Source organism: Bombina bombina, unplaced genomic scaffold, assembly GCF_027579735.1.
Source record: "Bombina bombina isolate aBomBom1 unplaced genomic scaffold, aBomBom1.pri scaffold_1674, whole genome shotgun sequence".
NCBI classification, from domain to species: Eukaryota; Metazoa; Chordata; class Amphibia; order Anura; family Bombinatoridae; genus Bombina; species Bombina bombina.
The window spans coordinates 1-52,710 of record NW_026512724.1 but is presented as its reverse complement, the minus strand read 5'-3'; the positions used below and the strand labels follow the sequence as shown (position 1 = coordinate 52,710).

At 42.3% G+C, this 52,710-nt stretch overlaps 1 protein-coding gene across 1 annotated transcript; it reads left to right on the top strand.

Annotated features, from left to right (window-relative positions):
* Positions 1-46,694: 46,694 nt before the first annotated feature.
* Positions 46,695-52,237, top strand: LOC128644510 (WD repeat-containing protein 48-like). Its single transcript, XM_053697094.1, has 4 exons — positions 46,695-46,883; positions 46,967-47,043; positions 47,768-47,960; positions 51,300-52,237. Exons 1-4 carry the CDS (start codon positions 46,833-46,835, stop codon positions 51,393-51,395), a joined length of 417 nt encoding a protein of 138 aa, XP_053553069.1. The 5' UTR covers positions 46,695-46,832; the 3' UTR covers positions 51,396-52,237.
* Positions 52,238-52,710: the final 473 nt, after the last annotated feature.

The window sequence follows — 52,710 nt, the reverse complement described above, 5'->3', positions numbered from 1 at the left end:
ATAGCTGGTACAGTAAAAGCAAAGTAACAAAGAGCTCTGTATTATAGTTGAGAGGTAATAAATGCTCAGTCCAGGCACAGACATATTTTCAAAAGTCCCTTACATACATCATAAGCTCAAATTCTTACATGTAAACAAGCATCAGTTTGTTTTATTAGTGGCATAATGTTACTTAAGGTGAGCTTAGATGGACATACTATGAGAATGAATAGATGCAGTGAACATGCGTAGTAGTAATTATAATTGACTGGGGATTCTATGCAGGGAGTCAGTCATGGATGATTTGTGCTAAGCTCTTGGGATTATTCATGGGATTCGCTTTATATACTAGGTCCTGAGATGGGTTGTGAAAAAAAAGTGTTATAATAAACTATACAGAACTTGATATGCGCGAGTAGTGTATTCTAAAAAGGAGCTCATCGCTATGACATGGACCAGAACTTTATCTAAATAAGTGCAATCAATGAAACAAACACCTTCTTTATAAACATACCACAAGATCAGAGGCCAAATACCAAAGTAACTGTAATCTTTGTCTTATACTTTAAGTAGATTAGTTGCTTATTCTAAACACATGTACATTCTCAAAGGTGAACAGGCATCCATTCTTGTTCAATTAGCAAATGTCACAACTCAATAACTGCTCAGTTCCAACTCATAAACAACTCTAAGATTCTCTAATAGATGTTATGGGCTTGGATCCTTGTTTGTGGACCATCTTCAAATCGTATACAGATGGTATTATGTCCCAGCTTAAGGTACTATCTAGGCTTAAAATTATCACTGTCCCAAAGCAAAAAGGAATAGCAGACCATACCTGCAGCAAATAGATAAGTTCTGTATCACAGCTGCAGGGTTTGCTTAGAGAGCCGTAGCTGCAAGTGTGAGCGTCTTAGAAGGCTAAGGAACCAAACATGCGTGAAGCAATGACAAAAAGGAGGTGTGTTCTCAGGATCCAATCGGAAGAGCAAATTTGCTGACAGGCTGTACACACAAGAGCTGGAACCGCGACCAGCGAGTGTAGAAAGCAAAAGTCAGTGTAAGTTTATATCCTCGTAAAAAGGCAACCGTAAATGAGGAGAGACTCTGTTAGAGCCTGCTGTAATCAGTGAGTGGGTTGTTGATCGTGAGTGCGGTTTGATCAGTCAAATGAGAACCGTTATCACGCAGACAATTACTGCTCAAAGTCCCTTTTCTTGTAAGTTATCTTCCAAAATAAGCAGCAGACAAGTCTTTGGAATAAAGTTGAAGATAGTAGTTAAGAGGGATTAGACTTTTTTTAGGGTTTTGTAGACTCCTAGCCAAAAGATATAAACAACCATGTCACAGGCTGCACCAATACACAGCATTTGTGATCTCTTACACCAATCGATAGGTCATATTGATGTGAAAGCCAGGAGCCGTATAACCTCCCGTTCACCCAGAAGGCCATCCTCCTGGGTCCCAGGCAGCAAAAAAAGGAACCTGTAGCTGTGTCCAAATCAGCACGGGACAAACTGAGCAACACATAAGCCTGTATGATTTAATTACAGCCGTGGAGGGGAAAGTTACAGGTATAGCCAGATTTAAGTAGCCTATATACTGCGCTGAGGACCTATGATATGTGCGCCTTTTTCCTGCTCGGCTCAGCGGTCCATCCGCTCGAAGTCCTGTCGCTGCCGTAGTGTGATCAGAGGGTAATGCAGTAGAGCGGTTCATTGCAATCTCTGGGTCATGTTGATCCTGTAGTCTTTCCTCGCTAGACTCCCCAGTTCTTTTTGACATGCTAAGGGCAGTATGCTGACGCCGGGGCCCCAAAGCGCCACCACCTCCACCCCTCACAACTAGAGGTTCAGCTTGGGTAAGTTCACAAGGAGGACAGTTGTCGTTGCTCCCAAACGTTATGCGGAGCTTGTCCTCTAAGGCGGCATGGTGGGCAACAAGCAGTTTGCGCAGGTCCTCCCAAAAACATAGAGGGATCTCCATATTGAAAGTTATTAGCTCCTGCTGGGTAGAAATAAAGAAAACTATTCGTTCCAGTGTAGTCTGTGTCTAATTATCATGAATTTTTGCAGTATCGTGCGGGGTAAACTGCATCCTAACGACAGAGGCAAACAAGTGCCCTGCCGGGGGGTGAGTGAGATGTTAGGCCGCAACCTCTGAATCGTTCCGGTGAGCAGGGTATTAATTCTAGCCCCAAGATGAGATAATAATATGATGGAGCTGGCTTAGCTGCACATTCTCAATACAAAAAATATATGTGCTGAGATGATGAAAAGAGGGATTACATGCAGGTTTGGGCTAGAAGTTGCAGGAGCTAAAAAGTTTGCGACCTGTCATGGCCGCTGCCCGGAAGTTCCCCCAAATTATGTTTTTTTAATCCCTGCAACTTTAGTAATACTTTCTCTTGCAAGGTGTATCCAGTCCACGGATTCATCCTTACTTGTGGGATATTCTCATTCCCTACAGGATGTGGCAAAGAGAGCACACAGCAGAGCTGTCCATATAGCTCCCCCCTAGCTCCACCCCCCAGTCATTCTCTTTGCCGCTCTAGCAGTAGGGCATCTCCACGGGAGGGTAAAGTGAATGTGGTGTTAGATTTGTAGTTTTATATCTTCAATCAAAAGTTTGTTATTTTTAAATGGTACCGGTTTGTACTATTTACTCTCTGGCAGAAAAGTGATGAAGATTTCTGCTGAGAGGAAAACGATTTTAGCATGTTGTAACTAAAATCCACTGCTGTTCCCACACAGGACTGATGAGTACCAGAAAACTTCAGTTGGGGGGAACAGTTTGCAGGCTTAACTGCATTAAGGTATGTTTCAGTCATATTTTTTCTAGTCAAGACACGATAATGCTAGAAGACTGACAGGAATCCCCATGAGGGAAGGGTAAGCCATATTCTGAGACTTAGTATAGAATAAGAGCTTATTTAACAGGGCTCAATAGGCTGGTGGACACTGTGATAGGGCAATCGATTATTTTATTCAGCAAATACTCATTGGTAGACACTTTTAAACACCTTTTGTGTGACTTTGAGGGCCTCACAACTCCGGAGTGGAGTGGGAGGGGCCCTAATTTCGCTCCCCTGTTGCGCAGTTCATTTCTCCAGACAGTTCATGCTGCTTCACATGGAGGGTCCAGAGACTGCTTGAGGGACTCACAGAAGCTGTTTCTCCCCTAAACTAATCCATAAGGGAAGGTAGGGCCACAGCAGACTGCTGTGGCAAGGTAGTACAGTTTGTGACTACCCCTTGCTGGATAAGCAGGTTAGTCACCCAAAAGGAAAGATGCTTATATACACTGGGATAATATCATTATAAATTATGAATTATAGATTACTATGACGTCAAGAACAAGAATATTATTGTGTATAAAATATAACCTTTATTAGTATCTTTTAAAAAGACAGCTTTTGTGGATGGTGATGCTGCCCTCAAAAATTAAAAACACACTCACTGTGTTAGTTGAATTAACAGCTTATGCTTTTCATCTAAGAGAATTGTAACAGATCTTAGTATGGCTAATAGCGATAGATTCCAAAGGAGCAGTGTACTAAAGAGTCTTACTGTGTCATTAGATCATCTTTGGTATTTATTGGCTCTTTAGTAGTTCCCAAATTATTGTGCCCAACTATATGGAAATCTATATTTAATTAATAGATATATGCTTACGCTCAGTAAACACCTGCTTGTAAGATAACAATCTAAAAGTTCTGATAAATTTAGGTGTCACAAATCTACTGTGCACCTATGGAGGTAACAGCCTAGAACAATACTATAAAGTTTATAAGTTACTAAACCAAGTAGTTTATTTGACCACACACTGTGGTGGATACAACATGGAATAGTGTGATTACTAAATAAATTGTATTGTCATGTGGCTTATTTTGTCCTTTGATTATCTCAGGTTATGGTGATAATGCTTGTAATACTTGATAAATAATTACTAGGTAGGTATTTTGAATACTGCTAGGTATACAAAGAATAGCCTAAGGTATATTCGAGTTAGTCGTTTTGTTACAAATCTCTATCTATTATGTTACAAGCTTACTAGATTATTTGGTGGAATAATACAATCTAGGGGGCAACAACAAAGGGCTAGTAGATTGTAGCTTGTAATATATGATTAATGAGAAAATGTAAAAATATGCCAAGCGCTATATAGCTTAGTTCAGTCTAAGCTCTAGTTAGAGGCAAATCCTTTGTTTCGTATGTATTAGCTAGTGCTAATTGTTATTAATGTTATAATACCACCTAGGGCTGTAACACCCATCAACTTCGAGATAAAGAAAACCTCTCTCTGTATTACACAATACCAACCACCGGACCGAAGCTAGATTGTAATGCTATGTCTGGCTAGACTCGGTTTTAGTATTCAGCGTAAGTACATATATCTAGGCATAAGAGCCTATAGCGACTAAGTCTTATATTTATATTAATAATTAAGCATGCTGTTATTCTAATAGTTTTACAACAAGTGAGGCTAATTAAAAAGACCCCTGACACGGCGTTTCACTAACGCTTCCTCTGAGCGTTAGTGAAACGCCGCGTCAGGGGTCTTTTTAATTAGCCTCACTTGTTGTAAAACTATTAGAATAACAGCATGCTTAATTATTAATATAAATATAAGACTTAGTCGCTATAGGCTCTTATGCCTAGATATATGTACTTACGCTGAATACTAAAACCGAGTCTAGCCAGACATAGCATTACAATCTAGCTTCGGTCCGGTGGTTGGTATTGTGTAATACAGAGAGAGGTTTTCTTTATCTCGAAGTTGATGGGTGTTACAGCCCTAGGTGGTATTATAACATTAATAACAATTAGCACTAGCTAATACATACGAAACAAAGGATTTGCCTCTAACTAGAGCTTAGACTGAACTAAGCTATATAGCGCTTGGCATATTTTTACATTTTCTCATTAATCATATATTACAAGCTACAATCTACTAGCCCTTTATTTGGTGGAATAATACAATCTAGGGGGCAACAACAATCTAGTAAGCTTGTAACATAATAGATTGAGATTTGTAACAAAACGACTAACTCGAATATACCTTAGGCTATTCTTTGTATACCTAGCAGTATTCAAAATACCTACCTAGTAATTATTTATCAAGTATTACAAGCATTATCACCATAACCTGAGATAATCAAAGGACAAAATAAGCCACATGACAATACAATTTATTTAGTAATCACACTATTCCATGTTGTATCCACCACAGTGTGTGGTCAAATAAACTACTTGGTTTAGTAACTTATAAACTTTATAGTATTGTTCTAGGCTGTTACCTCCATAGGTGCACAGTAGATTTGTGACACCTAAATTTATCAGAAGTTTTAGATTGTTTTCTTACAAGCAGGTGTTTACTGAGCGTAAGCATATATCTATTAATTAAATATAGATTTCCATATAGTTGGGCACAATAATTTGGGAACTACTAAAGAGCCAATAAATACCAAAGATGATCTAATGACACAGTAAGACTCTTTAGTACACTGCTCCTTTGGAATCTATCGCTATTAGCCATACTAAGATCTGTTACAATTCTCTTAGATGAAAAGCATAAGCTGTTAATTCAACTAACACAGTGAGTGTGTTTTTAATTTTTGAGGGCAGCATCACCATCCACAAAAGCTGTCTTTTTAAAAGATACTAATAAAGGTTATATTTTATACACAATAATATTCTTGTTCTTGACGTCATAGTAATCTATAATTCATAATTTATAATGATATTTTCTCCAACATAGGTGTGTCCGGTCCACGGCGTCATCCTTACTTGTGGGATATTCTCTTCCCCAACAGGAAATGGCAAAGAGCCCAGCAAAGCTGGTCACATGATCCCTCCTAGGCTCCGCCTTCCCCAGTCATTCTCTTTGCCGTTGTACAGGCAACATCTCCACGGAGATGGCTTAGAGTTTTTTTTGGTGTTTAAATGTAGTTTTTATTCTTCAATCAAGAGTTTGTTATTTTAAAATAGTGCTGGTATGTACTATTTACTCTGAAACAGGAAAGAGATGAAGATTTCTGTTTGTAAGAGGAAAATGATTTTAGCAACCGTTACTAAAATCGATGGCTGTTTCCACACAGGACTGTTGAGAGGAATTAACTTCAGTTGGGGGAAACAGTGAGCAGACTTTTGCTGCTTGAGGTATGACACATTTCTAACAAGACTCGGTAATGCTGGAAGCTGTCATTTTCCCTATGGGAACCGGTAAGCCATTTTCTTAGTTTAAGTAAAAGAATAAAGGGCTTCATTAGGGCTTAAAAAACTGGTAGACATTTTTCTGGGCTAAAACGATTACTTTACTAAGTATATTTGGCAGATTATTACTTTTAATAGTTGTTAAATCTTGGGGATTGTTTTAATAAAAACGGCAGGCACTGTATTGGACACCTTTTTCACTGGGGGCCTTTTCTAGTCATAGACAGAGCCTCATTTTCGCGCCTCTAATGCGCAGTTGTTTTTGGAAAGCATGGCATGCAGATGCATGTGTGAGGAGCTAAGAACCACTGAAAAAGCTTATAGAAGGCATCATTTGGTATCGTATTCCCCTCTGGGCTTGGTTGGGTCTCAGCAAAGCAGATACCTGGGACTGTATAGGGGTTAAATGTAAAAACGGCTCCGGTTCCGTTATTTTAAGGGTTAAAGCTTTCAAATTTGGTGTGCAATACTTTTAAGGCTTTAAGTTACTGTGGTGAAATTTTGGTGAAATTTGAACAATTCCTTCATACTTTTTCACATATTCAGTAATAAAGTGTGTTCAGTTTGAAATTTAAAGGGACAGTAACGGTTTTATTGTAAAACGTTTTTTGTGCTTTGTTGACAAGTTTAAGCCTGTTTAACATGTCTGAACCATCAGATAACGATGTTCTATATGTATGAAAGCCAATGTGTCTCCCCATTTAAATATATGTGATATATTTGTGTCATAATGTCCAAACAAAGTAGGGATAATAATGCCATAGATATGATATTGCCCAAGATGATTCCTCTAATGAGGGGAGTAAGCATGGTACTGCATCATCCCCTTCTGTGTCTACACCAGTTTTGCCCACACAAGAGGCCCCTAGTACATCTAGTGCGCCAATACTTATTACCATACAACAATTAATGGCTGTAATGGATAATTCTATTGCATGCATTTTTTTTTCAAAATGCCTACTTATCAGAGAAAGCGTGATGGCTCTGTTTTAAACACTGAAGAGCAAGAGGACGCTGATGATATCTGTTCTGACATACCCTCACACCTATCTGAAGGGGCCAGGAGGGAGGTTTTGTCTGAGGGAGAAATTTCAGATTCAGGGAAAATTTCTCAACAAGCAGAACCTGATATTGTAACTTTTAAATTTAAATTTCAACATCTCCACGCACTTAAGGAGGTATTATCTACTCTGGATGATTGTGACAATTTGGTCATTCCAGAGAAATTAGGTAAGATGGACAAGTTCCTAGAGGTTCCGGTGCCCCCCGATGTTTTTCCTATACCCAAGCGGGTGGCGGACATAGTAAATAAGGAGTGGGAAAGGCCCGGCATACCTTTTGTCCTCCCCCTATATTTAAGAAATTAGTTCCTATTGTCGACCCCAGAAAGGACTTATAGCATACAGTCCCCAAGGTCGAGGGGGCGGTTTCTACTCTAAACAAACGCACTTCTATTCCTATAGAAGATAGTTGTGCTTTCAACATCCTATGGATTAAAGGTTAGAGGGTTTGCTTAAAAAGATGTTTGTTCAGCAAGGTTACCTTCTACAACCAATTTCATGCATTGTTCCTGTCACTACAGCTGCGTGTTTCTGGTTCGAAGAACTAGAAAAGTCGCTCAATAAAGAATCTTCGTACGAGGAGGTTTTGGACAGAGTTCAAGCTCTTAAATTGGCTAACTCTTTTATTTTAGATGCCGCTTTGCAATTAGCTAGATTAGCGGCAAATAATTCAGGGTTTGCTATCGTGGCGCGCAGAGCGCTTTTGCTTAACATCCCTTTCAAGGGTAAAACACTGTTTGGCCCTGACTTGAAAGAGATTATTTCAGACATCACTGGGGGAAAGGGCCACGCCCTTCCTCTGGATAGGTCTTTTAAGGCTAAAAAGAAGCCAAATTTTCGTCCCTTTCGCAGAAACGGACCAGCCTCAAATTCTACACCCTCTAAGCAAGAGGGTAATACTTCTCAAACCAAGCCAGCCTGGAGGCCGATGCAAGGCTGGAACAAGGGTAAGCAGGCCAAGTCACCTGCCACTGCTACCAAAACAGCATGAAGTGTTGGCCCCCGATCTGGGAAGGATCTGGTGGGGGGCAGACTTTCTCTCTTTGCTCAGGCTGGGGCAAGAGATGTTCAGGATCCTTGGGCGCTAGAAATAGTTTCTCAAGGTTATCTCCTGGAGTTCAGGGAACTACCCCCAAGGGGAAGGTTCCACGGGTCTCAATTATCTTCGAACAGGCATTCTTACACTGTGTAGAAGACCTGTTAAGCATGGGAGTGATTCATCCTGTTCCATTAGGAGAACAAGGGATGGGTTTTTACTCCAACCTGTTCATAATTCCCAAAAAAGAGGGAACATTCAGACCTATTTTAGATCTCAAGATTCTAAACAAGTTTCTAAGGGTTTCATCATTCAAAATGGAAACCATTCGAACGATCCTTCCTACCATCCAGGAAGGTCAATTCATGACCACGGTGGACTTAAAGGATGCGTACCTACGTATTCCTATCCACAAGGAACATTTTCGGTTCCTAAGGTTCGCCTTTCTGGACAAGCATTACCTGTGGCACTTCCATTCGGATTAGCCACTGCTCCAAGGATTTTCACAAGGGTACTAGGGTCCCTTCTAGCGGTGCTAAGACCAAGGGGCATTGCAGTAGTACCTTACTTGGACGACATCCTGATTCAAGTGTCGTCTCTGTCAAAAGCAAGGGCTCATACGGACATTGTCCTAGCCTTTCTCAGATCTCACAGGTGGAAAGTGAACATAGAAAAAAGTTCTCTGTCCCCGTCAACAAGAGTTCCCTTCTTGGGAACAATAATAGTTTCCTTAGAAATGAAGGTTTTTCTGACAGAGGCCAGAAAATCAAAACTTCTAAGCTCTTGTCAGGTACTTCATTCTGTTCTTCTTCCTTCCATAGCGCAGTCCATGGAAGTAATAGGTTTGATGGTTGCGGCAATGGACATAGTTCCTTTTGCACGAATTCATCTAAGACCATTGCACCTGTGCATGCTCAGACAGTGGAATGGGGATTATACAGACTTGTCTCCGACGATACAAGTAGATCAAATAACCAGAGATTCACTCCGTTGGTGGCTGACCCTGGACAACCTGTCACAGGGAATGAGCTTCCGCAGACCAGAATAGGTCATTGTCACGACCGACGCCAGTCTGGTGGGCTGGGGCGCGGTCTGGGAACCCCTGAAAACTCAGGGTCTATGGTTTCGGGAAGACTCTCTTCTCCCGATAAACATAATGGAACTGAGAGCGATATTCAATGCTCTCAAGGCTTGGCCTCGACTAGCAAAGGCCAAATTCATAAGGTTTCAATCAGACATCATGACGACTGTTACATATATCAACCATCAGGGGGTAACAAGGAGTTCCCTGGCGATGGAGGAGCATCCGGGGGAGTGGGAACTCCATCTGGAAATCTTTGCCCAAATAACTCAATTATGGGGCATTCCAGACATGGTTCTGATGGCCTCTCGTCAGAACTTCATGGTCCCTTGTTACGGGTCCAAATCCAGGGATCCCAAGGCGACTCTATTGGATACAATAGTAGCACCTTGGATCTTCAACCTAGCTTATGTATTCCCACCGTTTCCTCTCATTCCCAGGCTGGTAGCCAGGATCAATCTGGAGAGGGCTTCGGTGACCTTGATAGTTCCTGTGTGGCCACGCAGGACTTGGTATGCAGACCTGGTGAATGTGTCATCGGCTCCACCATGGAAGCTACCTTTGAGACAGGACCTTCTTATTCAGGGTCCATTCGAACATCCGAATCTGGTTTTCCTCCAACTGACTGCTTGGAGTTTGAACGCTTGATTTTATCAAAGCGTGGGTTTTCAGATTCTGTAATGGATACTCTTATTCAGGCTAGAAAGCCTGTAACTAGAAAAATTTACCATAATATATGGAAAAAATATATCTGTTGGTGTGAATCTAAAGGATTCCCATGGAACAAGATAAAAATTCCTAAGATTCTTTCCTTTCTACAAGAAGGTTTGTAGAAAGGATTTTCTGCGAGTTCTCTGAAGGGACAGATCTCTGCTTTATCTGTTTTACTTCACAAAAGGCTGGCAGCTGTGCCAGACGTTTAAGCGTTTGTTCAGGCTCTGGTTAGAATCTAGCCTGTTTACAGACCTTTGACTCTTCCCTGGAGTCTTAATCTAGTTCTTTCAGTTCTTCAAGGGGTTCCGTTTGAACCCTTACATTCCGTAGATATTAAGTTATTATCTTGGAAAGTTTTGTTTTAGGTTGCAATTTCTTCCGCTAGAAGAGTTTCTGAGTTATCTGCTCTGCAGTGTTCTCCGCCCTATCTGGTCCATGCAGATAAGGTGGTTTTACGTACTGAGCCTGGTTTTCTTCCGAAGGTTGTTTCCAACAAAAATATTAACCAGGAGATAGTTGTACCTTCTTTGTGTCCGAATCCAGTTTCATAGAAGGAACGTTTGTTACACAATTTGGACGTTGTCCGTGCTCTAAAATTCTATTTAGATGCTACAAAGGATTTCAGACAAACATCTTCCTTGTTTGTTGTTTATTCTGGTAAAAGGAGAGGTCAAAAAGCAACTTCTACCTCTCTATCTTTTTGGCTTAAAAGCATCATCAGATTGGCTTATGAGACTGCCGGACGGCAGCCTCCTGAAAGAATCACAGCTCATTCCACTAGGGCCGTGGCTTCCACATGGGCCTTTAAGAACGAGGCTTCTGTTGATCAGATATGTAAGGCAGCGACTTGGTCTTCACTGCACACTTTTACGAAATTTTACAAATTTGATACTTTTGCTTCTTTTGAGGCTGTTTTTGGGAGAAAGGTTTTGCAAACCGTGGTGCCTTCCATCTAGGTGACCTGATTTGCTCCCTCCCATCATCCGTGTCCTAAAGCTTTGGTATTGGTTCCCACAAGTAAGGATGACGCCGTGGACCGGACACACCTATGTTGGAGAAAACAGAATTTATGTTTACCTGATAAATTACTTTCTCCAACGGTGTGTCCGGTCCACGGCCCGCCCTGGTTTTTTAATCGGGTCTGATGATTTATTTTCTTTAACTACAGTCACCACGGTATCATATGATTTCTCCTATGCAAATATTCCTCCTTTACGTCGGTCGAATGACTGGGGAAGGCGGAGCCTAGGAGGGATCATGTGACCAGCTTTGCTGGGCTCTTTGCCATTTCCTGTTGGGGAAGAGAATATCCCACAAGTAAGGATGACGCCGTGGACCGGACACACCGTTGGAGAAAGTAATTTATCAGGTAAACATAAATTCTGTTATCCCAGTGTATATAAGCATCTTTCCTTTTGGGTGACTAACCTGCTTATCCAGCAAGGGGTAGTCACAAACTGTACTATATTGTATTCTATATGCTTACGCACTGCTTCTTGAGTGTTGAATAATAATAAATTGACATATTACATTTACAATATTGCATAACACTCAAGTAGTAATATTATACATCCTATTATCATAACAAGGTTCCAACTCTCTTCTCTCAGTATATGCTGTGGCAAGGTGCTGTAGTTTTGAATCCGGTTGTGGGCTTTAGACTGCTCCGGTTTGGGCATTAAGGGGTTAATCAGGCTGAAACTTGGTGTGCAATCATATCGAAGCATTAGGCACATACTGTGAAAATTTCAAAAGATTTGGTGCATTTTTCACTGTTTTGTAAAATTGTGTGTGCTTTTTATTTCTTAAAGGCACAGTACCGTTTTTCTCAAATTGTGTTTTTATTTGATTAAAGTGTTTTCCAAGCCTGTTTGCATATAATACTAATCTGTTTAACATGTCTGACACTAAGGAAAAGCCTTGCTCTATGTGTTCAGTAGCCATGGTGGAACCCCCACTCAAAATGTGTCACAAGTGCACTAATGTGTGTATACAATTTAAAGATCATATTGAGTCACTTAAAAATGTTGCCCAAGATGATTCTATGACGGAAGGTAATGAAGATAGTCCTCCTTCCTCTCCCCAAGTGTCACCACCAGTTACGCCCGCGCAAGCAATACCTAGTACCTCTAGTGCATTGGCACCTATTACATTGCAACAACTAGCGACAGTCATGGATAATTCCCTTGCGGCCTTTCTATCCAAACTGCCAGTTTTCCCTAAAAAGCGTGACAGCTCTGTTTTAAGAACAGATGAGGAGCAGTTGGAAGCTTTGGGAGTTTATCTGATGTACCCTCACAGCACTCTGAAGTAGGGGCGAGGGATGTGATGTCTGAGGGAGAAATTTCTGACTCAGGAAAGGTTTCTCAACGGGCAGATTCAGATTCATTAGCTTTTAAATTTAAGTTGGAACACCTCCGCATATTGCTTAGGGAGGTTCTATCCACTCTGGATGATTGTGAACCTATGGTGGTTCCAGAGAAATTGTGTAAAATGGACAAATACCTAGAGGTCCCTGTATACACTGATGCGTTTCCGATCCCTAAGAGGGTTGCGGATATTGTTACCAGGGAGTGGGAAAGACCAGGTGTCCCTTTTGTTCCCCCTCCTATTTTTAAGAAAATGTTCCCCATTACTGACCCTAGGCGGGACTCGTGGCAGACGGTCCCTAAGGTAGAGGGAGCAGTTTCTACGTTGGCTAAGCGCACAACTATTCCAATTGAAGACAGTTGTGCTTTTAAAGATCCTATGGATAAAAAATTAGAAGGTTTACTAAAGAAATTTTTTGTTCAACAAGGGTTCCTTCTACAACCGATCGCCTGCATTATTCCTGTAACTACTGCAGCGGCTTTCTGGTTTGAGGCGCTGGAGGAGTCGCTCCAGAGGGAGACCTCATATGACGAAATTATGGACAGAATTAAAGCTTTAAAACTGGCTAAATCTTTTATCACAGATGCCGCTTTGCAATTAGCTAAGTTAGCGGCAAAAAATTCAGGTTTCGCCATTATGGTGCACAGAGCGCTTTGTCTCAAGTCATGGTCGGCCGATGTGTCGTCCAAATCAAAATTACTAAATATCCCTTTCAAGGGAAAGACCCTCTTCGGGCCCGAGTTGAAAGAGATTATTTCGGACATCACTGGGGGAAAGGGCTATGCTCTCCCACAAGATAGGCCTTTTAAGGCTAAAAACAAGGATAATTTCTCCTACATTGGTGTGTCCGGTCCACGGCTTCATCCTTACTTGTGGGATATTCTCATTCCCTACAGGAAGTGGCAAAGAGAGCACAACAGCAGAGCTGTCCATATAGCTCCGCCCCCCAGTCATTCTCTTTGCCGCTCTGAACAAGTAGCATCTCCACGGGGGTGGTAAAGAGTATGTGGTGTTAGTTGTAGTTTTTTATTTCTTCTATCAAGAGTTTGTTATTTTAAAATAGTGCCGGTTTGTACTATTTACTCTGCAGCAGAAAGTGAAGAAGATTTCTGTTGAGAGGAGTATGATTTTAGCACCAGTAACTAAAATCCATTGCTGTTCCCACGCAGGACTGTTGAAACCAGAGAACATCAGTTGGGGGGAACAGTTTGCAGGCTTAACTGCTTCAGGTATGATCAGTCATTTTTCTAACAAGACCATGTAATGCTAGAAGACTGTCAGAAATTCCCTCTGGGATAGGTAAGCCATTTTTTCTTAGACTTTGTATAAAATGATGGCTTATATTTAGGGCTCTATGCTGGTTGACACTATTGTGGGCTTTAAAATGGATTGCTTTTTAGCATGTTTTTCACTATAAATAAGGTGTTTTTGCAGACTTTAAAACACTTTTGGGGTTTAATTTCGGCCTGGCACTTATTTGGACACCTAAATCTAGTCAGAAAGGCCCCTCCACTCTGGAATGAAGAGGGAGGAGGCCTCATTTTCAGGCCTCAATTGCGCAGTTTATTTTGCCTAGGCAGTCCATGCAGCTTCATGTGGGGCATCAGAAAGGCTTATTTCCTACTAAAATAATCCCTAAGAAAGGTAAAGGCTTCAGGAGAAGCTGGGGCTAGTACTGTAGTGTGTTAACCGGTTAATAACTGTTATTAGCTCCGGTTTGGGCATTAAGGGGTTAATTGGTCTGAAAATTTGTGTGCAATCTTTTCAAAGCATTAAGGCTCTGTGGTGAAAATTTCATTAAAATCGGATGTTTATTTCATGGTTTTTTTATGTTTCAGTAATAATGTGTGCTCTTTTATTATTTAAATAGACAGTAACGTTTTTGTCAAAAATTATTTTTATTGCATTGTAGTTCTGTTTAAGCCTGTCAAACATGTCTGAATCTTCAGATAGACTATGTTCTGTATGTCCAAAGGCCAAGGTGGTTCCCCCATTAAATTTATGTGTGCAGTGTGCCATAGCGTCCAACCAACTTAAGGACAGTACAATCACACTTAAAAATATAGCCCAAGATGATTCTTTAGCTGAAGGTAGTGAAGATAGCTTGCTTTCCTCTCCTTCTGTGTCAACACCAGCTATGCCCGCGCAGGCGATGCCCAGTACATCTAGCGCACCAATTGTGATTACTATGCAACAATTAGCATTTTTTATCCAAACTGCCAGCCTTTCCTAGGAAGCGTGATTGCTCAGTTTTAAACACAGACAATGAGCAAGCAGACGCAGAGGATAATTTATCTGTAGTGCCCTCACATCAAGCTGAATTGGCGGTGAGGGAGGGCCTGTCTGAATTTGCTTAATAAAATTTTTGTTCAGCAAGGTTTCCTTCTTCAACCAATTTCGTGCATTATTCCTGTCACCACGGCGGCGTCTTTTTGGTTCGATGAACTAGAAAATTCGCTCCAGAAGGAGACTCCATATGATGAAGTCGTGGACAGAATTCACGCACTGAAGTTGGCTAATTCCTTTATTTTAGATGCCGCTTTTCAATTAGCTAAATTAGCGGCGAAAAATTCAGGTTTTGCAATAGTGGCGCGCAGGGCGCTTTGGCTAAAATCTTGGTCGGCGGATGTGTCGTCCAAAACAAAATTGCTTACTATTCCTTTCAAGGGTAAGATCCTATTCGGGCTAGAATTGAAAGAGATTATTTCAGACATCACTGGGGGAAAGGGCCATGCCCTTCCACAGGATAGACCTTTCAAAGCAAAAAATAAGTCTAATTTTCGTTCCTTTCGCAATTTCAGGAACGGACCGGCTCCTAGCTCTACAGCCTCTAGACAAGAGGGTAACACTTCCCAGCCCAAACCAGCATGGAAACCATTGCAAGGCTGGAACAAGGGGAAACAGGCCAAGAAGCCTGCTGCTGCTACCAAATCAGCATGAAAGGATAGCCCCCGATCCGGGACCGGATCTGGTAGGGGGCAGACTCTCTCTCTTTGCTCAGGCTTGGGCAAGAGATGTCCTTGACCCCTGGGCTTTAGAGATTGTCTCTCAGGGGTATCTCCTAGAATTCAAGGACCTTCCTCCAAAGGGAAGGTTTCACATGTCTCGCTTGTCTTTAGACCAGACAAAGAGACGGGCATTCTTACATTGCGTAGAAGACTTTTTAAAAATGGGAGTGATACACCCAGTTCCATAAGCAGAACAAGGACTGGGTTTTTACTCAAACCTGTTTGTAGTTCCCAAAAAGGAGGGAATGTTCAGGCCAATTCTGGACTTAAAGATCCTAAACAAATTCCTCAGAGTTCCATCATTCAAAATGGAAACAATTCGAACAATTTTACCAATGATCCAGGAGGGTCAATACATGACTACCGTGGACCTAAAGGATGCATACCTGCATATTCCGATCCACAAAGTTCACCATCAGTTCCTAAGGTTCGCCTTCCTGGACAAGCATTATCAGTTTTTGGCTCTTCCCTTCGGATTGGCCACTGCTCCAAGAATTTTTACAAAGGTGTTAGGATCCCTTCTAGCAGTGCTAAGGCCAAGGGGCATTGCGGTAGCACCTTACCTAGACGACATCTTAATTCAGGCGTCGTCCTTCCACAAAGCGAAGGCTCATACGGATATTGTTCTAGCCTTTCTAAGGTCTAACGGGTGGAAGGTGAACGTAGAAAAAAGTTCTTTGTCCCCGGTCACAAGGGTTCCCTTCCTGGGAACAATAATAGTCTGGGTAGAAATGAAAATCTTTCTGACGGAAGTCAGGAAGTCAAAACTTTCAAATGCTTGTCGAGTTCTTCATGCAATTCCTCAGCCTTCTGTGGCTCAGTGCATGGAGGTTATCGGTCTAATGGTTGCGGCAATGGACATAGTCCCTTTTGCCAGAATTCATCTAAGACCACTGCAACTGTGCATGCTCAAGCAGTGGAATGGGGATTATGCAGATTTGTCTCCCCAGATACAAATGGAAAAGGGAGACTCAGTATCACCTGTCCCAGGGAATGAGTTTCCGTAGACCAGAGTGGATCATTGTCACGACCGACGCCAGTCTCTTAGGATGGGGCGCGGTCTGGGACTCGCTGAAAGCTCAGGGTTTATGGTCTCGGGAAGAATCTCTTCTCCCGATAAACATTTTGGAACTGAGAGCGATATTCAATGCGCTCCTGGCTTGGCCTCAACTAGCGGAGGCCAAATTCATAAGATTTCAGTCAGACATCATGACGACTCTAGCGTACGTCAATCATCAGGGAGGAACAAAGAGTTCCCTGGCGATGAGAGAAGTATCCAAGATCATCAAATGGGCGGAGGATCACTCCTGCCATCTATCTGCAATTCACATCCCAGGAGTAGACAACTGGGAGGCGGATTATTTGAGTCGTCAGCCTTTCCATCCGGGGGAGTGGGAACTTCACCCGGAGGTCTTTGCCCAGTTAACTCAACTATGGGGCATTCCAGATCTGGATCTGATGGCGTCTCAAAGGTTCCACGCTACAGGTCCAGGGATCCCAAGGCGACATTGGTAGATGCATTAGTGGCGCCTTGCTCATTCAATCTAGCATATGTCTTTCCACCGTTTCCTCTACTCCCCAGGCTAGTAGCCAGGATCAAACAGGAGAAGGCTTCGGTGATTCTAATAGCTCCTGCGTGGCCACGCAGGACTTGGTATGCAGACCTGGTGAATATGTTATCGGCTCCACCATGGAAGCTACCATTGAGACAGGACCTTCTAGTGCAAGGTCCATTCGAACATCCAAACCTAGTTTCTCTGCAGCTGACTGCTTGGAGATTGAACGCTTGATTCTATCTAAGCGTGGGTTTTCGGAATCAGTTATAGATACTCTGGTTCAGGCTAGAAAGCCTGTAACCAGGAGAATTTACCATAAGATATGGCAGAAACATCTCTATTGGTGCGAATCCTAGGGTTACTCATGGAGTAAAATTAGAATTCCAAGGATTCTTTCCTTTCTCCAAGAAGGTTTGGAGAAAGGTCTGTCAGCTAGTTCCTTAAAGGGACAGATATCTGCTCTGTCTGTCTTGTTACACAAACGTCTGGCAGCCGTGCCAGATGTTCAGGCGTTCGTACAGGCGTTGGTCAGAATTAAGCCTGTCTACAGACCTGTGACTCCTCCTTGGAGTCTAAATTTAGTTCTTTCAGTTCTTCAAGGGGTTCCGTTTGAACCTTTACATTCCATAGATATTAAGTTACTATCTTGGAAAGTTTTGTTTTTGGTTGCTATTTCTTCTGCTAGAAGAGTTTCTGAATTGTCTGCTTTGCAGTGTAATTCACCCTATCTGGTGTTCCATACAGATAAGATCGTTTTACGTACCAAACCGGTTTTTCTTCCAAAGGTGGTTTCTAATAGGAATATTAACCAGGAAATAGTTGTTCCTTCTCTGTGTCCTAATCCAGTTTCTAAAAAGGAACGTTTGTTACACAATCTAGATGTGGTTCGTGCTTTAAAATTCTTTCTAGACGCAACAAAGGATTTCAGACAGACATCTTCATTGTTTGTCGTCTATTCTGGTAAGAGGAGAGGTCAGAAAGCTACTGCTACCTCTTTCCTTCTGGTTAAAAAGCATCATCCGATTGGCTTATGAGACTGCCGGACGGCAGCCTCCTGAACGAATTACTGCTCATTCTACTAGAGCTATGGCTTCCACGTGGGCCTTCAAGAATGAGGCTTCTGTTGAACAGATCTGTAAGGCAGCGACGTGGTCTTCTCTGCATACTTTTGCCAAATTACAAATTCGATACTTATGCTTCTTCGGAGGCTATTTTTGGGAAAAAGGTTTTACAAGCAGTGGTGCCTTCCGTTTAGGTTACCTGACTTGCTCCCTCCCTTCATCCGTGTCCTAAAGCTTTGGTATTGGTTCCCACAAGTAAGGATGAAGCCGTGGACCGGACACACCAATGTAGGAGAAAACAATTTATGTTTACCTGATAAATTTCTTTCTCCTACGGTGTGTCCGGTCCACGGCCCGCCCTGGCTTTTAGTCAGGTTTAAAATTTTTGTTTTTGTGCACTACAGTCACCACTGCACCCTATGGTTCTCCTTTTTCTCCTGACCGTCGGTCGAATGACTGGGGGGGCGGAGCTAGAGAGGGAGCTATATGGACAGCTCTGCTGTTGTGCTCTCTTTGCCACTTCCTGTAGGGAATGAGAATATCCCACAAGTAAGGATGAAGCCGTGGATCGGACACACCGTAGGAGAAAGAAATTTATCAGGTAAACATAAATTCTGTTTTTCGTTCCTTTCGCAACTTCAGGAGCGGTCCTGCTTCAACCTCTGCAACCGCAAAGCAAGAGGGTAGCGCTTCACAGCCCAAGGCAACCTGGAAGCCTTTGCAGGGCTGGAACAAGGGTAAACAGGCCAAGAAGCCTACAGCTGCTACTAAGACAGCATGAAGGGGTAGCCCCCGATCCGGGACCGGATCTGGTAGGGGGCAGACTCTCTCTTCCCTGAGGCTTGGGCAAGGGATGTTCACGATCCCTGGGCATTAGAGATCGTTACTCAGGGATATCTTCTAGAATTCAAGGACTCCCTTCCAAGGGGAAGGTTCCACATTTCTCGTCTATCTACAGACCAGACAAAGAAAGAGGCGTTCTTACGCTGTGTAGAAGATCTACTCAAGATGGGAGTGATATGTCCAGTTCCAATTACAGAACAAGGACTGGGTTTTTACTCAAATCTGTTTGTGGTTCCAAAGAAGGAAGGAACTTTCAGGCTAATCCTGGATCTAAAAATTCTAAACAAGTTCCTCAGAGTTCCATCATTCAAGATGGAAACCATTCGGACAATCTTACCTATGATCCAGGAAGGTCAATATATGACTACCGTGGATCTAAAGGATGCGTACCTACATATTCCTATCCACAAAGATCATCATCAGTTCCTAAGGTTCGCCTTTCAGGACAAGCATTACCAGTTCGTGGCCCTTCCCTTCGGGTTGGCAACCGCTCCCAGAATTTTCACCAAAGTGCTAGGGTCCCTTCTGGCGGTACTAAGACCGCGGGGCATTGCAGTAGCACCTTATTTGGACGACATCTTAATACAGGCGTCGTCTTTTCCCAGAGCCAAGGCCACGGAGATTGTTCTGGCCTTTCTAAGGTCTCACGGGTGGAAAGTGAACAGCGAAAAAAGTTCTCTGTCCCCGCTCACAAGGGTTCTCTTCCTGGGAACATTAATAGACTCGGTAGAAATGAAAATATTTCTGACGGAGGTCAGAAAATTAAAGCTTTTAACCACTTGCCGAGTTCTTCATTCCATTCTTCATTCCATTCCTCGGCCATCTGTAGCTCAGTGCATGGAGGTAATCGGATTAATGGTAGTCCCTTTTGCTCGAATACATCTAAGACCACTGCAACTGTGCATGCTCAAACAGTGGAATGGAGATTATGCAGATTTGTCTCCTCAAATACAACTGGACCAGAAAACCAGAGACTTTTCTCTGGTGGTTGTCTCAGGATCACCTGTCTCAGGGAATATGCTTCCGCAGACCGGAGTGGATCATTGTAACGACCGATGCCAGTCTGTTAGGCTGGGGGGCGGTCTGGGACACACTGAAAGCTCAGGGCTTATGGTCTCGGGAAGAGTCTCTTCTCCCGATTAACATTTTGGAACTGAGAGCGATATTCAACTCGCTTCAGGCATGGCCTCAACTAGCGGCGGCCAAATTCATCAGATTTCAGTTGGACAACATTACGACTGTCGCGTATATCAATCATCAGGGGGGAACAAAGAGTTCCCTAGCGATGAAGGAAGTCACCAAAATAATCAGGTGGGCGGAGGATCACTCCTGCCATCTATCTGCAATTCACATCCCAGGAGTAGACAACTGGGAGGCGGATTTTCTAAGTCCTCAGACTTTTCACCCGGGGGGTGGGAACTTCACCCGGAGGTCTTTGCCCAGTTAACTCAACTATGGGGCACTCCAGATATGGATCTGATGGCGTCCCGTCAGAACTCCAAACTTCCTCTCTACGGATCCATGTCCAGGGACCCCAAGGCGGCATTGATAGATGCTCTAGTAGCGCCTTGGTCCTTCAATCTGGCTTATGTCTTTCCACCGTACCAGGACTTGGTATGCAGACCTAGTGGACATGTCATCTGTCCCGCCATGGACACTGCCAATGAGGCAGGATCTTCTAATACAGGGTCCATTCAAGCATCCAAATCTAGTTTCTCTGCGGCTCACTGCTTGGAGATTGAACGCTTAATTCTATCTAAGCGTGGTTTCTCGGAATCAGTTATAGATACTCTGATTCAGGCTAGAAAGGCTGTCACCAGGAAAATTTACCATAAGATATGGCGGAAATATCTTTGTTGGTGTGAATCCAAGGGTTACTCGTGGAGTAAGATTAGGATTCCAAGGATATTGTCTTTTCTCCAAGAAGGATTGGAGAAAGGTTTGTCAGCTAGTTCCTTAAAGAGACAGATATCTGCTCTGCCTATTCTTTTACACAAGCGTCTGACGGAGGTACCAGACGTTCAAGCGTTTGCTCAGGCTTTAGTCAGAATCAAGCCCGTCTATAAACCAGTTGCTCCGCCATGGAGTCTAAATTTAGTTCTTTCAGTTGTTCAAGGGGTTCCGTTTAAACCTTTACATTCCATAGATATTAAGTTATTATCTTGGAAAGTTTTGTTTTTGGTAGCTATATCTTCTGCGCGAAGAGTTTCTGAATTGTCTGCTTTGCAGTGTAATTCACCCTATCTGGTGTTCCATGCAGATAAGGTAGGTTTACGTACCAAACCTGGTTTTCTTCCTAAGGTTGTTTCTAATAAGAATATTAACCAGGAAATCATTGTTCCTTCCCTGTGTCCTAATCCAGCTTCTAAGAAGGAACGGCTATTACACAATCTTGATGTGGTTCGTGCTTTGAAATTCTATTTGCAAGCAACTAAAGATTTCAGACAAACATCATCCTTGTTTGTCGTTTATTTGGGTAAGAGGAGAGGTCAGAAAGCGACTGCTACCTCTCTTTCCTTCTGGCTGAAAAGCATCATCCGTTTGGCCTATGAGACTGCTGGGCAGCAGCCTCCTGAACGAATTACAGCTCATTCCACCAGAGCTGTGGCTTCCACATGGGCTTTCAAGAATGAGGCTTCTGTTGAACAGATTTGTAAGGCAGCGACTTGGTCTTCACTGCATACTTTTGCCAAATTTTACAAATTCAATACTTTTGCTTCTTCGGAGGCTATTTTTGGGAGAAAGGTTTAGCAAGCAGTGGTGCCTTCCGTTTAGGTTACCTGTCTTGTTCCCTCCCTTCATCCGTGTCCTAAAGCTTTGGTATTGGTATCCCACAAGTAATGGATGAATCCGTGGACTGGATACACCTTGCAAGAGAAAACAGAATTTATGCTTACCTGATAAATTGCTTTCTCTTGCGGTGTATCCAGTCCACTGCCCGCCCTGGCAATTAAGTCAGGTTAAAAAATGTTTTGTTTAAACTACAGTTACCACTGCACCCTATGGTTTCTCCTTTTCTCCTAGCCTTCGGTCGAATGACTGGGGGGTGGAGCTAGGGGGGAGCTATATGGACAGCTCTGCTGTGTGCTCTCTTTGCCACTTCCTGTAGGGAATGAGAATATCCCACAAGTAAGGATGAATCCGTGGACTGGATACACCACAAAGTAATTTATCAGGTAAGCATAAATTCTGTTTTTAGCCGATCGGGAGGTTAACAACGTAACGCCCACGGATCATCTTAATTACTAATGGGATATTCACCTCCTGGTCAGCAGGAGGATGCAAAGAGCACCACAGCAGAGCTGTTAAATAGCTCCTCCCTTCCCTCCCACTCCAGTCATTCTCTTTGCCTACGTTAGTGATAGGAAGAGGTAAAGTAAGGTGTTTCTGATAGGAACATTAATCAGGAGATTGTTGTTCCTTCCTTGTGTCCTAATCCTTCTTCTCAGAAGGAAAGACTACTGCACAATTTGGATGTGGTCTGTGCTTTAAAGTTTTACCTGCAGGCGACTAAGGACTTTCGTCGGTCTTCTTCTTTGTTTGTGGTTTTCTCATCTCAGGAAGACGTAAGGGACAGAAAGCTACGGCTACTTCTCTTTCTTTTTGGCTGAAGAGTATAATTTGTTTTGCATATGAGACTGTTGGACAGCACCCTCCCAAGAGGGTTACGGCTCATTCCACGAGGGCTGTTGCTTCCTCATGGGCGTTCAAAAACGAAGCTTCTGTGGAACAGATTTGCAAGGCTGCAACTTGGTCCTCTCTTCACACTTTTTCAAAGTTCTACAAATTTGACACTTTTGCCTCGGCTGAGGCAGCTTTTGGGAGAAAGGTTCTTCAAGCGGTGGTGACTTCCGTTTAGGTTCCCTGTCTTGTCCCTCCCGTATCATCTGTGTACTCTAGCTTGGGTATTGAATCCCATTAGTAATTAAGATGATCTATGGACTCATCGTGTCTTAAGAAAAGAAAATTTATGCTTACCTGATGAATTTCTTTTTTGACACAATGAGTCCATGGCCCGCCCCAGGGTTTTTAGACAGGTTGTGGGTTATTGTAAACTTCAGACACCTCTGCACCTGGGCTTTTCCTTTCTCTTTCTAACTTTGGTCGAATGACTGGAGTGGGAGGAAAGGGAGGATCTATTTAACAGCTCTGCTGTGGTGCTCTTTGCCTTCTCCTGCTGACCAGGAGGTGAATATCCCATTAGTAATTAAGATGATCCGTGGACTCATCGTTTTCTTTTTCCCCCTTCACTTCCTGTGTTCCGGAGCGGAGAAATTAGCAGAATAGCAGTTACTGGTCTCCATTTTTCAGAAAAATTGAAGTTGAGTCTGGGTTTTCTAGCAGAATATTCACTCCGTTTTCAGTCAGGCAGGTAAGCACCTCAGCAAAGCTAAGCTGAGGTGTAGAGGTTGTCCGGAGTTTTTTTTCTTATACTTTATATTTTTATTGCAGAAAAATAAAGCAGTTTCGTTTTAAAATTTAATGGAACAGTAAGGTTTTTTTTTGTGGGGTATTTCTAAATAAACTATCAGTTTGTTTATTTATTTTGTTTATTGGTGAATAAAGATGGACCAAGAGGCCCTGCAAGATATTACATGTTCTTTATATTTTGATGCTAATGTGGAACCACCAATCCCTTTCTGTTCCTCATGTCTTGAGAGAACTTTACATTACAGGGATATACTTTTTCCTGAGCCAACATTGTCTAAGGCGAATGCTATTCAGGAGTCTTCTGACAATGTCCAAGATATGCCTCAGCTTTCTCCTCAAGCGTCCCAAAATTTATCGTCCACACAGCCAGTGCCCTGTGCTTCCTCTATTACTCCACCTTGAGTTACTTTGCAAGACATTGATCCCTAATGTCCTCAGCGGTATCTGATGCGTTGTCTGCTTTTCCCATGCTGCAGGCAAAGCGCAAGAGGAAATGTAAACAATCAGTGAGTAAGGTTGCTGATAGTGTTGTGGCTATTCCGAATGTCCCCTCCCAGAAATCTGAGGAGGAAGATACTTCGGTAGCATCTGAGGGTGAAATCTCACTCAGACAGTGTAATTCCTTTGGCTGATACTGAAGTTGTTTCTTTCAAGTTTAAGCTAGAAGACCTCCGTTTGTTACTTAAGGAGGTTTTAGCTAATCTGGACGACTCCGACACTACTGTCGTCAATCCTAAGAAGTCTAGTAAACTAAATACATATTTTGATATACCTTCCATGGTGGAGGTTTTCCCTGTACCAGATCGAGCTACAGAGATTATTGCTAGGGAATGGTAGAGACCGGGTATCCCTTTTTCTCCGTCCCCTATATTTAAGAAGATGTTTCCTATAGCAGACTCTATCAAGGAGTCTTGGCAGACGGTACCCAAGGTGGAAGGGGATATTTCCATGCTAGCTAAGAGGACCACTATTCCCATAGAAGATAGTTGTTCCTTTAAGGATCCTATGGACAAGAAATTAGAGGGGTTTCTCAAGAAAATGTATGTACACCAGGGTTTACAATGGCAACCTGCGGTGTGTATTGCTACCGTCACTAGTGCGGCAGCATACTAGTTTGATGCATTGTCTGATTCTATTGGGACAGACACTCCCCTCAAAGAGATCCAGGATAGAATCAAGGTCCTTAAGTTGGACAATTCCTTTATTACGGATGCCTCCCTACAGGTTATTAAGCTAGGAACTTTCTGGTATCGCCGTATTGGCTCGCAGGGATACAAGCTTGAGTTCAAAACTGTTCCTCCCAGGGGCAGGTTTCTTCTCTCAAGATTATCTGTAGACCAGATAAAAAGAGAGGCGTTCTTACACTGTGTTCAAGATCTTTCTGACCTGGGAGTTATAGTTCCTGTTCCAATGCAGGATCAGGGACTGGGATTTTACTCCAATCTGTTTGTGGTCCCCAAAAAAGAGGAAACCTTCAGACCAACTTGGATCTCAAAAGTCTAAACAAATTCCTCAGAGTATTGTCTTTCAAGATGGAAACTATTCGTTTCATTCTTCCCTTGGTTCAAGAGGGTCAATTTATGACAACAGTAGATTTAAAGGACGCGTACCTGCATGTTCCCATCCACAGGGACCATCACAAGTTTCTGATGTTTGCATTTCTAGACAAACACTTCCAGTTTGTGGCTCTTCCATTCGGCCTTGCCACAGCTCCCAGAATTTTCTCAAAGGTTTTGGGATCCCTCTTGGCAGTGCTCTGATTGCGGGGCATTGTAGTGGCACCTTATCTGGATGACATTCTGGTTCAGGCGCCATCCTTTCAACAAGCAAAATACCACACGGAAATGTTGTTATCCTTCCTGCGATCTCACGGATGGAAGGTGAATTTTGAAAAGAGTGCCTTAGTTCCAACTACAAGGGTAGTTTTCTTGGGAACCATCATAGATTCCTTATCAATGAAAATTTTTCTGACGGAAGTCAGGAAATGAAAGATTTTCGATTCCTGTCTAGCGCTTCAGTCCTCTCCTCGGCCATCAGTGGCTCAATGCATGGAGGTAATCGGTCTGATGGTAGCAGCCATGGACATCATCCCGTTTGCCCGTTTCCACCTCAGACCTCTGCAGTTATGCATGCCCAGGCAGTAGAACGGAGATTATGCGGATCTGTGTCCACAAGTACATCTGGAGCAGGAGACGAGGGATTCTCTTCTTTGGTGGTTGTCTCAGGAACATCTCTCCCAGGGAACCTGCTACCGCAGACCCACCTGGGTGATTGTGACAACGGACGCCAGCCTACTGGGATGGGGAGCAGTTGTGCTCTCTAAAGACTCAGGGGACATGGACTCGGTCTGAGTCTGTTTTACCCATAAACATTCTGGAGCTGAGAGCAATATTTAATGCTCTTCTGGCCTGGCCTCAGTTAGCTTCGGCCCGGTTTATCAGGTTCCAGTCGGACAACATAACTTCAGTGGCTTACATCAACCATCATGGGGGAACGCTGAGTTCCTTGGCCATGGCATAGATAGCCAAGATAATTCAGTGGGCGGAGTCCCACAACTGCTGGCTGTCGGCGATCCACATCCCAGGAGTGGTCAACTGGGAGGCGGATTTTCAGAGCAGACAGACCTTTCACTCGGGGGAGTGGGAACTCCATCCGGAAGTGTTTTCCAGCTTGATTCTCAAATGGGGACAGCCAGAGCTGGATCTCATGGCGTCTCGGCAGAATGCCAAGCTTCCGAGGTACGGGTCGAGGTCAAGGGATCCTCAGGCAGTACTGATAGACGCTCTGTCAGTACCTTGGAATTTCAGTCTTGCATACCTATTTCCTACGTTCGCTCTCCATCGAGTCATTGCTCGAATCAAACAGGAGAGGGTGTCGGTAATCCTCATAGCAACGGTGTGGCCTCGCAGGATCTGGTATGCAGAACTGGTGGAGATGTCATCTCTTCCACCTTGAAGACTTCCATTGAGAAAGGACCTTCTACTTCAAGGGCCCTTCCTTCATCCAAATCTAGTTTCTCTGAAACTGACTGCTTGGAGATTGAACGCTTAATTTTATCTAAACTTGGATTTTCAGAATCGGTCATTGAGACCATGATTCAGGCTTGTAAGCCTGTGACTAGAAATATTTACCATAAGATATGGTGTAAATATCTACATTGGTGTGAATCCAAATGCTACTCCTTGGGGTAGAGTTCGGATTCCTAGAACTTTTGTCTTTTCTCCAAGAGGGTTTGGAGAAAGGTTTATCGGCAATTTCCCTAAAGTGTCAAATATCTGCCTTGTCTATTTTGTTACATAAACGTCTGGCGGATGTACCAGACGTGCAATCGTTCTGTCAATGCTTGGTCAGAATCAGGCCTGTGTTTAAGCCGGTTACTCCTCCCTGGAGTCTTAATCTAGTTCTTCAACAGGCTCCATTTGAACCTATGCATTCCTTAGATATTAAGTTGTTATCTTGGAAGGATTTGTTTCTTGTTGCTATTTCATCTGCTCGTAGAGTTTCAGAGCTCTCGGCATTACAGTATGAGTCTCCTTACCTTATTTTTAATTCGGATAAGGTAGTTTTGCGTACGAAGTTAGGGTTTCTCCCTAAAGTGGTTTCAGATCGGAACATTAATCAGGAGATTGTTGTTCCTTCCTTGTGTCCTAACCCTTCTTTTCAGAAGGAACATCTGCTGCACAATCTGGACGTGGTGCGTGCATTGAAATTCTATTTACAGGCGACTAAGGATTTTCGTCAGTCTTCTGCTCAGTTTGTGGCTTTCTCTGGAAAACGTAAAGGGTAGAAAGCTACGGCTACTTCTCTTTCTTTGTGGCTGAAGAGTATAATTCGCTTGGCCTATGAAACTGCTGGACAGCAGCCTCCTGAGAGAGTTACGGCTCATTCTACGAGGGCTATTTCCTCTTCCTGTACATTCAAAAATGAAGCTTCTGTGGAACAGATTTGCAAGGCTGCAACTTGGTCCTCTCTTCACACTTTTTCTAAATTCTATAAATTTGATACTTTTGCCTCGGCTGAGGCTTCTTTTGGGAGAAAGGTTCTTCAAGCAGTGGTGCCTTCCGTTTAGGTTCCATGTCTTGTCCCTCCCTTACCATCTGTGTCCTCTAGCTTGAGTATTAATTCCCAATAGTAATTAGATGATCCGTGGACTCACTGTGTCATTAGAAAGAAAACAAAATGTATGCTTGCCTAATAAATGTATTTATTTCTTGACATGGTGAGTCCACGGCCCGCCCTGTTTTTTTAAGGACAGGGTTTTGTGTTATAAACTTCAGACACCTCTGCACCTTGTTGCTTCCTTTCTCTTCTTTGCTTTGGTCGACATGTGTACAAGTGGTATATAGTCTCTGCGCTAATGGGTATAGGCTCTAATGGAAGCTTCCACTATGCTTTCTTAGGGGGTATTTTTGGGCAAAATGATTTATAGAAAAAGATAGCTAAATAAGCTAATACCTCTAGGAGATTGAGAAGAAATTATTTTCCTGTGACACGATATGTTTTAAAATAGAAAATAATTTTTATTATTACTGGCGTCTGTTGACTGTTTTTTACATTCAATAATATATCCTAATTGTGTGTAAAGAAGATAAATGTTATACAACTACTTTTCTCATAAATATACTGATTGCTATCAAAAACAAATATATAACTAGCAAATACACTGATTGTTAATAAATACAATGATTTTAATAGGTTGGCCAACCTTTTATGTTCTTATACAAACTTCATAAGCAATGCTTTTCCTTTTAATGTTTAGAAATTAAAAATTAAAATTTCATTATATTTCAAACATCGACTTCAAGATAAAAAAAAAGTGAAACAGGGAACAAATCTAAAATAATGGTAAAATGCAATATTTGTCTTAAATGAGACATTCATAGAGGATTCATATAAAAAGGTTAATCTTAAAAGTCCATCTTAAGAGTTCAAGTGGAGAAAAACATGTATATGTGTAGTAATGATCTGGCTGCAGCCTTTGGTATAGCAATAGCAGTTTTGCTGCTAAAAGCCTGTATATATGGAGATACAATAAGCAGGTATATTGATCTGACCTTATTTTCTACTGGGTCCTAGAATAGGAACGTTCTGAGATAGGGAGCTATCTCTACTCTGGCTAAGCGTACGACTATCCCTATCGAGGACAGTTGTGCTTTCAAAGACCCCATGGATAAGACGTTGGAGGGTCCTCTCAAAAAACTCTGTTCAGGAAGGGTTCTTATTGCAACCGGCGGCCTGCATTGTAACCGTCACGACTGCGGCTGCTTTTTGGTTTGACGCTCTAGAAGAGTCTCTTAGGACTGAGACTTCTTTGGAGGAAATACAGGATAGAATTAAGGCCCTTAAGCTGGCTAATTATTTTATTATGGATGCTTCCTTTCAGATCACCAAATTGGCAGCTAAGTGTTCAGGATTCTCCATCTTAGCACAATGAGCCTTATGGTTGAAATCTTGGTCTGCGGATGTGTCCTCTAAATCCAAGCTTTTGGCTATTCCTTTCAAGGGAAAGACCCTATTCGGGCCTGACTTGAAAGAAATCATTTCTGACATCACGGGAGGTAAGGGTCACCTCCTTCCTCAAGATAAGACATCTAAGCAAAGGGGACGACAGAGTAATTTTCGTTCCTTTTGAAATTTCAAGTGAGTCCCCTCTTCCACTAAATAGGAAGGGAATTATTCACAAACCAAGCCCACCTGGAGACCCAACCAGGCTTGGAACAAGGGTAAACAACCCAAGAAGCCTGTTGCTGCTACCAAGACAGCATGAAGGGGCGGCCCCCGATCCGGGACTGGATCTAGTAGGGGGCAGACTTTCTCTCTTTGTCCAGGCTTGGATAAGAGACATTCAGGATCCCTGGACACTGGAAATTGTATCTCAAGGGAGATCAGTTGGAGTTCAAAAATTCCTTCCCCAGAGGAAGGTTTCTTCTTTTACGATTGTCTGTAGACCAGATAAAGAGAGGCGTTTTTACGTTGTGTAAAAGACCTCTCCTCCATCGGAGTAATTTGTCCCGTTCCAATAGAGGGGGTTTTACTCAAATCTTTTTGTAGTTCCCAAAAAAGAGGGAACGTTCCGACCCATCTTAGATCTCAAGAGTCTAACAAGTTTCTCAGAGTCCCATCCTTCAAGATGGAGACTATTCGGACAATTCTTCCATTGATCCAGGAGGGTCAATATATGACTACCGTGGATTTAAAGGATGCATACCTTCATATTCCTATCCACAGAGATCATCACAAGTTCCTGAGGTTTGCATTTCTGGACAAACATTTTCAGTTCGTGGCCCTTCCTTTCGGTCTGGCCACGGCACCCAGAATCTTCACAAAGGTTCTGGGGTCTCTGCTAGCGGTTCTCAGGCCGCGGGGCATTGCAGTGGCGTTTTATCTGGACGATATTCTGATCCAGGCATCGTCTTATCAGCTGACAAAGTCTCATACCGACATTGTTCTGTCCTTTCTAAGGACTCACGGGTGGAAGGTGAATCTAGAAAAGAGTTAGCTAATTCCACAGACAAGGGTTCCTTTCCTGGGAACTCTAATCGACTCCATGAAAATGTTTCTGACGGAAGTCAGAAAGTTAAAGATTTTGAATACGTGTAGAACCCTTCAGTTCAATCGTCGGCCGTCAGTGGCTCAGTGAATGGAAGCAATTGGATTGATGGTGGCAGCAATGGACATTTCATTTGCTCGATTTCTTCTCAGACTTCTACAACTGAGCATGCTCAGAAAATGGAATGGAGATTATGCAAATTTGTCTCCTCAAATAGATCTCGATCAGGAGACAAGGGACTCTCTTCTTTGGTGGTTGTCGTCGGATCATCTGTCCCAGGGAACGTGCTTCCGCAGACCCTCATGGGTGATAGTGACAACTGACGTCAGCCTGCTAGGATGGGGTGCAGTTTGGAACTCTCTGAAGGCTCAGGGTGTGTGGTCTCGGTCGGAGTCTCTACTTCCCATCAATATTCTGGAGTTGAGAGCAATATTCAATGCGCTTCAGGCTTGGCATCAGTTCGCTTCGGCCAGATTCATCAGATTCCAGTCGGACAACATCACGACTGTGGCTTACATCAATCATCAGGGAGGAACAAGGAGTTCCTTGGCGATGATAGAAGTATCCAAGATAATTCAGTGGGCGGAAACTCACTCTTATCTGTCGGCAATCTACATCCCAGGAGTTGACAACTGGGAGGCGGATTTTTTGAGCAGACAGACGTTGTATCTGGGGGAATGGGAACTTCATCCGGAGGTTTTTGCCAGCCTGATTCTCAGATGGGGCAGGCCGGAGTTGGATCTTATGGCGTCTCGTCAGAATGCCAAGCTCCCGAAATACGGATCCAGGTCCAGGGATCCTCAGGCCGAACTGATAGATGCTTTGGCAGTGCCTTGGTCGTTCAACCTAGCTTATGTGTTCCCCCCATTTGCTCTCCTTCCACGTGATTGCTTGAGTCAAACAGGAGAGGGCTTCGGTGATTCTCATCTCTCCTGCGTGGCCTCGCAGGACTTGGTATGCCGATCTGGTGGACATGTCATCTCTGCCACCGTGGAAGCTTCCATTGAGGCAGGACCTTCTCATTCAGGGACCCTTCCATCATCCGAATCTAATTTCTCTGCAGCTGACTGCTTGGAGATTGAACGCTTGATTTTATCTAAGCGAGGGTTCTCTGATTCGGTCATTGATACCTTGATCTAGGCTCGTAAGCCTGTTACTAGAAAGATTTACCATAAGATATGGCGTAAATATCTTTATTGGTGCGAATCCAAGGGCTACTCATTGAGTAACGTTAGGATTCCTAGGATTTTCTTTTCTCCAGGAAGGATTGGAGAAAGGGTTGTCATTAAGTTCCTTAAAGGGACAGATTTCTGCTTTGTCTATTTTGCTACACAAGCATCTGGCAGATGTTCCTGATGTTCAATCCTTTTGTCAGGCTCTGACTAGAATCAGGCCTGTGTTTAGACCAATTGCTCCTCCTTGGAGTTTGAATTTCAGAGACGCATATCAGGTTTGAGCACGTTTATGCGCACGTCAGGTTTTTGGCACGCATAATCTCCTTTTTAGTTGTTTTTGGTGTGCGCTCAGATGTAATCTTTATTTCTCCTGTTTTTGTTTTACAGTTCGGCTTAGAGCCACATTGTACCCATGTCTCTTATTTTTGTAAAAGTTGGTGGTTTCCATTCCTCAAGGGCTTTTTAAGGGGGCTTTATAGTGTTTATTGCATTGCTTTGCCATATGCTATAATGGAACAGCAGAATTCTGTCCCTAAATCTACCCAAGAAACTGAGTTCTCTGAACACCTTTCTACCATTATTAGGTGTGCTTATTGTAAGAAAGCTGAAGTGCCTTCTCCAGCTCATTTATGTGGCCCATGTTTAGATTTGTTAATGCAATCAGTCCAATCTAATGCTGTTTTCCAAGGAATCCTGTAAAAGCTACACCTCCCTGACGAGGTCCAATGTAGGTTTAAACGATTGTCTGGGGTTGCTGTGTTCTCTTGTTCAGAGAGGGATTGCCTGGTATTTCGGCGCTGGACTGATTATTATAGGCAGTATCAGACTGATATTCTATGTAAATTACTGGGCTAAAAAGAAGTTGCACATAGATGAGGGATCGCCATAGAACAGGCTAACAATGTTTATTGAGCTGGTTGTTCGTTCCTGTGAGTGCGCTTCTCTCTGTGTGTATTAAGTCATCCTGTAAAAGCTCAAGCTTTTCTTCAGTCTGTCTCAGATCTAAAAGATATTGTATTGATTGTTCCAGTTTGTTTGCAGGTACAAGGGATGGGATTTTATTAAAATCTCTTAATTGATCCAAAGAAGGAAGGTTCTTTCAGACCAGTTCTGGATCTAAAGGCTCTGAATAGGTTTGTAAGGATTACATCTTTCTGAATGGAAACTATCAGGACTATTCTGCCTTTTGTTCAGCATGGTCAGTTTATGTCCACAATAGATTTAAAGGATGCTTACCTTCATGTTTCTATTCAGAGATCATTTCCAGTTCCTGAGGTTAGCCTTTCTGGACAGGCATTTTCAGTTTGTTGCTCTTCCATTTAGTCTGGCTACAGCTCCAAGAATATTCACAAAGGTTCTGGTGTCCTTTTGTGTGTTATCAGGTCTCAGGGTATTGCAGTGTTTCCATACTTTGACAACATCTTGGTTCAAGCTCCATATTTTCCTTTAGCAGTATCTCACACCAACGGACTCTTGTTGTTTCTTCAACAGCATGGTTGGTGGATTAATTTTCCAAAGAGTTCTTTGGTTCCTCAGACAATGGTAAGTTTCTTGGGTTTTCAAATAGACTCAGTATCCATGAGTTTTTCCCTAACAGAGCAGAGATGGTTACAATTGGTGTGAGCTTGTGTAAACCTTCTCTCTCATTTCCTTCAGTGGTTCTGTTTATGAAAGTACTAAGTCTCATGATTGCAGCCTCAGATGAAATTCCATTTGCTCAATTTCACATGAAACCTCTTCAGTTTTGTATGCTGCATCAATGGTGCAGGCATTATACTCAACTGCCTCCAAAATTATATTTTTGGATCCCACTACAAGTCAGTCTCTAACTTGGTGGCAGGATCAGCAGTTTATTATACAAGGGGCTTCTTTTGCTCATCCTACCTGGACTGTGATCACTACAGATGCAATCATTTCGGATTGGGGAGCTGTTTGGAGGTCTCTGAAGGCACAGGGAGTTTGGGATCCTCAGGAGGCAAGGTTAACAATCAATGTTCTAGAACTCTGTGCAATTTTCAGGGCTCTTCAAGTTTAGCCTCTGTTAAAAAGGGAGTCTCATATCCATTTCCAGAATTGTCAATGTCACAGCAGAAGCTTATATCAACCATCAGGGGGGAACACGCAGTTACCTGCCAAAGATGGAGGTGTTGCGGATTCTCTCCTGGGCAGAAGCCAATTTTTGTCTAGTCTCTGTAATTCATATCCCAGGAGTGAACAGTTGGGAGGCAGACTTTCTCAGTGCTCAATCTCTACATCCAGGAGAGTGGTCTATTCACCAGGATGTGTTCAATCAGATTGTGGATCTTTGGGGTCTATCAGAAATAGATCTGATGGCCTCTTGTTTAAACAGCAAACTTCCCAGCTACTTTGCAAGGTCCAGGGATCCGCAGGCAGAGTTAGTGGATGCTCTAGTAGTTCCTTGGTCATTTCAGCCTACTTATCTGTTTCCACCTCTGTTTCTTCTTCCTGTAGCGATTTCCAAGATAAGGCTAGAAAGGATTGTGGACTCTCACCACCATGAAAGAAATGAATTTATCAGAAGCATAAATTGTTTTTCATTGGTTCACCAGATGTGTTCAGCAATCTCCCAGTAGTGCATAGCTGCTTCTATAACAACGGATACCAAGCAAATTTGATAATATAAGAAAAACTGGAAAGTTGTTTAAAATCACATGCTCCTGAATCATGATATAAATGTTTTTGTTTTTTGTCCCTTTAACTGAAGGTTACTGCTAATGCATATTATAAGTGAAATTTAACCTGATTTCTCCAACATAGGTGTGTCCGGTCCACGGCGTCATCCTTACTTGTGGGATATTCTCTTCCCCAACAGGAAATGGCAAAGAGCCCAGCAAAGCTGGTCACATGATCCCTCCTAGGCTCCGCCTACCCCAGTCATTCTCTTTGCCGTTGTACAGGCAACATCTCCACGGAGATGGCTTAGAGTTTTTTAGTGTTTAACTGTAGTTTTTATTATTCAATCAAGAGTTTGTTATTTTGAAATAGTGCTGGCATGTACTATTTACTCAGAAACAGAAAAGAGATGAAGATTTCTGTTTGTATGAGGAAAATGATTTTAGCAACCGTCACTAAAATCCATGGCTGTTCCACACAGGACTGTTGAGAGCAATTAACTTCAGTTGGGGGAACAGTGAGCAGTCTCTTGCTGCTTGAGGTATGACACATTCTAACAAGACGATGTAATGCTGGAAGCTGTCATTTTCCCTATGGGATCCGGTAAGCCATGTTTATTACGATCGTAAATAAGGGCTTCACAAGGGCTTATTAAGACTGTAGACTTTTTCTGGGCTAAATCGATTCATTATTAACACATATTTAGCCTTGAGGAATCATTTTATCTGGGTATTTTGATATAATAATATCGGCAGGCACTGTTTTAGACACCTTATTCTTAGGGGCTTTCCCAAAGCATAGGCAGAGCCTCATTTTCGCGCCGGTGTGGCGCACTTGTTTTTGAGAGGCATGGCATGCAGTCGCATGTGAGAGGAGCTCTGATACTTAGAAAAGGCTTTCTGAAGGCGTCATTTGGTATCGTATTCCCCTTTGGGCTTGGTTGGGTCTCAGCAAAGCAGATACCAGGGACTGTAAAGGGGTTAAAGTCCAAAACGGCTCCGGTTCCGTTATTTTAAGGGTTAAAGCTTCCAAATTTGGTGTGCAATACTTTTAAGGCTTTAAGACACTGTGGTGAAAATTTGGTGAATTTTGAACAATTCCTTCATGTTTTTTCGCAATTGCAGTAATAAAGTGTGTTCAGTTTAAAATTTAAAGGGACAGTAACGGTTTTATTTTAAAACGTTTTTTGTACTTTGTTATCAAGTTTATGCCTGTTTAACATGTCTGAACTACCAGATAGACTGTGTTCTGAATGTGGGGAAGCCAGAATTCCTATTCATTTAAATAAATGTGATTTATGTGACAATGACAATGATGCCCAAGATGATTCCTCAAGTGAGGGGAGTAAGCATGGTACTGCATCATTCCCTCCTTCGTCTACACGAGTCTTGCCCACTCAGGAGGCCCCTAGTACATCTAGCGCGCCAATACTCCTTACTATGCAACAATTAACGGCTGTAATGGATAATTCTGTCAAAAACATTTTAGCCAAAATGAACACTTATCAGCGTAAGCGCGATTGCTCTGTTTTAGATACTGAAGAGCATGACGACGCTGATAATGATATTTCTGAAGGGCCCCTAACCCAGTCTGATGGGGCCAGGGAGGTTTTGTCTGAGGGAGAAATTACTGATTCAGGGAACATTTCTCAACAAGCTGAACCTGATGTGATTGCATTTAAATTTAAGTTGGAACATCTTCGCATTCTGCTTAAGGAGGTATTATCCACTCTGGATGATTGTGACAAGTTGGTCATCCCAGAGAAACTATGTAAAATGGACAAGTTCCTAGAGGTGCCGGGGCTCCCAGAAGCTTTTCCTATACCCAAGCGGGTGGCGGACATTGTTAATAAAGAATGGGAAAGGCCCGGTATTCCTTTCGTCCCTCCCCCCATATTTAAAAAATTGTTTCCTATGGTCGACCCCAGAAAGGACTTATGGCAGACAGTCCCCAAGGTCGAGGGAGCGGTTTCCACTTTAAACAAACGCACCACTATACCCATAGAGGATAGTTGTGCTTTCAAAGATCCTATGGATAAAAAATTAGAAGGTTTGCTTAAGAAAATGTTTGTTCAGCAGGGTTACCTTCTACAACCAATTTCATGCATTGTCCCTGTCACTACAGCCGCATGTTTCTGGTTCGATGAGCTGATAAAGGCGGTCGATAGTGATTCTCCTCCTTATGAGGAGATTATGGACAGAATCAATGCTCTCAAATTGGCTAATTCTTTCACCCTAGACGCCACTTTGCAATTGGCTAGGTTAGCGGCTAAGAATTCAGGGTTTGCTATTGTGGCGCGCAGAGCGCTTTGGTTGAAATCTTGGTCGGCTGATGCGTCTTCCAAGAACAAGCTACTTAACATTCCTTTCAAGGGGAAAACGCTGTTTGGCCCTGACTTGAAAGAGATTATCTCTGATATCACTGGGGGTAAGGGCCACGCCCTTCCGCAGGATCGGCCTTTCAAGGCAAAAAATAAACCTAATTTTCGTCCCTTTCGTAGAAACGGACCAACCCAAAGTGCTACGTCCTCTAAGCAAGAGGGTAATACTTCTCAAGCCAAGCCAGCTTGGAGACCAATGCAAGGCTGGAACAAGGGAAAGCAGGCCAAGAAACCTGCCACTGCTACCAAGACAGCATGAAATGTTGGCCCCCGATCCGGGACCGGATCTGGTGGGGGGCAGACTCTCTCTCTTCGCTCAGGCTTGGGCAAGAGATGTTCTGGATCCTTGGGCGCTAGAAATAGTCTCCCAAGGTTATCTTCTGGAATTCAAGGGACTTCCCCCAAGGGGGAGGTTCCACAGGTCTCAGTTGTCTTCAGACCACATAAAAAGACAGGCATTCTTACATTGTGTAGAAGACCTGTTAAAAATGGGAGTGATTCATCCTGTTCCATTAAGAGAACAAGGGATGGGGTTCTACTCCAATCTGTTCATAGTTCCCAAAAAAGAGGGAACGTTCAGACCAATCTTGGATCTCAAGATCTTAAACAAGTTTCTCAAGGTTCCATCGTTCAAGATGGAAACCATTCGAACTATTCTTCCTTCCATCCAGGAAGGTCAATTCATGACCACGGTGGATTTAAAGGATGCGTATCTACATATTCCTATCCACAAGGAACATCATCGGTTCCTAAGGTTCGCATTCCTGGACAAACATTACCAGTTCGTGGCGCTTCCTTTCGGATTAGCCACTGCTCCAAGGGTTTTCACAAAGGTACTAGGGTCCCTTCTAGCTGTGCTAAGACCAAGGGGCATTGCTGTAGTACCTTACTTGGACGACATTCTGATTCAAGCGTCGTCCCTTCCTCAAGCAAAGGCTCACACGGACATTGTCCTGGCCTTTCTCAGATCTCACGGATGGAAAGTGAACGTGGAAAAGAGTTCTCTATCTCCGTCAACAAGGGTTCCCTTCTTGGGAACAATAATAGACTCCTTAGAAATGAGGATTTTCCTGACAGAGGCCAGAAAAACAAAACTTCTAGACTCTTGTCGGATACTTCATTCCGTTCCTCTTCCTTCCATAGCTCAGTGCATGGAAGTGATCGGGTTGATGGTAGCGGCAATGGACATAGTTCCTTTTGCGCGCATTCATCTAAGACCATTACAACTGTGCATGCTCAGTCAGTGGAATGGGGACTATACAGACTTGTCTCCGAAGATACAAGTAAATCAGAGGACCAGAGACTCACTCCGTTGGTGGCTGTCCCTGGACAACCTGTCACAAGGGATGACATTCCGCAGACCAGAGTGGGTCATTGTCACGACCGACGCCAGTCTGATGGGCTGGGGCGCGGTCTGGGGATCCCTGAAAGCTCAGGGTCTTTGGTCTCGGGAAGAATCTCTTCTACCGATAAATATTCTGGAACTGAGAGCGATATTCAATGCTCTCAAGGCTTGGCCTCAGCTAGCGAGGGCCAAGTTCATACGGTTTCAATCAGACAACATGACAACTGTTGCGTACATCAACCATCAGGGGGGAACAAGGAGTTCCCTAGCGATGGAAGAAGTGACCAAAATCATTCTATGGGCGGAGTCTCACTCCTGCCACCTGTCTGCTATTCACATCCCAGGAGTGGAAAATTGGGAAGCGGATTTTCTGAGTCGTCAGACATTGCATCCGGGGGAGTGGGAACTCCATCCGGAAATCTTTGCCCAAGTCACTCAGCTGTGGGGCATTCCAGACATGGATCTGATGGCCTCTCGTCAGAACTTCAAAGTTCCTTGCTACGGGTCCAGATCCAGGGATCCCAAGGCGGCTCTAGTGGATGCACTAGTAGCACCTTGGACCTTCAAACTAGCTTATGTGTTCCCGCCGTTTCCTCTCATCCCCAGGCTGGTAGCCAGGATCAATCAGGAGAGGGCGTCGGTGATCTTGATAGCTCCTGCGTGGCCACACAGGACTTGGTATGCAGATCTGGTGAATATGTCATCGGCTCCACCTTGGAAGCTACCTTTGAGACGAGACCTTCTTGTTCAGGGTCCGTTCGAACATCCGAATCTGGTTTCACTCCAGCTGACTGCTTGGAGATTGAACGCTTGATCTTATCGAAGCGAGGGTTCTCAGATTCTGTTATCGATACTCTTGTTCAGGCCAGAAAGCCTGTAACTAGAAAGATTTACCACAAAATTTGGAAAAAATATATCTGTTGGTGTGAATCTAAAGGATTCCCTTGGGACAAGGTTAAGATTCCTAGGATTCTATCCTTCCTTCAAGAAGGATTGGAAAAAGGATTATCTGCAAGTTCCCTGAAGGGACAGATTTCTGCCTTGTCTGTGTTACTTCACAAAAAGCTGGCAGCTGTGCCAGATGTTCAAGCCTTTGTTCAGGCTCTGGTTAGAATTAAGCCTGTTTACAAACCTTTGACTCCTCCTTGGAGTCTCAATTTGGTTCTTTCAGTTCTTCAGGGGGTTCCGTTTGAACCCTTACATTCCGTTGATATTAAGTTATTATCTTGGAAAGTTTTGTTTTTAGTTGCAATTTCTTCTGCTAGAAGAGTTTCAGAATTATCTGCTCTGCAGTGTTCTCCTCCTTATCTGGTGTTCCATGCAGATAAGGTGGTTTTACGTACTAAACCTGGTTTTCTTCCAAAAGTTGTTTCTAACAAAAACATTAACCAGGAGATTATCGTACCTTCTCTGTGTCCGAAACCAGTTTCAAAGAAGGAACGATTGTTGCACAATTTGGATGTTGTTCGCGCTCTAAAATTCTATTTAGATGCTACAAAGGATTTTAGACAAACATCTTCCTTGTTTGTTGTTTATTCCGGTAAAAGGAGAGGTCAAAGAGCAACTTCTACCTCTCTTTCTTTTTGGATTAAAAGCATCATCAGATTGGCTTACGAGACTGCCGGACGGCAGCCTCCCGAAAGAATCACAGCTCATTCCACTAGGGCTGTGGCTTCCACATGGGCCTTCAAGAACGAGGCTTCTGTTGATCAGATATGTAGGGCAGCGACTTGGTCTTCACTGCACACTTTTACCAAATTTTACAAGTTTGATACTTTTGCTTCTTCTGAGGCTATTTTTGGGAGAAAGGTTTTGCAAGCCGTGGTGCCTTCCATTTAGGTGACCTGATTTGCTCCCTCCCTTCATCCGTGTCCTAAAGCTTTGGTATTGGTTCCCACAAGTAAGGATGACGCCGTGGACCGGACACACCTATGTTGGAGAAAACAGAATTTATGTTTACCTGATAAATTACTTTCTCCAACGGTGTGTCCGGTCCACGGCCCGCCCTGGTTTTTTTAATCAGGTCTGATAATTTATTTTCTTAACTACAGTCACCACGGTACCATATGGTTTCTCCTATGCAAATATTCCTCCTTAACGTCGGTCGAATGACTGGGGTAGGCGGAGCCTAGGAGGGATCATGTGACCAGCTTTGCTGGGCTCTTTGCCATTTCCTGTTGGGGAAGAGAATATCCCACAAGTAAGGATGACGCCGTGGACCGGACACACCGTTGGAGAAAGTAATTTATCAGGTAAACATAAATTCTGTTATTTGGATAAATAAAAACTTTAAAATGGTAGAAATATTTAAACTGTGTGTGTTATATATGTACATGCTTTATCCCTTTGAGTTATCTAGATTGGTTTTCCCAATTGGAACTATTATGATTCCTGGCATACTGTAATGCATTTATAATGAAACATCAGGCTTTGCTTGCCCCTTTTAACCAATTATTTATTATCGGCTACAGATGTTGATAAGGTTTAGATTTGGATAAGCAATTCAGACCCTTATATCTATAATAAAAAAAGGTACTGTGACCAGTGTTTCCTCGAAGGCCAGTTTTTTTTGTGCGGCCCAGCAATGAAACAGTTAATAAGGGATTCAGACCTTGCAGTCTGCATTGTGTAGTGTTTGATAATTGCTCTAATTAACTGTTTCACTGCTGGGCCACTCCCAAAACTGGCCTTAGAGAGAAAACGGACTGTGACCGATTATCACTAAGAGCCCAATTCTCTAAAGCTCTCTGGTCTGGTAAGATTCTATAAGATACCTCATCAGTATTTATGAGGCCCCTCAGGGATTGATTTAAATGCATTTTGTTTCCTTGGGAAATGTGTATCTCATTAAGGGGAGTTCAATAATAATTATGTGAAGTAGAAACACAATATAATGCTTAGTAAATAAGATGATAATTTCTATCCATGACAAAATTTTAAGAATTGGGCCCTAAAAATGGCCAGAATACAAGATAAAGTATGACACTTCCCTCTTGCTTGTCTCATACCATTTATTAAAGGGATGTAAAAGTCCCTGCAGCAACCAATCTGCACTTTTAATTGACTCTTTTGAAAGCACCAGAAGAATAGCTGTCTTTGAGCTTTCAATAAATGCGCACTTTAGTGAATTAGACTTGTATCATCTCTGGCTGTCAGCATGCCTGCGACCAAACTGGAGCTCGTATGTGGATATTTTTTTTAGGAGTGCGCATCTCTAAGGCAGATGAATGCAGCAGAGGTGGCAAGTGTAAAGTGAAAGTCTTTATCCGGAGACATGGTTTATACATTTAGGAATGTTAATAAATATTTCTCCAACATAGGTGTGTCCGGTCCACGGCGTCATCCTTACTTGTGGGATATTCTCTTCCCCAACAGGAAATGGCAAAGAGCCCAGCAAAGCTGGTCACATGATCCCTCCTAGGCTCCGCCTACCCCAGTCATTCTCTTTGCCGTTGCACAGGCAACATCTCCACGGAGATGGCTAAGAGTTTTTTGGTGTTTAAATGTAGTTTTTATCCTTCAATCAAGTGTTTGTTATTTTAAAATAGTGCTGGTATGTACTATTTACTCTGAAACAGAAAAGAGATGAAGATTTCTGTTTGTAAGAGGAAGATGATTTTAGCAAACGTTACTAAAATCGATTGCTGTTTCCACACAGGACTGTTGAGATGAAGTAACTTCAGTTGGGGGAAACAGTTTGCAGACTCTTCTGCTTGAGGTATGACTGGCCACATTTCTAACAAGACTTTGTAATGCTGGAAGGCTGTCATTTTCCCTATGGGGACCGGTAAGCCATTTTCTTAGTTTAAGTAAAAGAATAAAGGGCTTCATAAGGGCTTATAAAACTGGTAGACATTTTTCTGGGCTAAAACGATTACTTTACTAAACATATTTGGCAGATTATAACTCTTATAGTTATTATAATCTTGGGGATTGTTTTAAGAAAAACGTCAGGCACTGTATTGGACACCTTTTTCAGATGGGGGCCTTTCTAGTCATAGGCAGAGCCTCATTTTCGCGCCACTAATGCGCAGTTGTTTTTGGAGAGCAAGGCATGCAGATGCATGTGTGAGGAGCTAAGAACCACTGAAAAAGCTTATAGAAGGCGTCATTTGGTATCGTATTCCACTCTGGGCTTGGTTGGGTCTCAGCAAAGCAGATACCTGGGACTGTATAGGGGTTAAATGTAAAAACGGCTCCGGTTCCGTTATTTTAAGGGTTAAAGCTTTCAAATTTGGTGTGCAATACTTTTAAGGCTTTAAGTTACTGTGGTGAAATTTTGGTGAAATTTGAACAATTCCTTCATACTTTTTCACATATTCAGTAATAAAGTGTGTTCAGTTTGAAATTTAAAGGGACAGTAACGGTTTTATTGTAAAACGTTTTTTGTGCTTTGTTGACAAGTTTAAGCCTGTTTAACATGTCTGAACCATCAGATAAGCGATGTTCTATATGTATGAAAGCCAATGTGTCTCCCCATTTAAATATATGTGATATATTTGTGTCATAATGTCCAAACAAAGTAGGGATAATAATGCCATAGATATGATATTGCCCAAGATGATTCCTCTAATGAGGGGAGTAAGCATGGTACTGCATCATCCCCTTCTGTGTCTACACCAGTTTTGCCCACACAAGAGGCCCCTAGTACATCTAGTGCGCCAATACTTATTACCATACAACAATTAATGGCTGTAATGGATAATTCTATTGCATGCATTTTTTTTTCAAAATGCCTACTTATCAGAGAAAGCGTGATGGCTCTGTTTTAAACACTGAAGAGCAAGAGGACGCTGATGATATCTGTTCTGACATACCCTCACACCTATCTGAAGGGGCCAGGAGGGAGGTTTTGTCTGAGGGAGAAATTTCAGATTCAGGGAAAATTTCTCAACAAGCAGAACCTGATATTGTAACTTTTAAATTTAAATTTCAACATCTCCACGCACTTAAGGAGGTATTATCTACTCTGGATGATTGTGACAATTTGGTCATTCCAGAGAAATTAGGTAAGATGGACAAGTTCCTAGAGGTTCCGGTGCCCCCCGATGCTTTTCCTATACCCAAGCGGGTGGCGGACATAGTAAATAAGGAGTGGGAAAGGCCGGCATACCTTTTTGTTCCTCCCCCTATATTTAAGAAATTATTTCCTATAGTCGACCCCAGAAAGGACTTATGGCAGACAGTCCCCAAGGTCGAGGGGGCGGTCTCTACTCTAAACAAACGCACTACTATTCCCATAGAAGATAGTTGTGCTTTCAAAGATCCTATGGATAAAAAATTAGAGGGTTTGCTTAAAAAGATGTTTGTTCAGCAAGGTTACCTTCTACAACCAATTTCATGCATTGTTCCTGTCACTACGGCAGCGTGTTTCTGGTTCGAAGAACTAGAAAAGTCGCTCAATAAAGAATCTTCGTATGAGGAGGTTATGGACAGAGTTCAAGCACCTAAATTGGCTAACTCTTTTATTTTAGATGCCGCTTTGCAATTAGCTAGATTAGCGGCGAAAAATTCAGGGTTTGCTATCGTGGCGCGCAGAGCGCTTTGGCTAAAGTCTTGGTCAGCGGATGTGTCTTCCAAGACAAAATTGCTTAACATCCCTTTCAAGGGTAAAACACTGTTTGGTCCTGATTTGAAAGAGATTATTTCAGACATCACCGGGGGAAAGGGCCACGCCCTTCCTCAGGATAGGTCTTTTAAGGCTAAAAATAAGCCTAATTTTCGTCCCTTTCGCAGAAACGGACCAGCCTCTAATTCTACATCCTCTAAACAAGAGGGTAATACTTCTCAACCCAAACCAGCCTGGAGACCGGTGCAAGGCTGGAACAAGGGTAAGCAGGCCAAGAAGCCTGCCACTGCTACCAAAACAGCATGAAGGGATGGCCCCCGATCCGGGACCGGATCTGGTGGGGGGCAGACTTTCTCTCTTTGCTCAGGCTTGGGCAAGAGATGTTCAGGATCCTTGGGCACTAGAAATAGTGTCTCAGGGTTATCTCCTGGAATTCAAGGAACTACCCCCAAGGGGAAGGTTCCACAGGTCTCAATTATCTTCAAACCAAATAAAAAGACAGGCATTCTTACATTGTGTAGAAGACCTGTTAAAGATGGGAGTAATTCATCCAGTTCCAATAGGAGAACAAGGGATGGGGTTTTACTCCAACCTGTTCATAGTTCCCAAAAAAGAGGGAACATTCAGACCAATTTTAGATCTCAAGATCCTAAACAAATTTCTCAGGGTTCCATCGTTCAAAATGGAAACCATTCGAACGATCCTTCCTACCATCCAGGAAGGTCAATTTATGACCACGGTGGATTTAAAGGATGCGTACCTACATATTCCTATCCACAGGGAACATCATCAGTTCCTAAGGTTCGCTTTTCTGGAAGCAAAGGCTCATACGGACATCGTTCTAGCCTTTCTCAGATCTCACGGATGGAAAGTGAACATAGAAAAAAGTTCTCTGTCCCCGTCAACAAGAGTTCCCTTCTTGGGAACAATAATAGATTCCTTAGAAATGAGGATTTTTCTGACAGAGGTCAGAAAATCAAAACTTCTAAGCTCTTGTCAAGTACTTAATTCTGTTCTTCATCCTTCCATAGCGCAGTGCATGGAAGTAATAGGATTGATGGTTGCAGCAATGGACATAGTTCCTTTTGCACGAATTCATCTAAGACCATTACAACTGTGCATGCTCAGACAGTGGAATGGGGATTATACAGACTTGTCTCCGACGATTCAAGTAGATCAAAGGACCAGAGATTCACTCCGTTGGTGGCTGATCCTGGACAACCTGTCACAGGGAATGAGCTTCCGCAGACCAGAGTGGGTCATTGTCACGACCGACGCCAGTCTGGTGGGCTGGGGCGCGGTCTGGGAACCCCTGAAAGCTCAGGGTCTGTGGCCTCGGGAAGAATCTCTTCTCCCGATAAACATTCTGGAACTGAGAGCGATATTCAATGCTCTCAAAGCTTGGCCTCATCTAGCAAAGGCCAAATTCATAAGGTTTCAATCAGACAACATGACGACTGTTGCATATATCAACCATCAGGGGGGAACAAGGAGTTCCCTGGCGATGGAGAAAGTGACCAAGATAATTCAATGGGCGGAGGAACACTCCTGCCACTTGTCTGCAATCCACATCCCAGGAGTGGAAAATTGGGAAGCGGATTTTCTGAGTCGTCAGACCTTCCATCCGGGGGAGTGGGAACTCCATCCGGAAATCTTTGCCCAAATAACTCAATTATGGGGCATTCCAGACATGGATCTGATGGCCTCTCGTCAGAACTTCAAGGTTCCTTGTTACGGGTCCAGATCCAGGGATCCCAAGGCGACTCTAGTGGATGCACTAATAGCACCTTGGACCTTCAACCTAGCTTATGTATTCCCACCGTTTCCTCTCATTCCCAGGCTGGTAGCCAGGATCAATCAGGAGAGGGCTTCGGTGATCTTGATAGCTCCTGCGTGGCCACGCAGGACTTGGTATGCAGACCTGGTGAATATGTCATCGGCTCCACCATGGAAGCTACCTTTGAGACAGGACCTTCTTGTTCAAGGTCCATTCGAACATCCGAATCTGGTTTCCCTCCAACTGACTGCTTGGAGATTGAACGCTTGATTTTTATCAAAGCGTGGGTTTTCAGATTCCGTAATAGATACTCTTATTCAGGCTAGAAAGCCTGTAACTAGAAAGATTTACCATAAAATATGGAAAAAATATATCTGTTGGTGTGAATCTAAAGGATTCCCATGGAACAAGATAAAAATTCCTAAGATTCTATCCTTTCTACAAGAAGGTTTGGAGAAAGGATTATCTGCAAGTTCTCTGAAGGGACAGATTTCTGCTTTATCTGTTTTACTTCACAAAAGGCTGGCAGCTGTGCCAGACGTTCAAGCGTTTGTTCAGGCTCTGGTTAGAATCAAGCCTGTTTACAGACCTTTGACTCCTCCCTGGAGTCTTAATCTAGTTCTTTCAGTTCTTCAAGGGGTTCCGTTTGAACCCTTACATTCCGTAGATATTAAGTTATTATCTTGGAAAGTTTTGTTTTTGGTTGCAATTTCTTCTGCTAGAAGAGTTTGAGTTATCTGCTCTGCAGTGTTCTCCGCCCTATCTGGTGTTCCATGCAGATAAGGTGGTTTTGCGTACTAAGCCTGGTTTTCTTCCGAAAGTTGTTTCCAACAAAAATATTAACCAGGAGATTGTTGTACCTTCTTTGTGTCCGAATCCAGTTTCAAAGAAGGAACGTTTGTTACACAATTTGGACGTAGTCCGTGCTCTAAAATTCTATTTAGAGGCTACTAAAGATTTCAGACAGACATCTTCTTTGTTTGTTGTTTATTCTGGTAGAAGGAGAGGTCAAAAAGCAACTTCTACCTCTCTTTCTTTTTGGCTTAAAAGAATTATCCGATTGGCTTATGAGACTGCCGGACGGCAGCCTCCTGAAAGAATCACAGCTCATTCCACTAGGGCTGTGGCTTCCACATGGGCCTTCAAGAACGAGGCTTCTGTTGACCAGATATGTAAGGCAGCGACTTGGTCTTCACTGCACACTTTTGCCAAATTTTACAAATTTGATACTTTTGCTTCTTCAGAGGCTATTTTTGGGAGAGAGGTTTTGCAAGCCGTGGTGCCTTCCATTTAGGTGACCTGATTTGCTCCCTCCCTTCATCCGTGTCCTAAAGCTTTGATATTGGTTCCCACAAGTAAGGATGACGCCGTGGACCGGACACACCTATGTTGGAGAAAACAGAATTTATGCTTACCTGATAAATTACTTTCTCCAACGGTGTGTCCGGTCCACGGCCCGCCCTGGTTTTTTTTTTTTAATAAGGTCTGATGAATTATTTTCTCTAACTACAGTCACCACGGTATCATATGGTTTCTCCTATGCATATTTACTCCTGTACGTCGGTCGAATGACTGGGGTAGGCGGAGCCTAGGAGGGATCATGTGACCAGCTTTGCTGGGCTCTTTGCCATTTCCTGTTGGGGAAGAGAATATCCCACAAGTAAGGATGACGCCGTGGACCGGACACACCGTTGGAGAAAGTAATTTATCAGGTAAGCATAAATTTTGTTTTTTAAATGTGAACAGTGGTCAGATTAATACTGCTGTTGAAATGATGGGCAACAACTCATACTCCGGTTTTCAGAGGGATATGCTTGGAGTCTTAAAACGGCATTATCTCTTATATAGAATAATTGTTTTAGATTATTGTTTAAAAAAGTAAATCTAAAACATGCGCTATCAAAAACATATGATATGGCTTACATGTGTGTATTTTTACCTTGCGGTTGGTAAAATGTTAGAAGGTAATATATAATAACCGTTCCTTAACTTGCATTTTTTTACCCCTAGGCTACTATGTAGGGATTCGGGCGGGGAAACGGAATCTATGCTCCTTAATGAGACAGTACCGCAGTGGGTTATCGATATCACAGTAGATGTAAGAATTGTTTTTCTTTTAAACTTCATCTTTATATTGATAAAAAATGTAAAAGTGCTAACAAAGATTTTATTGTTTTGTAGAAAAACATGCCCAAATTCAATAAAATTCCATTCTACCTCCAGCCTCATTCATCATCTGGTGCAAAAACTCTAAAAAAGTAAGTATATTTGAACTCTGCACTATGTAATGTGATAAAGTGGTATTTTTTTCATAATTTTTTTCTTCTAAAGAAAAGTGTTGTAATAACTTTACATGCTGTCTTTAAATTTAGTATTTTGTGGCAGAGACAATTATAGATATCTAGCTTTGAAATACTTGTTGATGGCTATGTGTAGACAGTTTGTACTGCTCTATTTGTTAATCCCATCATGCTGTTAGGATGTTCCCTGCCGTCCTAACAGAGCTGGACTTTAACGCCGTTAGGACGGCATGAAGCGTCCTGCAGCTTCCCCCTTTGTCGAAGGCAAGGATCAGCTTGGGGGGTGCTTAGCTGCATAGACAGTGTTGTCCCCCCCCCCATGATCCGATCCCGGCCTTGTAATCATGGGATTGCCTCGACAATAGCGTGATTTTAATTTTTACTAATAGTGTTTATATCATAACTTCATTCCAATGTGAACACTATTGTACCACTATGAAGGCGTTAAAGATGCAATTTTGTGGTACTGTGCCTATCAAAAGGAACGAAGCAGTGAATCCTAGCATATATTTGGCATCCTGCATTTTAAAATCCATATGAATCAGGGAGGTGCACAAAAGCTGCACAGAGACTGCATAGTGGTTTTGTCTGTGAACGTTTAAATAACAAATATATTTCTGTTGATGATAATGCTACAATTTAACCCTTTTTCGTGGGCTATATGTTCATTTTCCTTATCTAGAGACCGACTATCAGCGAGTGACATGCTGCAAGTCAGAAAAGTGATGGAACATGTTTATGAGAAAATTATCAATGTAGATACAGAGTCACAGACGACCAGTTCCTCAAATAATGAAAAACCCGGAGAGCAGGAGAAAGATGAAGATATTGCAGTGCTGGCAGAAGAGAAAATAGAGCTGTTGTGTCAGGACCAGGTAATTAGGCCTCTACTGTCTGAAGACAAAAATTAAGACTTCTGTCTGATAGTAGCTGTTTGTGTTGATGTCAATGTTGGATTTATTGTTCTAATTATTTATTTTATGTTTTCTTATAATGTGCTATAATATGTTAGATCTTTCTGTTATTGCATTGTTGCCTCTATATAACTATGTCTGCGGTTAAACACATTGGGTTCTATATTTATCAGGCTGCGGAGAAAGCATGAGTAAGCCTGCAGCTGATGGTTAAGAAGCAGCGGGTCATTAGCTCTGAGCTGGCGATTTGCAATCACCCCGGACTATTCAGACCGGGTGATTAACAGCTCCTGCTTATGCGTGATTGGCCGCTTATTGCTGCCCACCCGCCACAATGCAAGGTGGACAGGTTTGCAGGAGGGAACCTTCTCTGCCTGGAGTTTATTAAATGGGGTCTATTGTGTAAATTAGCTCTAGAGCAGCAATGCACTGCTGCTCCATACCTGACTGTGGCTGGTACCACTCATCATTGGTTCTGCAGCTGTTTTCAGCTATGGCCCAATAATCATTGCTACTCTGGAGTTTAATTTTTTTTTTTTTTTAACCTTGTCATTTATTTACATTTCAAGTCACTCACACGCAAAACATTTTGAAGTGTGGTTAGCAAAAAACACATTTAATTAGCAATTAAATATACAAAAATATAGCTTTTAAAAAAATATTTTTCTGCTGCAGAATTTTTTTTTGGTGTACAAACACATCTGACAGCAGAAACCTGATTTTCACAAACAATCTGAGATAAAAGATAAGTAAATATAAAGTCCAAAAGGCCTAAATACACATTGAAGCATTCAGGGTTGTTGAAGGATGCAAGAACTTTTTTTTTATTCCTTTAAGTCATGAGTTCAACTAACCAAAAGCGCATGAAACAATGCAACATTGGCAGAGATTTATTTAACACATTATGTATTTAAAGGGATGGCAAATCCAAGCGTCCGCGAAACGCCAGGACCCACCAGCTGAGTAAACAAAGGGGACCCTCAGTCATGAAGTACAAAACACTCCATGCCGAAAGTTCCTTCACCCGTTTTAATTTAATTCTATGTTTAAACATTTTGCAGGGTTTCAACACATAGTTTATTCAGCAGTAATAGTGCATTAGAAAGTGCTCTAATGTTACAGCATTTTCATATTTAATTTTTATGTCCCTTAAACTAAAAATGTAATTCTTCAAATTGGGCTCCATTTAAGAAGCTGATCGAGCTGAGAGTTGAGGCTGCTTCTTAACCCACTACGCCAAAATTACAGTGGGGGGGGGCATAAACATGAAATATGAAACTGCTGTAACATTAGCGCACTATTTAATGCACTATGTGCTGAATATAGTAGTAGTGATAGTGAGGAGGGTCAGGTATAGCGAGAAGTCAATTCTGATATTTAGCTTTTACTCCATACTTGGCATAACAAATTATTGAACAGTGATATACTGTACTACTGTGAGCTGGACATTTCACCTATCCCTGGCTTTTAAGTCATTCCAAAGGGCTCATTGGAAATTAGGCTTGATCCTATCTTAACATTGGGTAGACTAGTACTTTTCTCGTTTTTTTATTTTTCCAGTAGTAACCTACATACATTTTCCAGTCTGTTTTTTTTCTCAAAAATGTTCATAGCCTATATTTCTTAAGTAAAATGATGATGGTCCACAGTCCTCCATAACATATGGAATATATTTCCCGCCACTAGGAGGAGGTCAAGATCCCATATCAGAGCTTAAAATCCCTCCCATCTCTCTCTCTTAGTTTTGTTCTTGGCCTCGTAGAAGATGGTTGAGAATAGAGGTTGTTAAAGTTACTTGCTTATGGATTACAAACTGGGAGCTGAGACCTAGAGTCCCTGGGGAGTATCATTTACAAAGAAGACAGAAACGACTCTTCACAGCAGCTGAATGATACAGGGACATAGGAATACTCTGTTATGTGCACTGTATTTCCCTAATGGGATTTCAGCCATAACTACCCTCAGGGGGAGGCTAGGGAATTGTTAGGGACACAGGTATTTCCTAATGCAATCCTCTGCGGTACTTGATACCTGCACTGGATGGTTTCTCTACTGGATACTGCTGCAGCTGCATTGCAAAAGATTTGCCATGCTTGGTAAGCCAGTGGAGGGGTGCTGTATAAGGTAAGTGACTACACAGCACACACACACAGCCCAGAGGCTATTTGTAGGTACTCTGACAACAAGTACAGCATAGACTGGGGACTTAGCTTGCTCTCCTCATGAGACAATTTTTTCTTTGTTTCAATTCCCTATCTACCCTATTATTATCAGGGATATGGCCAAGTAACACTGTTGCACTTCACAGCCATCTGGCAGCTCTAGGGAAATTATTATGGCACCTTTTATAAAATAGGTGCCTGGCATTTAACCCCTTGCCGCCCTTAGGACGTTCTATGCCGTCCTAACCGCACTTGGCTTTAACGCCCTTAGAACAGCATAGAACGTCCTAGCCTTTTGGCTGTACTAAAGCCAGACGCTTCCTGAATGGTATCCCAGGTCATAGGCACTCCCACCCCCAGACACGATCCCAACATTGAAATCACATTCTCGACATATAAGTCCAGCCGTTAAGGGATTAAGACAACCATTAAATGTTTAGTGCAGTTATCTGATCAATGGAGAAAATTCTGGTTGTGCAGTGGATCATGTTATGAGCGAAGAGTATTTATTATGCTTGGTGCACGTTATATAATTTTATTACACTCAAAATGGCTTGCATGTGATTTAGCGACACTCTTTTAAGGAATTATGTTATGTCTATTTTGCACAGAATCTACTCTAGCTAAAACTAATAGTAAAGTTTTATTATATATCTCTGGGATTCAACTCCCTTCTTTTTTGTCTATTAATCTAATATTTTATGGACTGTGGACTATAACCATTTTAGAAAAGAAAACAAAATTTATGCTTACCTGATTATTTTCTTTTGTAATGATGATGGTCCATCGGCCCCGCCCATTTAAATGTTTGGAAAACTGTTCTAATGACACCTCTACAGACCCGGATTTGTCTTTCTTACCTATGTTTCCTATTCTCTACTAAGAGAGAGAAGGGAGGTGGGAGATTTTAAGCTCTGATATAAATTCTGGACCTCCTAGTGGTGGGAATATAATCCCATATGTTATGGAGGACCGTGGACTGTCATAATTTGGAAAGAAAATAATTTATCAGGTAAGCATACATTTTTGCTTTGAATCATAGTGTGTTTTGTAATTAAGTTTGTGAATTCTAACAGAGGAATCGTATAAAATACACAACGGCTGTAAAGAAAAGATGACATTTCTGTATATTCTTTAGATTTTAGATCCCAATATGGACCTTCGGACTGTAAAGCACTTCATATGGAAAAGCGGAGGTGACCTCACTCTCCATTATCGACAAAAATCCACGTGAGAGGAGTGACAGAAGAAGTTGGTCAAATTCTAACCTTGATATTACTGTACTGGTATAAGGAGTAGTCCTGTATAGAAGCCTGCTAAACTCCTGCAGAGACTTGCTCTTTGAGCCAGCTTGGAGTAACATTTCATGTTTAGCTTATATCCCTGTAATACACAAAGAAACTTCCATGGCCATCTGCAATGATTATGTTTGCAATCAGTTGTTTGTACAGAGATCCACTCACTTATTATTCCACGTTTGTGCTCCTAAAGCTAATTATTAACTATCTCATTGTAGTAGATTATTTTAGCCATGGAAGTTTTTTAATTTAAATTGCAGCTTGCTCCCTGTATGTTTATATACATTCCATTTGTCTAGTATATTCAGCTATTAGGTCAGACAGTATGAAACGTCTCAAGACCACAGAGAAGTTGCTAATCTTTTATTAAACATAAACATTTTTATAGAGAGAAGTACTAGAATTGCTATGTTAAATTAATTGCAGAGGCTAAACCTTCTTGCAAGAGGAATTGGGAAAAAAATAACCTTTATGTGCTTGATCGGTCCTGTGATGCTGTGCATCATTAAATTAAAGACTGCTCTTGTCATTTATAAAATGATTTTCTCTCTTGTCCGTATATTTTGTAACAAAACAGAGATTTGTCATTATGGAACCATTTCTGATAATTTAGGTTTGAAAATAATTTAGCAAATTTCATATACATTTAGTTTGTATGCCAATACTTTGATGCATTTTAGGATGTATACTCGGTTTTCAAAGATGTGTAAATTATCTGCCTAAACTGTTTATCTGAGAAGTATTTAAATGGGTTTAAAGTAAACAAGTTGACAATTTATTTGGCTTTTCTACCTTCATTCCAGTGTGTGGAAAACTATCTAAACTTTAACTTATAATATGTTCAATCAATGTTTTATAATCAATATCTAAACTTTCGCTTAAAATATGTTCGATCAATGTTTTATAATCAATATATTTTTAAAGGGATAGAAAAGTTTAAAAATAAACTTCTCTGTGTTGGTAGAGTTGTTTATAGTTGGCTGCCCACCCCCCCTGCTTGCTTACCGATTTGTAAAGAATGTAAATGTATTGTACCCGGATGCATGATTGGTGGCTGATCTGCCTGTGTCCATCTGTAGGGATGGCATGCCAGGTACGCCATCTTTAAGCTATATGGAATTGTGGGGGTTATTAATAAAAAAAAAAAAAAAAAAAAAACTCTACATAGTTCAGTTTATTTTTTTACTTTTAAATCCGCTAAGGCTGTTCTGTGCCCTATATTTATCACCCATTTACCAACAGATCTGTTGT

Coding starts and splice junctions, on each gene's coding strand:
- LOC128644510 (XM_053697094.1), top strand. CDS start 46,833: ATGCTCCTTAATGAGACAGTACCGCAGTGGGTTATCGATATCACAGTA. Junction 47,044..47,767: donor GGTGCAAAAACTCTAAAAAA/GTAAGTATATTT, acceptor TTCCTTATCTAG/AGACCGACTATCAGCGAGTG. Junction 47,961..51,299: donor AGCTGTTGTGTCAGGACCAG/GTAATTAGGCCT, acceptor TATATTCTTTAG/ATTTTAGATCCCAATATGGA.